This window comes from Labeo rohita, chromosome 18, assembly GCF_022985175.1.
Source record: "Labeo rohita strain BAU-BD-2019 chromosome 18, IGBB_LRoh.1.0, whole genome shotgun sequence".
Lineage (NCBI taxonomy): Eukaryota > Metazoa > Chordata > Actinopteri > Cypriniformes > Cyprinidae > Labeo > Labeo rohita.
The window spans coordinates 4,049,669-4,117,842 of NC_066886.1; the positions used below are offsets into that span (position 1 = coordinate 4,049,669).

At 35.2% G+C, this 68,174-nt stretch overlaps 4 protein-coding genes and 1 long non-coding RNA gene across 5 annotated transcripts in view; 4 read left to right on the plus strand and 1 right to left on the minus strand.

Annotated features, from left to right (window-relative positions):
- golim4a (golgi integral membrane protein 4a) overlaps window positions 1-11,582 on the minus strand; it is a 20,237-nt gene extending 8,655 nt beyond the window's left edge. The window contains exons 1-7 of the mRNA XM_051134806.1: window positions 11,016-11,582; window positions 5,088-5,162; window positions 4,825-4,874; window positions 4,533-4,586; window positions 4,251-4,401; window positions 4,067-4,149; window positions 2,466-2,549 (exon numbers count right to left, since the gene is read on the minus strand). Of these exons, the coding sequence (XP_050990763.1) occupies window positions 2,466-2,549; window positions 4,067-4,149; window positions 4,251-4,401; window positions 4,533-4,586; window positions 4,825-4,874; window positions 5,088-5,162; window positions 11,016-11,304 (786 nt within the window). The 5' untranslated portion in view covers window positions 11,305-11,582. The remainder of the gene's footprint in view (window positions 1-2,465; window positions 2,550-4,066; window positions 4,150-4,250; window positions 4,402-4,532; window positions 4,587-4,824; window positions 4,875-5,087; window positions 5,163-11,015) is intronic.
- A 3,258-nt stretch (window positions 11,583-14,840) lies between these two features.
- Window positions 14,841-29,339, plus strand: LOC127180631 (uncharacterized). The gene is made up of 13 exons (XM_051134805.1): window positions 14,841-14,977; window positions 15,541-15,734; window positions 15,976-16,113; window positions 16,218-16,347; window positions 16,434-16,617; window positions 17,957-18,098; window positions 18,413-18,568; window positions 18,652-18,707; window positions 19,384-19,559; window positions 19,652-20,052; window positions 21,154-21,250; window positions 21,339-21,513; window positions 28,880-29,339. The coding sequence occupies exons 1-13, from the start codon at window positions 14,855-14,857 to the stop codon at window positions 29,032-29,034; spliced, it is 2,127 nt and encodes a 708-aa protein (XP_050990762.1). The 5' UTR covers window positions 14,841-14,854; the 3' UTR covers window positions 29,035-29,339.
- Window positions 29,340-35,543: 6,204 nt separating this feature from the next.
- LOC127180627 (uncharacterized) lies at window positions 35,544-46,687 on the plus strand. Its single transcript, XM_051134801.1, has 13 exons — window positions 35,544-35,673; window positions 36,900-37,093; window positions 37,185-37,325; window positions 37,455-37,593; window positions 39,527-40,475; window positions 40,573-40,714; window positions 40,921-41,064; window positions 41,163-41,218; window positions 42,999-43,177; window positions 43,275-43,675; window positions 43,783-43,879; window positions 45,011-45,194; window positions 45,287-46,687. Exons 1-13 carry the CDS (start codon window positions 35,554-35,556, stop codon window positions 45,433-45,435), a joined length of 2,895 nt encoding a protein of 964 aa, XP_050990758.1. The 5' UTR covers window positions 35,544-35,553; the 3' UTR covers window positions 45,436-46,687.
- A 3,781-nt stretch (window positions 46,688-50,468) lies between these two features.
- Window positions 50,469-53,378, plus strand: LOC127180643 (uncharacterized). Its single transcript, XR_007829675.1, has 3 exons — window positions 50,469-51,106; window positions 51,754-51,850; window positions 53,312-53,378. It is a non-coding gene; the product is annotated as an uncharacterized LOC127180643 (long non-coding RNA).
- Window positions 53,379-55,804: 2,426 nt separating this feature from the next.
- Window positions 55,805-60,732, plus strand: LOC127181107 (CUB and zona pellucida-like domain-containing protein 1; the record flags this gene model as incomplete). The annotated part of the gene is made up of 6 exons (XM_051135643.1): window positions 55,805-55,828; window positions 57,904-58,068; window positions 58,153-58,553; window positions 60,118-60,214; window positions 60,320-60,503; window positions 60,584-60,732. Coding segments are annotated over 6 exons (1,020 nt in total), but the record flags the coding sequence as incomplete, so codon positions are not given.
- Between the last annotated feature and the right edge of the window lie 7,442 nt (window positions 60,733-68,174).

A 68,174-nucleotide genomic window follows, 5' to 3' on the forward strand; every position in this document is an offset into this window, starting at 1 on the left:
AGGACTTAGAGCAAACTTTATTTAATTGCAAAACATACTAGGAAACTACATGATTTTAATTTGATTTATTTTTTAATATTTAATACAATTAATTTAATATTCAAATTCAAATTCATTTAATATTAATATTAACATTTATAAGAAAACATTTTAAAATAAATAATATTCAAATGTATATCATTTAGAAATTAATTCAAAATGTAACAAAAAAAATACTAGAAAACTGTTTTAATTTTATTTCTTAATTTAATTTAAGAATATTACTTAGGACTTACGGCAAACTTTATTTAATAGCAAAAATACTAGGAAACTACACAGTTTTAATTTTTTTCTTTTTACATTTAATACATATTTAATCATTTAATACTTACATCAACATTTAAAAATAAAAATAATATAAGTATATTTAGAAATTAACACAAAATGCAATTAAAAAAAATACTAGAACACTATATTTTATTTTTTAATTTAATTTAATAATATTATTTAGGACATATAATAAACTTTATTTAATTGAAAAATACTAGAAAACAACATGTTTTTAATTATTTATATTTATATTTAATGCATATTTCATCATTTAATATTTACATTAACATTTAAAAATAAAATGTTTAAAATAAATAATGTTTAAAAGTCTATTATTTAGACCTTAATGCAAAATGTAATTTAAATAAATACTAGAAAACTATGTTTTAATTTTATTTCCTAATTTAAATTAAGAACATTGTTTAGGACTTTATTAGAAAATACTAGAAAACTACATGGTTTTAATTTAATTTATTTTAATATTCATATTCTGGTTGAACACCAAGTGCTGGCAGCATATGGAAGGAAAATAACACGCTGGATGTGTGGGTTTGAAAAGAGAACAAGTGCAAACACACACACGCTAAACCCACTGCCTCCCAGCATCATTCCCCATCATACTGAGAAAGCAGATAGTGACAGTCCTAATTAACGAGCATCTGTACATCTGCTTTCACAAAGCCGCAGAGACACAACGAGTAAACAGGAAATACAGCATGTATAACTTATCAGAGTCGTGCACATTTTAGCATACTAAACCAGGGCAAGAAGTTTTGCAGAAATGAGCGAAAGGAAGAGAGAGTGTGCGAGAGATCGCAATGGCCTTGTGGAATGCGACCGGACTTGAAATGCAGGCTTAGGCCTGTTTGACACAGCTCACGCAAGCGGCGCTGCAGTCGAACTGCATCAGCAGGATCAGGTGCTGCTTTCACACTCACAGCATTTTTGCTGCATAATTGATATGCAGTGCTATGCAGAACTGTTTCCAGCCAAAATAATAAAATAAAATAAAATAAAAAATATGCATTGTAGACAAAGAGAATAGCAAATGATAATTTGCCTTCATATTTATTACATTAACATAATCAGTTCCTTGTAAAGCAAACAACTTTTCTTTGAAAACTTAATTATTATAGTCAACCAAAAGTAAAACATCAAAAAAAATGCATATTTGCAATAAATATTTAATTATGTAATGCATAAAATAAAATAAATAAACATAAAATAAAAAAACAAATGTTACCTAAAAAATATAAACTGCTTTTTATTTTAGCTAGCATTTAGCATTTCTCATTTTTAATTTAATAATTAAAAAGTTTAACTTTTTTGTTAGTTTTAGTAGTTAATTAATATATTAGTAAAACATATATACTACTATATAACTACTATAGTAAATATATTTATTTATTTATTTATTTTATTAATTCTTTATTCTAGTTTTAATAAAATCTAATAAAAATAAATAAAATGGAACAAAAATAACAAAATAATTTTATTATTATAAGCCATTAAGAAACTATTATAGTTTTTTTTAGAAATATTTTTATTAAAATACATTTTTTTCCATTTTCATTTTAGTTAATGTTTTATTAATTTTATTCATTTGCATTTTTGTCATTTTTAGTAGTTTATGTATTTTATTTAGTTTATAAAATAATATATATATTTATAAAAAATATATATATATATATATATATATATATATATATATATATATATATATATATAATTAGTTTTGTTTATAGTAGAAAATTGAAAAAATAAAAACTGATTTAAAAAAATGTCTTTAAACTATAATAGTATCTTAATGATACTAGAATAACAATAGTACAATTATTAATTTATTTAAGTGCAAAATACAGCAAATAATTCTCTTTGTGCAGCAAAAATAGGGTCCAGTCCTAAAATGCTACCTTCAGCTATGAATCTGATACACAGCGTTGGATTGCTTACACAGACAGTGTTACTACTAATATGGGTTCAGAAATAAATATATGCCATTTGCAAGCTGCTTACATGAGCTGTGTGAAACTGGACTTGTATTTCCCACAGGATATGCTCTGCACAGTATTTGGTCAGTCAGTGGAAAGCATGCACAGCAAACACACACTCTACACCTGCTTAAAGCATGCACACCCACACATACACACCCTAACCTGGGCCGCAGCTAGCGCACTCTTGTGGTCCTCCAGGGTCAACACAAGCTGGTCGTGGGCAGATTTTAAGTTCTTGTGCTGTTGCTATAAGAATGAGCATCAAAGGCAACGCTCAGATACAAGCATTCAGGACAAGCACACTGAATATAAGTATGGACAGTGTGATAAAGCTGAATTATGACTAGAAATATAATTGACTGATGTGGAATAAGATGCATCAAGGAATCATGGATCATTACTATAATGAGTAATTACTATAAATAATAATGGGTAATTACTATAAATTCTAACTGGGTGAATTTCATTAAAATTTTCAAAAACATTGCAGATAATTTCACCAAAAAATCAAAAGAAAAATATATGGATGTACATATTTTGCATTAAGAAAAATTCTATTTATCCAAGTCTATTTTTAAGAACCAGAATAAAAAGCAGTAGTTTTTTTGCAATGTGAAATTATTTCATAATCTTAACACTTGCACAAATAATCAAATATTATTTCACATGATAAGTAATGCTAAGCACAATAACAGTTGCATTGTAACATGTCAGCTGTACTATGTTAATTATAATGTATTTGCATTATATTTATTAAATAAAAATTTTATTTAAATATACAGTAATAGAGAAATAAACAAAACTATGCACTTTTATATTGGCACGCTTTAAATGTGCATTTTATTTACATTAAAAAATACAAAATCCTAATGCTCTTTAAAAAGGACTCATGCAAAATATATATTCTAATTATTTATTTTATTTTATTATTCATTTAATTAAATTTATTCATTTATATTTATTTTTTTGTGAATTTCACAGCTGTCATAACCAGGCATACACTACCAGTCAAAAGATTTTAAACTTTTTTTAAAGAATTTTTTTGATCCATTTAAAATAGCTGCTTATATTTATATATCATAGCTGAATATATTTTAAAAAAAAAATTTTTTTCCTGTGATCAAAGCTAAATTTTGGGGGAATTAATAATTAAATTATAGAAATTAATACTATTATTTAAATTAAATTAAATTAAATTAAATGCTTTAAATTGATGAAAAGTGATGATAAAGACATTTATAATGTTACAAAAGATTTTAAATGCTGTTCTTTTGAATTTTTTTCTATTAATCAAAGAAACCTGAAAAAAATCTACTCAGTTGTTTTCAACATAATAATAATAATAATAATAATAATAAATGATTTTTGAGCAGCAAATCAGAATATTACAACGATTACTGAAGGATCATGTGACTGGAGTAATGATGGTAAAAATTCAGCTTTAAAATCACAAGAATAAATTCTATTTTAAAACATATTCAAATAGAAAACAGTTATTTTAAATAGTAAAAATATTTAGAATTTTTACTGTTTTTGATGTACTGGTGAGCAGAAGAGACTTCTTTAAAAAAACTTTAAAAATCTTCCTGTTCAAAAACTTTTGACAGGTAGTGTATTTTTACAAGATTCACCCATTCATATGTGGCAAAAGATACCAATGTCTTAATTATACCAATAACCCTAAAACATATTTTACACTAATCCTTTAAAAAGATAAAGCATTTTGCTAATATAAAGAAAATCATAGTGCTTTTCGGCATTACCCTGGTGTCCTGAAGCTGCACATAGACTTCCTGATGAGCTTTTCTCAGCTGCTTGTTCTCCTCACGTAGGTTATATATGTTATCTGGAGAAGAAAAAGAAAAAGAGAGTCAGCTGTAATCACCACAGCTTGTAATTCCACCATACAGATGATTGCTAAGAGAAAGATGGACGAGAACATAATACCTTTGAGACTCTTGATCTCAGACTCTTTAGTCTGATGAAGCTGGTCGAGTCTCTGTTTGTGTTCATCTATTGCCTTGTTGTGTTCATCTCCTTGCAGCTGATGTCGCTCTTGTAGTTCATAATACTGCTTTTTCAGGTCGTCATGCTGATTCTGATGGCAAACACATACACAGACACACAACAGTGAATTTGCTGTGGGAAGAAAAGGCATGCATATTTTACAGCACAGCATAAACCATTATTTTGCAAAAACAAGCATGTAGATGTGTTTTTCGCACAGACCTTCAAAATCTGATGCTGGGAATGCAGGGAATTAAACCTGACGCCAGCATCTTGCTGTAAACAAACAAACACAAACAAACCTGGTCATTTTGTAAGCACGGCAGCTAAATGCCATGCCAGAGAGCCACAGACCGTGATATCCGAGAAAACATATAAGCCAGAATCACATACAAACAACCAGATGGGTATTTGACTGCAGGGCAAGAGCATTTGCTCTCAATAAAACTCTCGAAAAGCATTTCACCTACTTTCACAACTTTTTTATGCCGCTAAATCTCTCAAAACAACATACCTTTTCTTTGTTGAGAGATTGCTGAGCCTCTATTTTATACATTAGATAATCTGTGAGGAACAACAAACACCACAAGTATTAAATATTGCATGCAATTATTTTGTTTCCTTTGCAATGACAGTCATGCATTAAAAGTTTGACCTTAGGGTGTGCAAATACTAGCACATCTGGGCTGAACCAGTTTATGCACTATGTAAACTAAAGGATGTCATTACACTTCATAATTTCCTCTTGATGTTGTCATGTATTACAAACAAACTTGCCGTCTTTGGCTTTTTTATGCTCCAGCCGCTCTTTCTGAAGAGATTTCTCCAACCTGGAGCGATGCTCGTACACAACTGAAAGGAAGAAGGAAAGAAAAATAGATTTGGTACTGATAAGCTGACATACAGTTCTACCCAAACTTCAGTGCATAAGTGTATCCTTTAAAAAGGCAACTTTTTTAGCAACACTGGTCTGCAAGGCATGGTAACTAAAGAAGTTGAATCTCTAAGTACATTCCATGAAAAGCAGTGCAGCTACAGCCATCGAAGCACTACTTACGTAACACTCATTCAACAACGCATTTCAAGACGATAGCTATCAGATTTCTTATCACCAGGTGTGGATAGCATTCATCTTGGTTATCTTTTAGCTACAGTTAGAGTTCTATTTTAACTGCCGGTTTATGCAAAAATGCAAACAAATGTGTTCAGTCGTGTCATTTTTTTTTGAGTCTCTTGAAACCTTTGTGTTGTGGACTATGTGCTATTTTGAACAACACTAAATCAGCTGAATTACACTGCTTGAAAATGTGCTTAAAGAAAATCACTTCTGACCACAATACCAGTCTACAATCCATAATGACGCTTCCTTAAGTAAAAAGTCCATCTGCTGGCGTCTTCTTACATCAAAATTCATTGACATATTTGTTTAGAGCTTTTTTGGACTGTTTTTGCCTGCTGCTTGATCTGTGTGTATTTCTCTCCTGATTCAGATTAAAGACTTTTTCACATACATTTGAGGTCAAAAGTTCACATACACCTTGCAGAATCTGCAAAATGTTAAATGTTTTACCGGAATAAGCAGGATCATACAAAATGCATGTTATTTTTTATTTAGTACTGACATGAATAAGATATTTCACATAAAGGACACTTACATACAGTCCACAAGAGAAAATAGTTGAATTTATACAAATGCTGTTTACATACACTTGATTGTTAATATTGTGTTGTTACCTGTATGATCCACAGCTGTGTTTTTTTGTTTAGTGATAGTTGTTCATGAGTCCCTTGATTGTCCTGAACAGTTAAACTGCCCGCTGTTCTTCAGAAAAATCTTTTTTTGTGTATTTGAACCCTTCCAACAATGACTATGTGATTTTAAGATCCGTCTTTTCACACTGAGCACAAGTGAGGGTAACATATGCAACTATTACAGAAGGTTCAAATGCTCGCTGATGCTCCAGAAGGAAACACAATGCATTAAGAGCCATGGAGTGAACATTTTGGAATTTGAATATCAGGGTAAATGTAACTTATTTTAACTTATTCTTCTGGGAAACATGTAAGTATCTTCTATAGCTTCTGAAGGGCAGTACTAAAAGGAAAAAATATGATATTTAGGCAAAATAAGGAAAATGTACACATCTTCATTCTGTTCAAAAGTTTTCACCCTGTAATAGTTGCATATGAGTCTCTCAGTTGTCCTCAGTGTAAAAAAAAAATGGATCTTAAAATCATACAGTCATTGTTAGAAAGGGTTCAAATACACAAAAATGCTGAAAAACCAAAGAATTTGTGGGACCTGAAGGATTTTTCTGAAGAACAGCAGTCAGTTTAACTGTTCAGGACAAACAAGGGACTCATGAACAAAACAAAAAAACACACCTGTGGATCATTCAGGTAACAACACAGTATTACGAATCAAGTGTGTGTAAACTTTTGAACAAGGTCATTTTTATAAATTCAACTATTATTTTTTTTTGTGGACTTTATGTAAACATCTTATGCGAAATATCTTATTTAGGTCAGTAATAAATAAAAAAAATAACATGCATGTTGTATGATCCCTCTTATTTTGGTAAAATTTACATTTTGCAGATTCTGCAAGGTGTATGTAAACTTTTGACCTCAACTGTATTTCAGCAGTAAGCAATGGTTTGAATTTAGAAATGCTTTAATGATGGATTTGTTTCTTGCAAACATTTTTTTGCCTCACAAGATGTTAACTGATGGACTGGAGTGGTGTGGATCACTTGTGGAATACTGTGATCTTTTTATCAGCTGTTTGGACTCTCATTCTGACGGCACCCATTCACTACAGAGTATCCGTTCATGAGCAATGCATTTGCATTTACATTTCTCTAAATTTGTTCAGCAAATTTTCGTTTTTGGGTGAACTATTCCTTTAACTATACACAAAAATACCTTACTTTGCACAAACCAACATCAAAAGGTGATTTTACTCACAGACTAATTATTCAGAAACAATATGAGACATGACACAATGACCAAAAACATCTGTTTGAATGTGTACGGCTGTAGCCATAAATTTAACATGCAAATAATGTTTTTACTGGGGAAACTACTAAGTACAGCATCCTGTTAACATGCAAATAGTGTGCTAAAAATATCATAACTAAAAAAAATGTGAAAAAATCTAGATGCCCCACACCAACCAGAAGCTTTTGCAGAACCACAGTCAAAAAGTAAAGTGAGCTGTGAGCTATTTTTGAAGACTTTCCCCACTGCTTGATCCACTGACCCGTTGAGTGCTACATCCGACCCTCTTAATTTCTCTCTAATGGCATCAGAATGAAAGGTTGCCCCTGCTGCTCTCAGAGTGCACTGACTTTTTATACGTAACACGAGCTGTGAATGTGCACAGCAGCCCTCCTCCAAAATCTGAAATGCCACAGGAAATGAAGGCTGACTGAGCCTTCCCTCCCCATATTTGTGTTTGTCCAGCAGTGTAGGATGTTTCTCAAACTACACTATTACTGTGATGTCATGGTATGTGTCCTCCAACCCCTTGGGTCTAGTCTTGTATCCTCCCATTACAATCATCATTACATTACTGACACATCCAGTAATGATTACACTGATTAAAGAGGCCGTGCAGTGATTATGACTTGAAAGCAGTAATCACAGTTGACTGTCAAACACAGTCTCCACATAAGACCTCCTAGGGGCACAATAAAAATAAAATAGTTTGTGCATTCCATAATGTGAATTCCATAATAATTATATATTTAAAATAAATAAATACAAATATATAAATACATAAGTATACATATTTATATTTATATATATATATATATATAAATAAAACTTTACAAACATAAAAACAAATCTAGAAATAACTATTATTTATTATGTTGTTAACATGTTAAGACAAATCGGAACCATATAAATGTAATGAGTATAGAAGAATTTATTACTTACTGTTAAAAATTTTGATTAATTATAATAATTATACTATTTATAGTATATTAACTATAAAATGACGTTAAATAAAAACATAATTTTATTAATAAATAATTATATTTAAACAATTATAAACAATTATAATTATAAATTATAAATATTAATACAATTATTTAACAAAAACTATTAAATTGTAAATCAAATGAAGTTAAATAAAAAAAACATAATCTTACAAACATAAATAATTTCTAAAAAGAATTAATCATATTTGTTGCTGTCAAAACAAAAATCCAAACTATATAAATATAGAACTATAAAACCGAACTATTTAAATATATAGAACAATTTATTATTGACTGTTAAAAGTTATAATTATATAATAATTATAAAATTATTTAACAAAAATTATTAAATTGTAAACTGAAGGAAGAAAAAAATATAAGTCACTTTACAAATATAAATAATTTCTAAAACGAATCAATCATATTTGTTGTTGTCAAAACAAAAATCCAAACAATGTAAGTATAAAACAATTTTTTATAAAAAAAAAAACTATTTGAATATTGAACAATTTACTACTGACTGTTAAAAAAAATTACGATTAATTATTAATTATATAATAATTAAACTATAAAATAAATAAAATAACTATATAAATATAAAACCAAACTATTTTAATATAGAACAATTTATTATTGATTGTTAGAATTATGATTAATTATATAATAATTCTAAAAATATTTAACAAAAACTATTTAATTGTAAACCGCAGTTAATTATATAGAATTATACAATTATTTAACAGAAACTATTAAATTGTCAACCAGAGAAAGTTAAATAAAAACATACATAATTTTACAAATATAAATAATTTCTAAAAAGAATTATTAATCATATTTGTTGTTGTCAAAACAAAAATCCAAACTATATAAATATGAAAAAAATTATAAAACCAAACTATATAAATAAACTTTCTAACGTAAAAATCATATTTTGAGAGCATTTAAATTAATTCAATTTCGTCTTTTTTCAAATTTTGTTGTTTTCATTATCAGCATCAAACATTGTTACAACTGAGCTTATAGGTAAATACAACTAGTAAACATAAGAACTGAGAGAAACTAAAACAATTCTGGTATAGTGAAATGTGGAGCAGATGTGTATTCACCAAACAAAAATATACATGTCACACAATACAAATAAACACAAATTTGCTTGCTCAAGGATCTGCACACCAAAACCCCTCAGAACTCCAACCATTTAAACAGAACTCAAAGGCTAAAAAAAAAAAAAAAAAAAAAAAAAAAAAAAAAAAAAAAGACACACAGACACCTCAATATGGCAAAGCAACAAAATTACTTCTAATCTAAAGACAAGGGCCATTTCTTCTTGCCCTTTCAGCAGCAAGCCTATTGAGATTGGACAGGCAGACAAACAGAGAAGCTCATCTCTGTGGGACAACAGAATGAAAGACTGTGATTTTAGGCACAGGTTGAAACAAGCTGGTTGCCAACAAAATGTCCTGCATAAAAATTAGCATCTTCAGCGGCAGCTGCCTGCAGGGAATCACTGCAGTAGCTACACACAGAAACAAGCAAACATTTCCAGGATTTCAGTACCTGATTTTTATCTTGTTCAGTTTCATACACACCTCACTGTTTAAATTACAAAGATAAATTTGTAATAAAACACTCTTTGATATGCTTAAAAAAGGACTGCAAACTGCAGCAATGCATTTCTTCAAAAATGCACAAGTGTCATATAGATGAACTGCAATATGGACAGCTATCAACACCTACCCCCACTCAACTATTTCATTTTAATACATTCTATTCTAATTAATTATGATTAACTATATAATAATTCTAAAAATATTTATCAAAAACTATTTAATTGTAAACCGCAGTTAATTATATAAAATTATACAATTATTTAACAGAAACTACTAAATTGTCAACCAGAGAAAGTTAAATAAAAACATACATAATTTTACAAATATAAATAATTTCTAAAAAGAATTAATAATTAAAATGTGTTATTGTTAAATATTGTGAATTTGTTACTGTCAAAACAAAAAAACAAACATATAAAACAATTATAAAACCAAACTACATAAATAAACTTGGACAGCTATCAACACACCTCATTTCATACACATCTCCATGTATAAATTACAAAGATAAATTTGCAATAAAACACTTTGATATGCTTAAAAAAGGACTGCAAACTGCAGCAATGCATTTCTTCAAACATGCACAAGTGTCATAGATGAACTGCAATATGGACAGCTATCAACACCTACCCCCACTCCACTCTATTTCATTCTAATCCATTCTATTCTATTCTATTGTATTCTCAAGATAAATGTGTGTAACATGCAGAAACTCATGGATTGACATAATTTTGTTATTTGAACCTACCAATGTTTTGTTTACCAGCCCAGATCTCTCTTAAACAGTAGGCAACACTACCCCATCCTATTCAGTTGTAATCTATTCTCATGAACAGGTTTTGAAACTTGCAGAAATGTGAGAAAAGTCATTCTGTATGCGTTCAAAAAATGTCATCTATCATGTCACGTGACATTCTTTTATGTGATCTTTTATGTGACCTCAAATCTGAGCTTTAACCACTAAACCACAACACCACAATCAAAGGACCAACAGGGTTGGTGACTTACAGTGGATAATGTTTCAGGGCCAAAAACTTAAAACCAAAGTTTGAGTGTTTTGCAAATTGTCTATTGATGCGTGACGTCATCGCGACGACGTGTGTTTTTACCTTGAAGCTGAGCGGAAAGAGACTCCTGGTGCTGCTGGTATTTCACGGCCATCTCCTCTGTCCTTTTCAGCTGTTTGTGCATCTCGTAAGAAAACATCCCACCGTAGATCATCCCGAAAACCACCGTTACCAGTAAGAGAGACTGGAAAATCTTCCTCTGCTTCCTGGAGCACACGCCGTTGCCCATGTTCCCTCCTCCTCTCCTGGATTCCACAGAAACTTTCCAGGGAATGATTTTCTCTTCACTCTTCGATATAGAAACAGCTCCGTCCTCTCTGAGATTCCTCATGAAACATTATAATCGTGGACGGTTGCTCGTACGACTTACGTATCTGAATTGTTTACAAAAGTCTCACGCTTTGCCAAGTTTTCCAAAGACATTCAACAGATTTAAAAAGTGACGAACACGGTCCTAGTCGGTCCTCGTGCTTAGTCGAAGCGCTGTTAAGTTTCTTACATAATGAAAAACAGTCTTTTTACTAACTATCTGAAGTTTGCAACGGCCTAATCGCACCTTTCGTTACGTGTCACCTACCGCTGCAGCAACTCATCCAGCGATGAAGCTGAAGGAAATCCCGCCCCTCAGAAACAACCGTTTGCTAGGATTGGTCGAGGTTCCTGTCAATCAAAAAAAAAAAGATTAGCTGTGATGGGAGGGGCGTGTCTAAGAATGTCTCGAAAAATTCCAGAATAGGCAAGGAAATTCATTATGTAAAGAAAAAAAACTATTTTGCTTTTTTAACTACTGCTTAAAACTCTAATGAATTAACACTCTGATTTAGCAGAGAGGCATTAAAGTGTTACAAAAATGTGTTTCAAATGAATGCAGCTCTTTTTACTTTTTTATTCATCAAAGAAGATGAATAAAAGAGCCCCTAAAATGCATCAGAGTTTCCATAAAAAAAATCTGAAAATGTCTTTACCATCACAGTACAAAATTACACTTTACATTTTAAAATATAGTAAATTTAAAAACTGTTATTTAAAATATGTGACCCAGGATCACAAAACCAGTCGTAAGGGTCATTTTTTCAAAATTTAGATTTATGCATCATATGAAAGCTGAATAAATAAGCTTTTCATTGATGTATAGTTTGTTAGGAAAGGACAATATTTTGCCGAGATACAACTATTTAAAAATCAGGAATCTGAGGGTGCAAAAAATCAAAATATTGAGAAAATTATGTAAATGTAAATCAAAATATTGAGAAAATTATGTTAATGTAAATGTTTTCATACATTTACAGTAGGAATTTTACAAAATATCTTAATGAAACACGATCTTTACTTAATTTCCTAATGTTTTTTGCCATAAAAGAAAAATCAATAATTTTGACCCATACAATGCATTTTTGGCTATTGCTACATATAAACCCCAGCGACTTAAGACTGGTTTTGTGGTCCAGGGTCACATATGTGTGTGACAATATTACTGGGTTTACTGTATTTTAATTGAATAAATAAATAATAATAAAAATAAAATGATAAATGTTAACTTTTGTGAAGAGATTTATTTCATAAAGAGATTTATTTCAAAAACAAAAATTCTAAATTAATATTATATTTATAATATTAATATTACTGTATATTGTGTTATATTTCATATATATACAGTACTGTGCAAATGTTTTAGGCCACTAGTATTTTCAGGAAGGGTTCTGGTCGTCCCAAACGTCTTCCATTTAAGGATTGTTGAGGCCACTGTGCTCTTAGGAACCTTAAGTGCAGCAGAAATTTTTTTGTAACCTTGGCCAGATCTGTGCCTTGCCACAATTCTGTCTCTGAGCTCTTCAGGCAGTTCCTTTGACCTCATGATTCTCATTTGCTCTGACATGCACTGTGAGCTGTAAGGTCTTATATAGACAGGTGTGTGGCTTTCCTAATCAAGTCCAATCAGTATAATCAAACACAGCGGGACTCAAATGAAGGTGTAGAACCATCTCAAGGATGATCAGAAGAAATTGACAGCACCTGAGTTAAATATATGAGTGTCACAGCAAAGGGTCTGAATACTTAGGACTATGTGATATTTCAGTTTTTCTTTTTTAATAAATCTGCAAATATGTCAACAATTCTGTGTTTTTCTGTCAATATGGGGTGCTGTGTGTACATTAATGAGGGAAAAAAAATGAACTTAAATGATTTTAGCAAATGGCTGCAATATAACAAAGAGTGAAAAATTTAAGGGGGTCTGAATACTTTCCGTACCCACTGTAGGTTGCAAGACAACAGACCAAATGGATGATAATGAAAATGCTTTTACAGCCCTTTACAACAGGTTTTTGATCATGTAATTTTTTTCTTTTTTGATCTTTTTGATCTCTTTTGATCTTTTCTAAACCTGTAAAATCATGCTTAGTCACAGAAGACACTGAAAGTGTTATTCACAATGAATAAAACAACGCTTTGACTGTTTAGACAAACGCAGCAGGAGTCAAATTTGCCAGGGATGTTCTGCATTACACAAAACCCTTTTGTTCACTTCAACTGTTTCTTATTAATCATTTTGAAAACAATAAAAAATCTAGCTCTTTGTTAAATTCTCTCACACTCTCTTCCTATTGCATACGAAATGTAATGGAAGGCACCTAAAGCTACTGTTTCTTTGAGTAAACAAGTCTATTTAAAGGTAATTGGCTCTTTTAATTCAAAGGCAGCTTAACAAAATCACCATATTGAGCATTAGGATAATAAATCAGCACTGACTCATGTGGGAGAGAAGCCAAGATTCCTCTATAATGAACCTCATGTTGCTGAAGGGCCGCATCCCGCCCTTAATTTGAAGGAAAGGCTGATCTTAAAGTGTTTTTACAAACCTGTATGACTTGTTTTTTCTTCCAGTGGTCACAAAAAGAGATGTTAGTATCTGACTTTGTCTAAAAGACTGTCAATCTGCTTAATATCTTTTGTACTACATGCAAAAAAGACGTAAGGATGAGTTAACGATGGCCTAATTTTTCTTTTTTTCAGATGGTAGTGATTCTCGATCATCTGAAAATCTTCTGGTATCATGTTTGAGGAATGTGAATTTCCTCTTGATTGGAATGCAGACCTCAAAAATCATTTTTAAACTGTATTTTGGTCTTGTTGTACAGTAAGAAAAAAATTCTACATGTATTAATTAATTAAGACCCTGGACAAAACCAGTCATAAGGGTCAGTTTTTTGGAAGCTGAGATTTATACATCATCTGAAAGCTGAATAAATAAGCTTGTTTGTTAGGATAGGACAATATTTGGCCTGAGATTTTATAACTATTATTTAACTATTTGAAAATTTGGAATCTGAGGATGCAAAAAATAAATAAAATAATAAATATTGAGAAAATTGCCTTTAAAGTTGTTCAAATGAAGTTCTTAGCAATGCAGATTACTAATCAAAAATTAAGTTTTGATATATTTATGTTAGAAAATTCACAAAATATCTTCATGGAACATGATATTTACCTAATATCCTACTGATTTTTGGCATAAAAGAAAAATCTATTATTTTTAACCCATAAAATGTTTTGTTGGCTATTGCTACAAACATACCTGTGCAATTTATGACAGATTTTGTGGTCCAGAGTCACAATTTTTTAATTACGAATTTTTTTTTTTTTTTTTTTTTTTGTTAGGCATAGATAAGATTGTATCATGTTCCCATAAGGAAGTCAATACTAATATAGTAACCAGATAAAAATAATCCATATATGTTGCTTTTCAGAGAAGCTGATTCCTGTCATTCATCACATGCTTGTCTTCAGCTCGTCAAACAACTCAGACAATAACTTAGAAACAGAAAGTATCCACCCATTTCTGAGTATATGGCATTGCTCACTGTGCAATTTCATCAGACACAATGGCACACGTCGCGATGCTGCTGCTGATCAGCTTGGCTCTCGCTCTGGGACCAGCCGTAGGTTTCTATGGGGGTTCCATGATGTTCACGCCTGGAAACAGATTTCCAGATGGATCAGTGGAGGTAAATACAATTTTAGAACTTCACTGTAATTTGTTATTTCTGTCTGTTGCTGTCATACAAGTATGTAAAAGCTTCTAATCTAAACTTATCTGAAGTTTCTCAGCTTGTTGTGGTGATAAGGAATATTATTTTATTATTATAATATTTTATATATATTACAGTATTTATTAATCTTTTAAATTAGCTATATATATATTATATATTATTGTATATTATATATATATTATAGCTATTATATATAAAATATATATATATAAAATTTCATTTCATTTCATTTAATATTTATATTTTATTTAATCTTTACTTTAATTACTAAAAGCGTTGTTAATAGTTTTAGTTAATAATACCAACTATTGATGCTATCATTGCTATTATTAGTTTTATTTTTTATTATACAGTTAAAATACAATTTTTAATTATATAATTACAGTGTTTGTCTGTTTGTTTTTCGTCAAGACTTAACAAAAATAAACCTTTCCTGATTTAAAAAAAAAAAAAAAAGAAAAAAACAATCATATTAAATGTGACAAGTAGCCCTGGTCTCCTCTATGTGTTTTTGGCAGGTGCACTTTTACTACAGAGAGTCCAGCAGGGGGCCCTGTGGTTCTCAGGTTGACTGGATGTGCAAGAGTGGATCGTGTGGCATCCTCACTAAATCCGAACCTGTGGTGACAGACAGCACATCTGAAAATCTGTGGTGCCAGTCAGAGACTCACATGGCCACCAATGTCACTAGTAATGGTCCATTCACTCTGAGGTAATTCTGATGCTGTTTTTATATAACAGAACGAAACTACACAAATTTCACATAATAAATACAAGTATAATTAAAAATTCCCGTCAAAACCCCCAAATGCACTATTGACCTTAAAAGTTAATTAAGTTAAAGGATTGTCTGACAGTCTGTAGTTAATGCATAACATGAACTATATTGTCGTGCATTTAAACACATAAAAATGACACAATACACATGCATATGCATATGCAATGTCTTTCAGTTCCTCTGGTTGCTGCTGGGAGGGTAATGTTAATGGTGTCGGTGGATGGAAACTTCACACTCATGTCAACACTGGCCGACGATCTGACACTCAGTCTCCAAACAGATCCCCTGTTTCAGCAGCAATTCCAAACATAAGGTGTGTGCTTTTTAAAATAACGTGTTTATACATATATTTTACATTTGCATCCACCTTCGTAAATAAATAATGCATTTTGCTCCATCATCTTTTTGACAAAACAGGATTCCTCAGAACTGCTTCCAGAGCATTCATTTGCTGGCGCATGATCCAGATGACGATGTTGTGAGATGCAGGTTTAATGACGCCAACTGCACAGATTGCCATCACCATCCAAACATTCATCTTCAAGAGGTAACTTGGAGAAAAACTTCAAATTGGAAGGGCAAATGCTAAGGTTTTTAAAAAATATTAAAATGTTGGTTCATTGTTTTTTGTAGGACTCATGCACTTTGTACAGAGAAGGTTCTCTGGACTTGGGTGTACATGTGTTTGAGCTCATGCTGGAAGATTATCCTGTTTCAAACATAACTGTGACTGACGATGATGGCGTCAGAAATTCACTCAACAACGGCAGTAACCCATCTGCTCTCAGTCAAGTGCCTCTGCAGTTTGCAGTGGAAAGTGAGTGAGAATCGCATTATCTGCTATGTGTCAAACAAAGACTCTCCCTCATGCAATTAAATAACTTAGTAAGTTTGTGTATAGCTTTTTAGAAGAAATCACAAAAATGAAACTCTAAGTAAAAAATGTAGAAATATTAATAGCAACATCTTTCTTTTTCTAAGTGTACAAAGTCTCACAAATTAATTGAAAGGAATATCGTAAGTATTAATGTGGCAAAATACACTGAAAATCTAGTATGTTTTTTAAAAAAAAAATATTACAAAGCAAGTAAAAAAAAATGTAGATTTAAAGGCAAACGTTTGAAGTAAACAAATTGAAAGTCTTTTTTTTTTTTGTAAAATGTACTTCAATGATTGTTTTATTTCCAACTTCGAAAAATAATATTACAGTATAAGAAATATTCAGAGCAATCAATTTAAACTGTTTTATAAAAACCCTAATGCAGTCATCACAAATAACTGTAAACTGTAACTGTAAAAGTTCCTCAAGTCCATGCAGAAAATACTTTTTTATACTTAAAGAAAATGGAAGTCAAAAGTGCATGGGAAAGAGCGTAAACTAGACATATTGTAGAGCTAAAGTATTACTCCACCGATATTCGAGACATCGATTGCCTTCAGAAAAACAAACTGACATTCATTTGTGTTTAATTGACCTGAACAACCAGTTCTGTCATTTGACATGCAAGAGCCAAAACAATGCAAGAAAAATTGTAGATGAACAGGTTCTGTGGGGAATTGGCAGAACATGCAATTGAAAGTAGAAGTGAACTACTCAGTACAGTTTGTTCAAGGTAAAACTAGTGCTATTACAAAAAAAACAAACAAACAAAAAAAAAATGCTTAGTTGTTTCAACCCAACTTTGGGCTCAAATATGAACTAACCCAACTTTTGGGTTAAAAATTTAATTGAAAAAAAATAACCCAACAGTTTGGGTAGTTCATATTTGACCCAAAGTTGGGTTGAAACAATCCAGCATTTTTAAAATAAACAATCCAAAACAGGGTTTTTGCAGCATTTTTTTTTTTTTTTTTTTGGTTCTCCAAAGAACCTTTCAGTGAACAGTTCTCAAAAGAACCATTTTTTTTTTCTTAGTGTAAAGAGCATTTTAATAATCTAAAGTGCCTTTTCCACTGTAAAGAACCTTTTGTTCATTGAGAAGGTTCCATGGATTCCATCCAAGGTTCTTCATTTACCACAGATGCCAATAAAGAACCTTTATTTTTAAAAAATGTATGGAACATATTTACTTTAGGTTTGTTGTGTTCATTATAAAAATCTGATACTGCGTTCATGCATTTCTTTGTATTTAAACACAATCTACATCATCTTGCAGTTCTCCCACCATCTCAGGGTTGTGTACCAAGTGTGAACAAACCAAGGTTCTTGACACCAACTCCTTTACATGGAGATGTGCATCATGCCGCTGTGGGAGAGGCGCATGAGATCATCCTCCGAGCACAGATCTCAGACAGCAGGTCTGAATAATGCTTTGTGTTTCACAAACAACACTAGAATCACAATATTTCTCCTATCTTTGTTAAACCAGTGTTTCATTATCTGCAACCTGCAGATTTGCAACCTCCAGATTTGCATTTTGCTTATTGGTGGCAGTCATAATAGATTTTAAAAGTGCCGTGATTTTGATGAACAGATGAGAACTGAATTCTTTTTTTAGCCAGTGGATCAAGAAGGAAATAATCTCTTGACATGCTCAACTGACCATGTTTGCTAGATCAGGTTTTACTTGAGTTAATGTTATCTGATCTTTTTGTTCCTCCTGTCTGTGTAGCATCACTGACTTCCAGGTCAGTGGCCCTTTTAATATGTCGAAGACCCTGAAAAGTGAGAGCAACGGGGTTATGGTGGCAACGCTGACCTGGACTCCACAGGAGACGGATCTGTACCGTCATGTACCTGTGTGTTTCGCAGCAGACACACTTCACAGGTAAAATGGGGTCTGTGTTTACGTTCACTGGTTATTTATGTTGTCTGCATAATTTCTTAAGAGTTCTTATCTGTCTTTATCAGTCAGTCGGAAATGAGGTGCATCATTGTGACTGTGGCAAAAACAAGAGTGCTTTCAGGTAAAAACAATAGCAGAAACATCTTTTATCTAAATATCTAAATACACACGCGAATGCAGATTGAATGATTCAGTCGATCTCGCTCATAAAACGCAAATAAAGTCACTTATCGCCATGTTGTTCTGCTACTTTATGCTTTCCAAACCACGATCACACAGAGCTGCTAAATCATATAGAGAATGACTTAGTAAGCAGGAAAGGGAGTAATATTTTGACAAACTAAAGTTAATAGGTGGTAAAGATGCCTATGAGCAGTATTAGTTAAGATATTAGCATAATATTTCACCTACCTGCCCGGAAATAATAAGAACAAACACAAATGTTGTCAAGATTCTTCCGTTTGGCCAACCACAAATGCCTTTTGTTCCTCAGAAAGTTTTTTTGCACTCTTCTCCTTGATTTGTTATAACTTTTGGCAGTTTGCTGCTCCAAATGTTTTTTAGCTGTCCGGCCGATTAGTACAGCCCAAAAATGACAATTACTGACCATTTTCAGCAGTAATAAAAAAAGTTTTGTTAGGTTCTGTGGCATTGTTTACGTTCAGTGTTGCATTAGATGCATTTGCATTCACATAATTGTGCAAAATATGTTTAATGCCTTAGTGTTTTTTCTATTTAAATGCAGGTTACATTAAAAAAGAAACAGAATTGTGACTTAATGAATCATATCTTTCAAGGTGAAGCAAACGTCATCTGTAAAGATAACAGCATCAGCATTGTGGTCAGTAAAGCCTCCATGGATGGCATTGACCAGAGCTGGCTCCAACTGCGAGATCCCACCTGCTCCCTCACCTCTAATGACACCCACATCCTTGGCACGATGTCCCTCAACACCTGTGGCACTACGATGGATGTATGACAGCTGCGTATTATGAGTTAAATATTTGAGTGTTGCATTGAAGCCCTTTACATTCTCTTTATTTCTTTGTTTTGAACGCCAATCAGGACTCTGGAGATTTCATCGTCTTCAAAAACGAGATCAACTCCTTCGAGAACCCGAATGCTGTCATCACCAGACGCAATCAAGTTAAATTCGGCTTCTCCTGCCAGTATCCCAAAATGGCCAGTGTCTCCAACCGCTACGTCAACCATAAATCTGACTACATCTTCACCGAATCCAGCTTCGGCACGTTCGGTTACTCGTTTGAAGTCTTTACCGACAGCAGCTTCAACAGACAGGTAGATCCCAGCCTGTATCCAGTGCAGGTTCAGCTGATGGACAAGATTTACATGGGCATTGAAGCTCATACTGCTCTACCAGAGGTCACTCTCTTCGTCGAGTCCTGCAGAGCCACTCCTGAAGACAATCCATTCAGTGCTGTCTTTTATGACATCATCAAAGATGGGTGAGGCTATCATGAAGTTAGATTTTCAGAACAAAAGAGTAGGATTTTGCCTGTTTTATAGTACTCCAGCCATGAGTATGAGCAATCACATACACTAATGATAGATTAAGCAGGCCTATAGTAAGTCTCAGTATTCTAAGCTTTTCATTGGTAACGCCTAAAACACTGCAGGAGCTTTGCTAAATTAAAGACTTGCTAGATTAAGCTTTCGGACTAACAAATAGGTTTCAGGTTCAAGCAATTGGACAAAGTAGGTGGTCTCCTTTCAATACACATTCGGCCTTCAAGGCTTTGTTCAACCTTACAATGGCTTTTCTCAGAGCCATTTATCATTACTGTGGTTTACCACAGGTGTGGTGTAATAATGTGAAAAACAAGCGTGACGCTAAAGATTGATGATTGCACCCGATTAAAGACTTTGTGCACCTTAAGGCTTTTTCATTGCTAAACACGCTTGTTTACACCGTGTTAGTGAAAGAAAACAATGTCATTTAATTACAAGGTCAAATTACTCTCAGAACTTAATCTGCAAAAATGATCTGCGACTGAGTAATTTCATTGCTTTAATTAATACTTTAATTCAGCACTGATCAAATTAATCAAGTGTCAGTAAAGACATAACACTACAAATAATTTCTGTTTCAAATAAATGATGTTCTTTTGAACTTTCTATTCAGAATCAAAATATTTAGGAGAAAAATATGAAGCAGCACAACCGTTTTCAATAGTGATAATAAATGTTTCTTGAGCAGCAAATCAGCATATTAGAATGATTTCTGAAGGATCATGTGAGACTAAAGACTGGAGTAATGATGCTAAAATTCAGCTTTGCATCACAGGAATAAATTATATTTTAAAATATATTAAAATAGAAAACAGTTATTTTAAATTGTAATAACATCTCACAATATTACAGCTTTTACTGTATTTTTGATCAAATAAATTCAGTTTATCAACACGTAATGAGGGCACCGTGTTGCATTTTCTTTTTAATCTGAAAGAAATCATGCACAATTCCAGTTTTCCTAATATATGCAATAATAGTGCAACTGAAGAGGAACAGACATCAGAAGTCAATCTGTTGTCTGATTGTTATTTCAGGTGTATTAAGGATGACACAGTCATGATTTACAAAGCTAACTCCACAAAGTATGACTTTGAGATCCAAGCTTTCAAATTCACAGGAGGCTTCGATGAGGTACAACACATTTGCATGTTCAGTACACAAGTGTAAATTGTGTTTAGCATCAACATTTCATTATAATTCTGTAAATACACATTGACAGGTATACATTAGCTGCTCCGTGATCCTGTGTGCAAAAGACAGCACAAACTCCAGATGTGCCCAAGGCTGTCTAGACCAAGCCACACGCAGACGTAGACGAGATGTGAGCTACGAAACTGCCAGGCACTACATCACCCAGGGTCCCTTGCGTGTGGCGAGACAGACTCATAATGCTGGTATGTGAAAATGGTTTAATAGAATAGCTTACTGAAAGTACAATTTATTTATTCTCATTTTTGACTGAATTATTTCTTTAAACAGTGACTAATATGATTTTAGCAACACTTAGTTAACTATTAGTTTACATTAACTAATATTAACTAACAATGAGTAATATATTTCCTGTGGTATTCATTCATCTCTGTTAATGTTTGTTAAAGCAATAGCTCACCCAAAAATTTGATGAAAATGTAATGACGCACATGCCACCCAAGATGTTTGTTTCTTCATAGGAAGAGATTTGCAGAAATGTAGACATTGCATTACTTCCTCATCAATGGATTCTCTGCAGTGAATGGGTGCCGTCAGAATGAGAGTCCAAACAACTGATAAAAACATCACAATAATCCACACCACTTCAGTCCATCAGCCTTATGAAGCAAAAAGCTTCATGTTCATAAGAAACAAATTCACCGTCCAACATGTTTTAACGACATTTGTAACTTCGGCCACATAGACCATAATCCATAATGAAGTCCATTTCTTGCTGTCCTTTCACATCAAAATCCACCAACACCTTTGCTTGTAGACAGTGTTTGATCTGTACATATTTCTCTCCTGATGAGTCGACTTTTTCTGAGAAAGCAATATTATAGATAAAAGACTCATTTTAGTCGAAAACAACACTTTGAAGTTGAAAACATCACACTCTAAAAATGCTGGGTTAAAAACAACCCAACTCGGGTTATTTGGCAACCCAGCGCTGGGTAAATATTGGACAGAACACGTCGAGTTATTTTACTTAAGTCAACTATTGTTTAAAAACAACTGGTTTAAAATGGACTGGAACTTATCAAAATATTATCATTTATTATTAAGCAAGAACACATGGACATAATACAAGACAAATTGAATTTATTTGTTTACACAGTTTACAATATTGCATACATTTAAACTCGTTTAACAAGCATTTTAGACATAAAAAAAAAACCATACCATTTAATTGATGGACTGGACTGGTGTGGATTACTTGTGGATTATTGTGATGTTTGAGCAAGTGATGTAATGCTACATTACAAATCTGTTCTGATGAAGAAACAAACTCACCTATTAGTGGGGCTGCTTAAGTCCATTTTTGAGCCGAATCGTTCACTTCATGGTACAAGCACCAAATTTGGTACAAATGATGTCCAGGACATACCTTCTAATAAAAGTACGTTGCCCAGCTGAAAATCCAAGAGGGCCGCCAGTTTTCAAGATGGCCGCCTCGTCAAACGCCAAAAAAAGGTTTTCGAGGTAGAACTTGAATTAACAGAAGAATGTTAATGATCCAAGCATCAAAATGAATGTATTATGACTGGAATAACTCGATGGTGTCAATTGAATTCCAATATGGCCACCAATTTTCAAGATAATGGCTATTAAATGACTAAAAAGTAGCGTTTTTGCGTTTTTTCTTCAGTTTTCTGCAATGATCTTAAGTGAAAATCTGCAGAATTCTGAGGGATGTGTTTTTTGTGTGAATCATTTGTGAAAATGTGTCCAAACTTTTGACTGTCACTCACCACACACACACACACACGCACACACACACACATACAGCAACACAAGCGTTCTTTACTGAAATTAAAGTACTAATTTAGCAATATAAATGATAATTCATTAAAATTCTGTGGTCAAGATTTATTGGTTAGTAATTTTTTATAAGAGTGATGTCAAAGCACAACCAGGGCACACTGGTGACATCACTGCTGTGAGACTCAGCATGGGGTTCAGTGTCAGCTTGTAGTGTACTAACTGTAGTTGTAGTTTACTAACTGTTGTAGTGGTGTACTCACTGTAGTTGTAGTATACTTTAGTGTCCCAAATGCTATCTAATAAGCCCCTGTATAGACTCAACTAGAAGTTTAGTTAGTTGTAGTATTGTAGTTAGATAGCCGCACCTGAATTGACAGGATGTGCCAGCGCGGGATAACCGAGCCAAGGGTAACGGGGCTTTAGTTACCTGGATGGTGTACAGATCGCACGGGATTTATGGCACTGGATGAACGATCGGGCTAGGTGTAGGGCACCAGATACTTGAACCTAGTTGCATCCCATATTCCAATGTGCTATGATATTTTGTATGTTTGGGTGGTAAAAGGATAATCCCTCGACCTTCAACTGTATAAGATGTCTGCCGATAATCCATTGAGTTGTGCTACTAAAACTGACTGGAGCAAGTGTTGCCTCTGTCAGACAGATACAAAAGCAGCGTTGAAGTCTCCCCCTACCCGTTATGAGTGTAGTTCTGACGGCTATTCCATGATAGCCAAAAACATACCTCTATTTCAGGCAATCAACCTGTTGCCCATCAGGTTAGACACATCCAGATTGGATGATGGAGGTGGCATTGAGGATACATTGAGGCGAAACGGTGCAATGTATCACCAAAATTGTCGCAAAATGTTTAGCAACTACAAACTCAAGCGTGCCACTAAAAGAGCAGCTGAAACTCAAAATGATCCTGGTGAAGGACATCAAAAAATTCGAAGGGCTAGCACTGAAGTACAGCAGTGTTTCTTATGCGAAAAGATGGAACCAACATCAGAGATGCGACAAGCCATGACCATGCAGCTGAATGAGAGGCTCAATGAATGTGCTCGTAACCTTAATGACGGAAAGCTTCTGGCATTATTGAGTGGCGGAGATGTGGTGGCCCTAGAACTTAAATACCACTGGTCTTGCTTAACGGACCTGTATCACAGAGAGAGGGCACACATTAAAGCGGAAAAACAAGAAAAAATCCAGTCGTCTCAAGAAAAGGAAGCCTTTCATTTGGTGTTCTCTGAACTTCTGACCTATGTCATTGAGGCAAAAAAAACAAACAGTGATGGGCCTTCTGTGTTCCGACTTGCTGAATTGGTTAATCTTTACAGGGAGAGACTTAAGCAGTTTGGGACAGACCTACCTGATGTGAATGCGACCCGACTGAAAGAAAGGCTTTTGGCAGAGATACCTGGACTTGTAGCCTACAAGAAAGGGCGAGATATACTTCTGGCATTTGAAAAGATGTTGGTCCAGTCTTGTCAGAAGCGTCATCCGATGCTGATGCCATTATTCTCGCCAAAGCTGCCCAGATATTGCGCAGGCACATGGTGAATCACAAGTCTAAGTTTGAGGGCAATCTCTATGAGAGTTCAGTGCACGATTCCTTTCCTCCAGCTCTACTTCAGTTTGTCTGTATGATTGAACATGGGGCAGATATAAAATCTCAGCTGAAATTTGGAGCGACTACAAATGATCTGGCAATGGCTCAGCTCCTTCAATACAACTGCTTTGCCAAGTGCAAAGAAGGTGCTGCCACACAAAGGCATTCCAGAGACAGGGAAACCCCATTTCCGGTCTATATAGGGATGTCTATTTATGCTAAGACCAGAAAGAGACACCTTGTGGAAATGCTGCATGACCATGGTCTTAGTATTCCATATAATCGAGTACTTGACATATCAGCTCAGTTGGGAGATGCAGTTGTAAACAGATACATTGAAGAAGGTCTGGTTTGTCCCCCAAACTAAGAAAAGGCCTCTTCTGCACAAGTGCAATGGATAACATCGATCACAATCCTTCATCTACAACTGCGACTTCATCATTTCATGGAACCAGCATCTCCATCTTCCAACATACATCATCAGAAAATCAAGGCGAAGTTCGAGAACCAATTCTTATTAAGAACAGCAGTGTAAAGAAAGTCCCGGAACTTCCTGATTCCTATACAAATGTCCACCCTGCTTTCTTCACAAAAAAGAAGCCATCTCCTCCAAAGGGCAATGTCACATATGCATCTCTGCCAACTCTCCTCCTGACAAATGAATATGAATGGCTGCAGAAGGTTAGCCTAACACAAGATGTAGATGATGAGGTTAACATCACTTGGTCAGCTCACCATGCAGAGAAGAAGCGAGGTCTTGCATTTGATGTGAGCATTACCTCACTCTTCCCCCTTCTTCGCGATGAGGCCCATTCTATTGCCACAGTGAGGCATACCATGAACAAAGTCAGGGATGCTATTGCACACCTCAACCCTGGTCAGGTCCCTGTGATAACTGCAGACCAGCCTATTTATTCTATTGCCAAACAAGTCCAGTGGCACTGGCCTGACCTGTATGGTGAGGACAAATTTGTTGTAATGTTTGGCGGTCTCCACATAGAGATGGCTGCATTCAGATCACTTGGGACCCTGCTTCAGAGTAGTGGGTGGACAGGTGCTCTTGTGGAGGCTGTGGTGGCCTCTTCAGGAACAGCTGACTCCTTTCTTTCTGCCTCAAGTGTCACAAGAACACGCCACATGCACCAAGTTACAGCATGCTGTCTGTACATGCTCCGAAAGGAAGCATATGAGTACCATTGTGCAGATCAGAATGATGGAGCGCTGAATTTCAATGACTGGTGTGAGAAGTGCAGGAAGGAGAGTCCTCAGTTTCAATTCTGGGAGCTTGTGTTGTCAATGGAATTGGTGATTTTCTCGCTGGTCAGGTCTTTCAGAGAGGCTAACTTCAACTTGTATTGTCAAGCACTGTCTGCTCTAATCCCCTTCTTCTTTGCAAACAACAATGTGAACTATGCTCGATGGCTCCCCATTCACCTCAGAGACATGGTTTCTTTGGAGCAAACTCACCCTCAGATTTTCAATGAATTTCAGCTGGGAAAGTTTGTGGTCCACAAGACTCACAGGGAGTTCTCAGGCATAGCCATTGACCAAGCTCACGAGCAGGCTAATGCAGTTGTTAAAGGTGATGGTGGTGCCATTGGAGTTACTGAGGATCCATCTGCACTGAGGCGGTGGATGGTGTCTGGACCAGAAGTTAGCCAGTTAGTCAACCAGTATGAGTTGGCATCTGAGGTCAATGAAGCAACTGAAGATATCAGGCATCATGAGCAGACTCGTCAGTCTCAGAAGTCCTTCACTGACAAGGTCCAGAGGTTGTTTGCTGTGATGAAGGATCTGGGTAATCCTTTTCAGGAAGAGTCCAAAGATCTGCTCACATTGGACACAAAAAACATTGCACATCCCAGTGCTGCTGAGCTTGTAAGAACTCACTTGGAGAAAGGTCAAGTTGCCTTCAGAGACTTTTTCAATGGTCTGGGTGATGAGACTTCCTTCTATAGGCCGATTAAAAAGAACAAAGTTGACTTCTTTCGCCAAGAAGCAGCTTCAGCTTGCAGTGACATGAAGAAGCAGGTACTCAAAGATGACTGTCGCCTGTTCTCACAGCTCTTTATATCCTGCCAATCACGAGAGTGTGACCTGCTTGAGTTCTTTAAGCATGAGAATCAGTCTTTCCCTGCAGCACTGAGCGACACAGGGAAACTCTACTACGGCCAGAAGTCTCAGCTTGCAAACATTTTGGAAGCTACCATTTCTCCTCCTGACAAACAACCAGAATGTGGTGCTATTATCATTGATGGTTCCTCTCTTGTGTATTCATTGTCTCCAAAGACATCAAAGAACTTTGAGGAATATGCTGTCCAAGATGTAGTTCCAAAGATCCAGGCATACTCATCAAAGTATGAGCGAACAGACATAATTTTTGATGTCTACTGGACTTCAAGCCTGAAGGCTGAAACAAGGTCAAACAGAGGTAAGGGAGGTCGACGTAGAGTGACCGACAAAACCAAACTACCGCCCAACTGGAAAAGCTTCTTGCGAGACAATGAAAACAAGACTGAACTCTTTGGGTTCCTAGCAGAGAAGATAGTGACCTTGTGTCCTGACAATGTCGTAGTTGTGACCAAAGGAGAGCAGGCTCTTTCAAACAAACCCATCAGCCTTGAAGGTTTAAGTCCTTGCAACCACGAAGAAGCTGACTCCAGAATCTTCACACATGCTCTTCATGCAACCAAGCAACAGATAAAGTCTGTGTTGATTAAGGCATGCGACACAGATATTCTTGTGGTTGCAGTCAATGTTTTTGCGACTCTTCAGGATGCAGGCTTGGAAAAGATCTGGATAGAATTTGGCCAGGGTCAGTCCATTAGGTGGTTGCCAATTCATGATATGGTGGTGAATCTTGGCCCAGAGAAATCCAGTGGCATGCTGTTCTTCCATGCCTTCACTGGCTGCGATGTTGTGTCAGCTTTCCGTGGTAAAAGCAAGAAAAGTGCATGGCAAGCATGGGAGGTTTGCCCTGAAGTTAGTCCTGTCTTCAAAAAGCTCAGCCAATACCCACCTATCATAGAAGATGCAGACCTCAACATCCTTGAGAAGTTTGTCATCACCATGTATGACAAGCAAAGTACTACATGCAAGGTTGATGAGGCAAGACTGGACTTGTTTGCTCGGAAGCAAAGGTCTTATGATGCCATTCCACCAACAAGCGCATCCCTCGTTCAGCATGTGAAACGGTCTGCTTTCCAAGCTGCCTGTATATGGGGCCAAGCAACAGTGTGCAAAATGCAAACTGAAAGTCCTGCCAACTGGGGCTGGCAAAAAGATGGTCAGATCTGGCAAGTTCTCTGGACAACCCTTCCACCCATTGCTCAGACTTGTGAGCAGTTGACAAAATGTGGCTGCAAGACTGAATGCCAAGGACGATGCAAATGCTATCGCTTTGGCCTGAAGTGCACACAGTTGTGTGCCTGTGCATGTGAGGGCTAAGAAAATAGAACAACCAAGTTTAAGTTGAATGTTTGAGTTGGATATTTGTATTATTATTTTTTAAGTTATGTTGATTCAAGTTCTGGATCATAAAACATGCATCCTATGCTTTGACACCTTTTCTGTGTTTTTATACCGTTATCTAAAAAAAAAAAAAAAAAAAAAAAAAAAAATAGCCTATAAAAAAAAAAAAAAAAAAATGGGGGAGACAAAGACAGCCTCTACGTGGCCTCCCCTACAAGTAGCTTACAGGTCCAAAAGCTTTAAGTGAAACTAATGTCTTTGTTTGTGAGTGTTTTTTTCATTTAATTCGCATTGTATCATCATAATATTCAATAATTTTGATTTTCTAAATGCAGAGTTGTATTTCTCATGTGCAAAAACACATATTTCAATGTATAAACCATCAGAATAGGACTATTCAATCAAAATATAGTTCAAACGCTGTTTCAAACCACTTCCAATGGCGGCCATCTTGAAAAATGGTGGCCACTTTGTTTGTTCAAGTGGGCAACGTACTTTTATGAGATAGTAGGTCCAAAAGCACTTGTGTACCAAATTTGGCGCTTGTACCACAAAGTGAACGATTTTTCATTAATGTGCTCCACTATATGATGTGGATGAGTACATTTTTAGCAAATTTTAATTTTTCACTAATATTAAGGAATGGAACCTTATTGTGTAGTGCTACTGTGACTTCTATGTCATGATCTTCAATGTAACTCACTTCCTCTTTTATTTTGTAGCCTCAAATGACAGTGGATTTCTACACATGAGCACAAGCACCGGGGTCTTTGCAGGACTCTTTGTTGTCTCCTTTGTGGTGTTGGTGGGGTTCTTCGTATATAATTCCAGAAAAACAAGATCTATTGACCGCATGCATCTGCTGTCCACCTTGTGAGATCCTTCAATGGCCAGTTTGACTAAATACACAAAGAACTACATCCTTTCAGACTATAAATTGCCGTTAAAGTCTTTACAGTTTGCTTGCGTATCTTGTGAGCAAAATTCTTTTAACATATTGTATTTTTTTTCCCACTTATTTCCTTCTTCACTTTCACACAACATGCCTCATTGAACATAAGACGCTTATTGGGATGTAATGGAAAAAACATGAACCTTCAATTAGTCTTAGAAAAGGCATTCCAGTAGAACAAACACTTATGAATGAATGTTGGTTTTAAAATAAAATGTACAAGTTAAGTATTTATTGTGTTGTTGTGTGGTCATTTGCAAAAATACCCACCATGGTTCATGTTGTGTGCAGAAAGTGTTTATTCAGCAATTATTGTGTGATTATTATGTGTACTGCTTTACTTTTATACACTATAAGAAATAAATAAATGGCTTTAGTAGAGAATCATATAAAACTAAAAGAATGAGGTTAAGGTGGTTTTATAAGATTGTTCACACACACTTTCCCTCTGATATAAATCACATGGCACTCAAAAATTGCTTTTAATATTCTTAATTAACATTAAAAGATTATTTATGTCTTGTTATTTGAAATAAACTTTAACTGAAATTACATACATACATTGTATATACAGGTGCATCTCAATAAATTAGAATGTCGTGGAAAAGTTTTTTTTTTCCAGTAATTCAACTCAAATTGTGAAACTTGTGTATTAAATAAATTCAATGCACGCAGACTGAAGTAGTTTAAGTCTTTGTTTCTTTTAATTGTGATGATTTTGGCTCACATTTAACCTAAAACCCACCAATTCACTATCTCAACAAATTAGGCGTCAAAGGGGCGTCTTACCTGGGCTAAGGAGAAGAAGAAATGGACTGTTGCCCAGTGGTCCAAAGCCCTCTTTTCAGAAGAGAGTTTTGTATTTCATTTGGAAACCAAGATCCTAGAGTCTGGAGGGTGCAATGTCATCTGCTGGTGTTGGTCCACTGTGTTTTTTGAAAACCAAAGTCACTGCACCCGTTTACCAAGAAATTTTAGAGCACTTCATGCTTTCTTCTGCTGGCCAGCTTTATAAAGATGCTGACTTCATTTTCCAGCAGGATTTGGCACCTGCCCACCAGAAGTTGGTTAAATGACCATGGTGTTGGTGTGCTTGACTGGCCAGCAAACTCACCAGACCTGAACCCCATAGAGAATCTATTGTCAAGAGAAAATGAGAAACAAGAGACCAAAAAAATGCAGATGAACTGAAGGCCACTGTCAAAGAAACCTGGGCTTCCATACCACCTCAGCAGTGCCACAGACTGATCACCTCCATGCCACGACAAATTGAGGCAGTAATTAAAGCAAAATGAGCCCCTATCAAGTATTGAGTACATGTACAGTCAACGAACATACTTTCCAGAAGGCCAACAATTTGCTAAAAATATTTTTTTAATAGTCTTTTGAAGTATTCTAATTTGTTGAGATTAAGTTGAATTGGTGGGTTTTTGTTAAAAGTGAACCAAAATCCTCACAGTTAAAAGAACCAAAGACTTAAACTACTACTTCAGTCTGTGTGCATTGAATTTATTTAATACATGAGTTTCAAAATTTGAGTTGAATTACTGAAATAAATTAACTTTTCCACGACATTCTAATTTATTGAGATGCACCTGTAGACCACAAGAGAAAATAAAAGTTGAATTTAAAAAAGTGCCCAGTTCAAAATTTACATACACTTGATTCTTAATACTGTGTTGTTACCTGAATGATCCATGTAGTGTCTTCTGTAGCTTTTAAAGAGCAGTACTAAATGAAAAAGATATGATATTCAGGTAAAATAAGAAAAATGTACACATCTTCATTCCGTTCAAAAGTTTTTTTCCTTCTGGAGCATCAGTGAGCATTTGAACCTTCTGTAATAGTTGCATATGAGTCCCTCAGTTGTCCTTAGTGTGAAAAGATTGATTTTAAAATCATACAGTCTTTGTAAAGAGTTCAAATACACAAAAATGCTAAAAAAAAAAAAAATTGTGGGACCTGAAGGATTTTTCTGAAGAACAGCAGGCAGTTTAACTGTTCAGGACAAACAAGGGACTCGTAAACAACTATCACTACACCAAAAAAACACAGCTGTGGATGATTCAGGTAATAAAAGTATTAAGAATCAAGTGTATGTAAACTTTTGAACAGGGTCATTTTTATAAATTCAACTATTAATTTCTCTTGTGGACTATTTGTAAATTAATTAAATTAATCTACATGATAATGATCCTCACTCACTAACTTATAAGCAACAAACCTGCTTATAAGCTTAGTGTTGAAAAGTCTAATAATAAAAAGTAATCTCAAAAATGTTCTTTCGTTATGCCACCTACCAGATGATTTATGGGAAAGCAAAACTTCCTGATAGTAAGAATGATGTGGGGAAACATACCTGCAGAAGCTGTAGAGCAGGAAGTGTATGAGTGTAAGTGTAAGATTTCAGAAAAATGACATCCTAAAAATACAGTTTCACTTTTTTTTTTCTTAGAAAAAAAAATTTAATATATATTTTAGTTCATTTATCTTTATTCAGGTGTTTTGAGATATTTTAACCATTGCATTTATGAAAAAAACTGAAAATGCAACCGTACAAACAAGTGATGAAAGCTTACGATCATTAAATGACTTTAATTAGCAACCAACTACAATACATACCCATCAATCATCATTTAGAACTTGAAGATTTACATTTTAAATGACCACGTGGATGGTTTCCATGAATTACTGGGAGTTTCCATAGCCATAATGTTTTTTCTATTGTACAAACTGTATTTTCCATAACCAAAACACAAAACGTTCTTCATTTTTAGATTTTCAAAGCTGTTTTCCTCATAGGGACCAAAAAAATGTCCCCACAAGATGAAAACTGACCGGTGTTATGACTTGCAACCCTGTGGGGACATAATAACATTGGTGATACCAGTACACACACACAAACATTATATGAAATGTGAAATAATATATGTAAAGATAACAGGATAAAAATTACTTTAAAGGAATAGTTCACCCAAAAATTAAAATTCTGTCTTTAATTAGACAGAATGTCATACCAAACCTGTAAGACCTTTGTTCATCTTCGGAACACAAATTTAGATATTTTATATCTTCAGCAACACAACTACCACGTTTAAGGCCCAGAAAGATAGTTAAAATAGTCCATGTGACATCAGTGGTTCAACCTTAATTTTATGAAGCTATGAGAATACTTTTTGTGCGCTAAAAAAACTAAAATAACTTTATTCGATCATTTCTCTCTACGTTTCTGGGTCTGGGAACATTTCAGATGCATTGCTATCTATGTAGGGTCAGAAAGCTCACTGATTTCATCAAAAACATCTTAATTTGTGCTCTGAAGATGAACAAAGGTCTTACGGGTTTGAAACGACATGAGGGTGAGTATTTAATGACAGAACATTTTTGGGTGAACTATCCCTTTAAAGGTTTCTTGCATACCTAAGCATTTGGGTGACAAAACTGTTTTTTTTAAATACATATAAAAGCATCACTCAACATTCTCACGTTTCAATGGTTCATTTAATGTGGCTAGAAGAGAGGTGTGACTACATGACTGTCATTCATCTGTCATTTGGCTGCTTATCTGAAAACAACTGAGGATATCAAAAGCGTTTTTCAGAGAAATGTGAAGTGTGAAAACAATGCTTCATAGGGGGGGGGAAAACAGCAGAACCAACTAATGAGTTGATCTGCCATGAACCCTTAGGCATTTAATCAAGTACTGAAAAAAACAGATTGCATGCACACTGACTACACATAAACAAGTGCTATGTTATACATCAATGTAAACTCCATAAACCATAATGCAAAGCACAAAACAGATTTGTGACAACTTTGCAAATTTATGAAAAACAAAATAATGAAATTAGTAAATTGCATAAGTATTCATACCCTTAACTCAATACTTAGCTGAAGCACCTTTACAGACTCAAGTCTTTTTGGGTATGATCTGACAAGTTTTGCACATCTGCCATTCTTTGCCTCAGCTCTTCACCTTTCAGGCTCTGTCAGCTTGGATGGGGGCTGGCAGAGATTTTCAGGTTTCTCCAGAAACGTTTGATTGGGCTCAAGCTCAGGCTGTGGCTGGGCCACTCGAAGTCATTCACAGAGTTGTCTGTAAGCTGTTCTTGCTGTGTGCTTAGGGTCATTGTCCTGTTGGAAAGTGAACTTTCTGCCAAGTCTGAGGTTCTGAATGCTCTGGACTAGGTTTTCATTAAGGCTATTGCAATACTTGGGTGCACTTAGCTTTTCTTTTACTCCGATGAGTCCTTTAGTCCCTGCTGCTGAAAAACAGCCCCATAGCATGAGGCTCCTACCAGCACACTTTACTTTTGGGATGCTACTGTGCAGGTGATGAGCAGTGCCTGGTTTCCTCTACGCATGATGCTTGGAATTAAGGTTCATCAGACCAGAGAATTTTGTTTCTCCCAATCTTGTTTTGATCCAGATTTCAAGTTGGTTTTCATGTCATGTCTTCACTGAGAAGAGGATTGAGTGGAGTGTTGGTGTAGTGTTGCAGTGATGTTTGTCCTTCTGTAAGTTTCTCCCATCTGCATATATGATCATGAAACCCAACTAGAGTCAACGTCAACTTCTTGGTGACCAGTCTAACCAAGGCCAGTCTATTCTCAATCAATTGCTCAGTTTGACCAAGAGGCCAGCTCTAGGAAGAGTCCTAGTTGTTCCAAACTTCTTCTATTATGGATAATGGAGGCTACATCCTTCTGTGAACCTTAAGTGCAGCAGAATTAAGTTGGCTTGAAAAAGCCAACTTACTGTTCTGCTATACAGTATAAGCTGCTTCTTCTTCCGAGCCAAAACTTAGTATCTCCTCCTAGAGCTTTAAAGCCACAACCACCAAATTCAGGTCAGACCTTCAGACTGGTCTGAAGTTAGTTGCTATATCTTACGCTAATCATACTAACAACTAGGGCTGCATGATAAATCGCATGCGATTGTCACGCACGTTTAGTCAGTAGCCTTTAGACTTTAGTCAATCTGGAGCGGCAACTAATACACAGAGCTGTAAATCACTGACAAGCTACAGAAAAAAAATCACGCTCATAATCGAATGCATTTCAACTTTAGTCTTTTGCTTTTTTTCTGAACTCTTCCCCAGATTTGTGCCTTGACACAATCTTGTCTCCGAGCTCTACGGGCAGTTCTTTTGACCTCAGGGCTTGGTTTTTGCTCTGATATGCATTTTCAACTTTTCATTAAGATGTATGTACATTTCCAAATCATACTCATTCAACTGAATTTGCCACCAGTTAACTCCACTTGAAGTGTCCAGAAAAGGGTATGAATACTTATGCAACGGAATCATTTCAGCTTTTATTTCCAATGAATTTGCAAAGTTGTGTGTGTATTGTTTTACTTTCAGTCAACTATAATAACCTTGATGTGAACTGACTTTGTGATTTTTTTTTTTTTTTTTTTTTTTTTTTGATGTGGAGTGACTCACTTTGCTTAGTAAGAAAAAATACAAACGATTAAAATGTTTAAACGATTCATTTTGGGGTAAACTTTACTGTTAAACAAGCCTTATATTTATCTGTCATTATACACAATATTTGACAGCTAGAATGAAGCATTCAGAATCAAGTATTTCAGAGTGTATAAATAGTGATATTATTTGTGTGGAAATGTAACTAGGTTCAGATCATTTTCCACTGATTTCCTCTTAGACATTTCTTTCATCTGATTTCAGATACTTAGGCTGAACCAAAGGCAAACTTTACCACTACTTCCAAACTATGTTCTACACACAGATTTATTTTTATCTTTAAAAACGCAAAACGTCATACTCCTTTTTAATCCTAATGACTGGATTTATTAATGCAGATGTGGAGATTTAGTTCAAGACCTTAAAAAGTTTTATTCAACCTTTGCAGACTGACATAATCAGCACGGTCCAAATTTCACAAAGATGAGCTGCGGATTAAAAGGCATCACTTACCAGCTGTACGGAAATGTATCTGCTCATCAGGATGTCATATGTTACCAGTAAACATTATTTCTGGCTGAGAACATACATAAAAAAACATTTCAAGACAATGCCACTTTTGAAACAAAACCAGATGAGTCAGCTGCAAGTTTGTGGTTCTGTTCTTTTCCAAACGCAATTAAAATGTTTGTGCAAACTGAAAAAAAATAATAAAATGTGATTATTCCTTCTAAGACATGCAAATTCAAGTCCAACAGACATACATATAGTATAGAATATAAATAATATGTTTATATATATTAACATAAATATATTTTAGTTTTCATCAAAAAACTGGACACACCGTAGTACTGTGTTGTCACAGTACTATGGTGTGTCCAACCTTAAAGCAAACAAATTCCAATCATTCCTTAGCAATGTTCCTTGATCGGGAATCAGGCCATGTCATTTCCTCAATCAGACAATATAAAACAGAAACATGTTGCCAGATGCAGAACGCATCAGCTCTGATCAACATGTCTCTCACCTCTTTGCTCTTGGCCGGGCTTCTGCTGGTCACCACAGCAACAGCCTCACATTTTTACGGAGGCTCAATGACCTTCAACCCAAGAAGGAACTCTGATGGATCATACAAGGTGAGAACTCCAGAATTTTAACTGCATCAGTAGCAGCTGTAGTCCTTGTTGGGTGAATTATAATGCACTGCAAAAGCAATCTGGTTAACATTTCAACATTTATTTGCATTACATTTATGCTTTTGGCATTATGCATTTTTGAGTTCACTCAGAAGTCACTCAGTTAAGTATTAAAGTAGCTTGTTAAAAGTTGAATGAACCATGTTAAGGAATTAAATACTACACATACTACATCTTAACGCTGCAACAAGCTCTGTGACTCAGTGCGCTTTGCAGTCGTTTTTCCTAATTATTGTATGCTGATTTTAGACTATTTTTAATTTTAATTTTTATATTCAGTAAAAGTACATTTTGAACTTTGCCTACACATGTGCTTGATAAACATTCATTTCTACTAAAGTCATGTGTCAACCTCTTCAAGGTACTAGCTATTTGGATTAAACTTAAATATAAATGCAGTTAGTTAAATGCAGTTAACAAAAGTAAAGACTATCACTTAATATCACTACCAGTTTCACTAATTACCATAATGGCGACAAACAAAACACCTCTTTCCAAGTGCATTTTTTCCTTCCTAAGGGCATTTTTTATAATTACTGGGTTGTTTTATTACTTAAAGGGATAGTTCATCCAAAATTAAAATGTTAATTTACTCACCCTCAGGCAATCCAAGATGTAGGTGACTTTCTTTTTCTATAGAACAATAAAGAACATTTTCAGCTGAAATCATGATCCTTGGTGATTCATAAAATGCACTGGCTCCTCTCTCTGAGAATGAAAAAAGCATGTAACCCATTATAATTACTGAAGCGGTCTACACTACAAAATAGTTCTCTACTTACATCATTTGTGCGCTTTGCAGTTTACGATGATAGGATTTGCGAATGCAGATTCAGAATTTTTCTCTGGCGTTCTCCGTGATGACGAATCAAAGCGCCTCTGACTGTACACTGCATTCATAACCTCAACAGAACCGTGTGTGATTTGTTATAATGCTCAGCTCAACACTGAAAAACCATGCATGCAAAGAAAGCTGATGCAACATGACAAATGTGATCTTGATCTAGCATTTTTCTTTATTTTGGTGACATTTTTGCCCCACACCCTCATTAATTTCTGACCCTGCAGTGTAGTATTTTAGAGTATAATTCAAGATGTTTGCACTCCTTGGTGCCAAATTTCCACAGCAAAAAAATATACATACTATAAAACATTTATTATTTCAGGTTGAACTTCGCTACAAGACAACCTACCATTCCTGTTACGGATCTGAGTACTGGCAATGCAACTCTGGAAACTGTGGAAATGATGTCAGCTCTGTGATTGGTAAAGTAGATTCAAGTCCCAATGGCGACAATTGGTGTCAGTCTGAGGGAGTGATGATAAAGAAGGTTTCCAACAACAGCCCATTCCAGCTCCTGTAAGTAAATATATTTAGAAGAACAGAATCATTCACTAAAAATGCAGATGTGAGAAAAATGCAAATATGACATGTCTACATGTTTCAACAGCAAAAACAGTTGCTGCTGGATTTTCAACACAGTCACAAATTCTGGAGTCTGGAGTCTTCTCACTTACATTGACCTTGGAGTGAGATCGGACACCTCAGAGCCCAACCGATCGCCAATATCCACCACTCTACCATTTATCAGGTAAAACAGTTGTTTAAGAAAATTAATGGAAGCAATTTATACGTTTTTAATGATGTGCATTCAACACGATAAAGTCTTACAGTACAGTTCTTCACTGCGTTAATGTTGCTGTGTTGTATTGTGTTACAGAGTTCCTCAGAATTGTCCCAGGAGGTACAATCTTTTAGCTTTTGATCCTGATGGTGACCATGTCAGATGCAGATATGGACTCAGACAAAACCAGGAGTGTGGAATCTGCAACCAACCTGCTGGTTTTACATTGGATCAGGTAAAAAATAAATAAATAAATAAAAAAGATACGTGAATGACTAGCAGGGACATAAAATTTATTTCAGATGTGAATACATGCAATAAACTATTAAATCATTTGAAAAAACATAAGACATGAGTTATGTTGCTTCATAAAACCACAGATTTTGTTGCCTGGTGCTTTATTAATTGACATTGCAAGTTCACAAACTCCTTTGAGCAACTATTTCACCTCTTAATAGCTTGACCTGTTGTCTTATGTCTGGTTTTACACATATACATATTTACCCAATGAACTACACACTTGTGTTTTACTTAATATCCCCCCTGTAGTCAAAAAATGTATCTCTTAAAACTCATCTTTGATCATCAAAATAACATATTTAATGTTTTTCCTTGTGTAAATCATTTTCTCATGCCTTAAACCAGCTTTCATGGCACTCTACACCCATTGCCTCATTTATTATACACGGATCTATGAATACGCAAATTAGCCCCGCCTCCACTCAGTCACACCAGCCAGAGCCTCCCGATCCACTAAAGCCCCGTTCACACTACAAGCGACACGCAGCAACAAAGCGACGCGATCCCATTCATTTCAAAGGAGAGCTGGCGATTTCCGGCGACAAGCGCGACATCGAGCTACAGCGACCGTTGGCGAGCGGATGGGGCGTGTCCAGCGACGCGACAAAGTTCAGAATCCTGCGACAGAAGTCGCTGCTAGTGTGAACGGGCCCCGTTCACACTAGCAGCGACTTCTGTCGCTGCATATCGCCAGAGGCTGGCGACAAGGTTGCTAGTGGGCGTTCTCACTACTGGTTGCCTTGACAGCGAATTGGCTGTCGCTCCCGAAAGTCGCTCTTCATTTGCATAAAGTTGAGGGATTCTGAACTTTGTCGCGTCGCTGGACATGCCCCATCCAGTCGCCAACGGTCGCTGTAGCTCGATGTCGCGCTTGTCGCCGGAAATCGCCAGCTCTCCATTGAAATGAATGGGATCGCGTCGCTTTGTCACTGCGTGTCGCTTGTAGTGCGAACGGGGCTTGAATAGTAAACGTGATATAATGGCGATACACGAATAATGACTGATAAAACTATGTTTTTACTAGCGGACAACTACAGTGGATACTGTAACATTCGTTAAAGTTACTTACTTGATGATGTTGTGTCCTCAAAACGCCTTGAAGGCTCGAATAGCCTAACATTAGCCTAACATTAGTTTGTGATTCCAATTCACATCGGTGAGTTTATGCATGTGAATTGCATATGCCAGTGCGAGAGAGGTGGGTCTGACTCCGGGCTACTTTTACACTGTTGCCGCAGGTTATTATTCAAGTTAGCGGCTAGTGGTTTTGCTTTATTTAATTTTTTTTTTTGTGCTGGTAATCCTATGGACAGCAAAGGCTAGAAGGGATACAGCTCTGGCTACTGGGCATGCGCACATCAATCTAACGTTATTTTTGTCACACTGTACAACAATAATACTGTTTTTGTATTATAGTAAGGGCTAAGTTTAGGGTTGGGGTAACGTTAGGTGTGCACATTAATAGCGGAAGTCGTCATAGTTGGGTAAAATTCGAGAGCAGTGAATGAGAGAGTACCACAAATTAATTTTGTGCATTCATATTTGCTAAAATAGCAAAAGAAGAACTTCACGATACTGTTTTCAAGACTTTCAATAAAAGGAAAAAAAATTTAAAGAGACTGATAACTGCAATCAGAAGAGAGAACATATGATGTATCTAATGATAGGAATCTATCCATTGACGTGATTGGTTGTTAAAGAACAGCAAAAAAAAAAGGCTGTTTCTGGGACAGCCATTGGAAAACTACAGTTTTAAAGAGAAAATACTCTGCAAAGGTGTAAAACATAAAAATAACTTGATTTTCACTACAGGGGGACTTAAATATTTCAATTTTCATTCACACTTTTTTTTTTTCTTCAAAATGTAGCATAACTGCTCTCTGTCATATTCGCATACAAGTGTCCGGGGAGTTTATTCATTTGAGCTGGTGCTGGAGGATTTCCCCATTCGCAAGATTACTCTGTCCTACACCAACCAACCTTCAAAAGTAATATCTCCACTCAGTTTCATCAGAAACCGACGTGCTGCTCTTAATTATGGAACTACTACTATACTACATACAACAGACGAATTAACAACCACAACTACATTTGAGACAACTCAGACGCTAGCTGAGACAACCACCATGACTACATCTGATCCAACAACAACTGACACAACAACTGATGCAACTACAACAACTGAGTCAACAACTGAAACAACAACAACTGAGCCAACGACAACCGAGATAACGACACCTGAGACAACAACTGAGACAACGACACCTGAGACGACAACTGTGACGACGACACCTGAGACAACGACACCTGAGACGACACCTGAGACAACGACAACTGAGACAACGACTCCTGAGACGACGACACCTGAGACAACAACACCTGAGACAACAACTGAGACGACGACACCTGAGACAACGACACCTGAGACAACGACACCTGAGACGACAACTGAGACAACGACACCTGAGACAACGACACCTGAGACGACAACTGAGACAACGACACCTGAGACAACGACAACTGAGACAACGACACCTGAGACGACAACTGAGACGACGACACCTGAAACAACGACACCTGAGACGACAGCTGAGACAACGACACCTGAGACAACGACAACTGAGATAACAACAACTGAGACGACACTTGAGCCAACGACAACTGAGGAAACGACAACTGAGACAAGCACCATGACAACCACAATAGCCACTACTACAAAAACAACAACCACATTTCCAATAACAACCACTGCAGCATCAACAACTACAACGACTTCTGTGCAACTGAGCAAAATACCTCTTCAGTTTTCACTTCAAGGTAAGCTTGGAAGTTTAGTTTAAAACAGGCTTCAAAATGAACTACTTCAAAATGAACTTACTATGTTTGCTTAAAATATACTGTGCATACATTTCAGTCGATGGTCAAGCACCATCTTGCACTGAGGGTGAATATCTACCACGGTTCCTCCACCCAACTCCACATCATGGAGAACAGCTGCAGGCTCGTGTGAATCAAGAGCTGGAGATCAGAGTGAAAGCTTATGCATCTTTTTCAAAGTATTAAGAAAAAGTTTTTTTATTTGAGAAAAATACTTGAATTAAAAAGTTAGATTTTAACTAAATTGAATTTGGAATGGCATACTATTTTAATTACTCTTGGCAGATATAAAACTATGGCAGATAGAATATGTTGTTTTTGTTGAATTGTGAAGATATTTTACTTAAGTTTCTCAAGTTTTGTTGTTGTGTTTTTTGTCATCTAGAATCATTGATGTCATCATTAGTGGTCCTCTGAACAGCACAAAGTACAAAACCACTACTGGGGAATATGTGATTAACTGGACACCAATTGCAGAGAACTTAGGCCAACACTTTCCATTTTGCTTCATCGCAGAAGGACAACATGGGTATGTTTACTACGTAAATGTACTTTTTTATTTTTTAACAACTATTTAACAACTATACTCACATTATGATTACTGATGAAAACCTTCTCTATTTTAAGATCTAATATTTACCACTCTGAGATGAGGTGCGTTGTTGTACAAGTGAATCCTAAAGGTGGGTAAATCTGTTTAATTCCTTTTTATGATAATGAACACTCCAATGATAATGGCTAGGGCTGGGTAAAAAAATATAGATTTTTCAATTTTAATCGATTTTCATTTTTACAAAATTATATTGATTCTTAAATCCCAAAAATAATTCAGTCTAGCCTGTTTTCAGTTAACAAGCAGAATATCGTAGCGCACCTCCCATTCAAGATATTGCAATAAGCTTTGTGTTTTGTTACTTTTTATATGAAACAAAGTCTCAGATTTTAAATTCTGTCCATTTTATTACAATATACAAATGATATGTGCAGTTATGGCGCTGTTTAATGTGGAGTGACAGGTCAATGTTACGCCTCAGTTCAAGACTAGTTTCAGCATGGAATAAACTTGAATAATCATCCGAAGCAGGGTTGCCAGGTTTTCATAACAAAACCCACCCAATTGCTACTCAAATCTAGCCCAATTGAGTTTCAAGGGGGGTCAAAAATCTTGTTCCGGGGGATAAAATAAATGTTTTTTTGTTGGGGTTCCCCTGGTAAATTCGCATTTCAGGAGCTAAATATGATGTTACTGGGGTCGCTTCAACCGGCGGACATCAAAAACTACCCATGCCAACAGTGTACAAGTAGCCCAATTCCACACGAAAACCATGGACTTGGCAACACTGATCTGAAGATATGTTAAAAGAAAGAGTACAACTTATCGAAATCCATATCCTGTCTCATGTAATTGCTCAATCAGTGTTTCAACAGCAGAAAGATGTCAATATGACATCTTGTAAACAATATGTCACGTAACATCACATTTACCTCCAAAAAAAAAAACATTCGGTGACCATAAACTCATTTGTCAGCTAGAAAAAATTAACTCTAAAGAGGAGCCTTTTGCTATTTTGCAGCATTAGTTGAGATTTTTTTCCTTTAAATCAAATCGAATCACAATCTTGTGAATCAAAATCTAATCAAATCGTGAAATTTGTGTAAAAACTCAGCCCTAATAATGCCATTTCATAGTGAAATGAAATACATTAAATAAAAATACATTATGACTATGTTGTTATCTCAAATGTAAATGTAAAAATGGACATTTTGTGGCTTTTATCTAATATCTGTCATCTTTAGAATCATCTATATGTGACCCTGGACCACAAAACCAGTCTTATGTTGCATGGGTATATTTGTAGCAATAGCCAAAAATACACTGAATGGGTCAAATTTATCGATTTTTATTTTATGCCAAAAATTATTAGGATATTAAGTAAAAATCATGTTCCATGAAGATATTTTGTAAATATCCTACTGTAAATGTATCAAAACATAATTTTTGATTAGTAATATGCATTGCTATGAACTTCATTTGGACAATTTTAAAGGTGATTTTCTCAATATTTTGATTTTTTTGTACCCTCAGATTCCAAATTTTCAAATAGTTGTATCTCAGGCCAAATATTGTCCTATGCCAACAAACCATATATCAATGGAAATCTTAATTATTCAGCTTTCATATGATGTATAAATCTCAATTTCTAAACATTTACACTTATGACTGGTTTTGTGGACCTGGGTCACATATTCTAGTGTGCACCTAAAAGTTGACAATATTAACCTTTAGCAAATATACACATTTACAATGTACAATATTTATCTACCGGGAAACCAAGCCTCAAGTATTAATGACTCATCTTGCACAAGACATTTATGTTCTGCCATTTAAAGAAAGTGTTAAAATACCCTGTTCAGAAGAAATATGTACATTTGCGTGACTGTGATTACTGATGTTATTTCCAGGACCCAAGGCAAATGTAACCTGCACTCAAAACTCAATGTCAGTAACAATTGAGAGATCCTCCATCAAAAACCTCCATGGTGACCATTTGAGACTGATAAATCAATCTTGCCAAGTTTACACCAACAATACCCACTTGTTCACCACCACACGCCTGAACGACTGTGGCACTCAGATTGAGGTGAGCAGTTTTATAGTCAACATTTACAAACAAAATTAACAATCAGATCTTGTAAATTCCAGAGCTAAACTATTTCACATCTTCTGTTTCTTTATAGGAGAACAATAACGAACTCATCTTCAAGAATAAAATCATTACATATGATGATCCCAGAAACATTATAACCAGAAAGGATCAGCTGGAAATTGAAATTCTGTGCAAGTACCAGAAAAGGACCAACGTTTCTATTGAGTTTGAAGCTCACAGACCACCAGTCACCATCTCAGAAAGGGGTTTTGGCACATTCAACTATCAGTTCGAGTTTTATGCTTCTCAAAATTTCCAGAATATGAGGGCTCCAGAATCTTACCCACTTGAGTACAATGTGGGCGACAAGATCTACATGAAGATCGAGCCCGTCACTCCAGTCCCAAACACTGAGATCTTCCTCGAGTCGTGTGTGGCTACACCTTACGATAATCCCAGTTACCCAATCTCCTATCCCATCATCAAGAATGGGTGAGATTCTACAAAAACTATTGATCATTTACACTTTCTACCCATGCTAATGTTACACTGATTAATCAGTTTGTCACAAATTATTCATGTGCTTTTTCTTATTTCAGATGCATCATGGATGAAACGGTTCTGTTTCACTCAAGCCACAAACCATATGTCGAGTTTGAAATGGAGGCCTTCAGATTCATTCAGTTCCATGACCAGGTTAGAGTGGCACTTAATCCGCACACACACAACACATAAACTACAATTTGGGATCAGGTTTTTAAAAAACGTCTCTTATAAATGCTCATTAAGGCTGAATTCATGTGATTAAAAATACAGTAAAAAGAGGAAATAATATTACAATTTAAAATAACAGTTTTTTCTATTTGAAATAGAAATATTTACTCTCACTTTTGATCAATATAAAGTGTCTTTACCAAATAAAAATATCAATTATCTAAAAAGAAATTACTGACCCCACATTTTTGTTTGTTTGATTGATGGACTGATCAAAGATCTGGGCATACAAGCGCAGGGGTTTGGAAGGCACTGAATAAAAATAAAAATCTTACAATTCTTTTACTTAGAATTGTCTGATACAAACTTGCAGTTGCAACTTATAAAGTCAGAATTGCATGATATAAACTGCAAATGCAATTGCAAGTTAGAAAGTCCGAATTGTGTGACAAACTCGTACTTGTGAGTTATAAAAAAGCAGAATTGCGATAAAATCAGAACTCGCAATTCTGACTGGCGGAAACTGGCTTCCAAACAAGGGTGGTGCATTAGTAAGAACAGAAATTTTAAATAGATGATACATTTTATTTTAGTATGTGAATGGAACTATTTACAACAACTGTTTGTTGTCATTGTCACTATCATTAACTACTCACACTCATGTCGTTCCAAACCCGTACGATCTTTGTTTATTGTTGGAAAACAAATTAAGATATGCAATCTGAGAGCCGACCCTGCATGAACAGCAATGCAAGTACCATGTTCAAGGCCCAGAAAGGTAGTAAGGACATTGTTAAAATAGTCCATGTGACATCAGTGGTTCAACTCAATTTTATGAAGCTACAAGAATACTTTCTGTGCGCAAAGAAAACAAAAATACTTTATTCAGTTTCTTCTCTTGAATGTCAGTCTTCGATGCGCATAGTAGGCTCATGAATGCGTGTCGAAGACTGACAAAGATAAGAAGAAATTGTTGAATGAAGTTGTTATACTTGTTGTCTTTGCGCACAAAAAGTATTCTTGTAGCTTTATTACAGTTGAAGCAAAAATGACAGAATTTTATGACAGAATGCAGAGCATCTACAAGTAAAATCTTGCATCTTCCCTCACTAGGTGTTCATCAGCTGCTCAATAATCATATGCCAGGCGAACAATCCCAACACCCGCTGCTCTCAGGGCTGCAGTAAAAGCACAGTCGCTCCACCAGTCCACCACCATCGCAAAAGAGAGGCTCCCATCCAGACCGGCAGTCACTTCATCTCCCAGGGGCCCCTGCGGCTGAAGAGGAGCGCATCACGTAAGACGTCTCAAGTACATACAGCTTGTGTAACAGATGATTGTATACAAAGCAAATTGTGTTAACCATTGCAACCTTTGCTCACATTTCAGAGGTCACCGTAAGCCCGGGTCTGAATCTAAACCTCCTTGTCGTCGCTGTGTGTCTCGTGGCAGCAGTAGCCATGGTGTGCGGAGTGATCTTCTACAGAGCCAGAGAGCAAAGGATCAAATACAAACCCGTGCCGTCAAACGAGTTTTAATCACGTCAGATCTGTTTTGTTATTTTTTGAAGCATAATGCTCTATTTTTCCTGTCAAAACAGAATTAGCAAGTTTGTGTGCACTGGAGAGTGTGTTTTTCTTTCTTCTGTAATGATGTTCAGTAAAATAATGTGAGTTTAAAACAGTTTGGGAATATGTAAGCAGTCACCCTTTACTTTGGGAACCATTTCTCATTATTAACTATGACTTTTGCCTCACGAAACTCCGAATTTGTCAATAAGCATGCTTATAAACAATAAGCCTGAACCACTATCATTTATGTTTTTAAACTTTGATAAGTTTGATTCATGCTCAATCAGATTTAAATGAATCAGTTCAAACTGTCTGTTTCAGTCAACCATTTACAACCAATTGAACTCAGTTAATTTGTGAAAAAAAAATACTAAAAACTGCACAGAAGTCTCTTTTTTCCCCATATATTCAAATGTTTTTGCAATTTTATATGTTGGCAAATCTGTTTTAATTGTATGTATTATGTTGGTGTATGTTGGTAATTCTTCATGAAAACATGCCTTGATTGAAGTGCATGACTGACAATCATCTGAAATACAATGAAGAGAAAACTCCCTTCTGTCATGAACCCTTAAGCATTTAATAAACCCTGAATAAACCAGAGAAACTTAATACAAAAGTCATTATATTTAGCCATCATTATACAAAAATATTTGACAGCTAGAAATGGGCAAACTGAACAATCACAATCAAGTATTTCAGAGATCATAAATAATGATTTTTTTTTTTTTTTTTTTGGACTTTTTAATCTTGATGGCTGGATTTCCTAATAAAAATATGGAGATTTAGTTTAAGATCTGAAAGTTTTACATGCTAATGACTGGCATTTTGAGCACAGTCCAAAATTGCATGAACATGAGCTGCAGATCAATTAACAGGAAGTTCAGCATCAGTTAGTAGTAGCACAGGAATTCATTTGCTCTTCTAGCTCAACTTGTATGGTTTCATTGTAGTGTCTCTTTAATTTTTCCCAGAAAGCCTTTTTTCTGAGTCGGACCTGATTTGATTTTCTGAGAACGAAATGAAAAATAACTTCAAAGACAACACCTCTTTAATAAAACAAAATCAAATGAGTCAGGCGGAGTTTTGTGGTTGAATTTTCTTTCATACATGCAATGTCCAAATAATAAAAATAAAATGTGCTTATTCCTTGTAGCATGCATATAATTGTATATTAACATATTTCACTTGTATATGTTTGTATATGCTATATAAAATATTTCAGTCTTAATAAAAATATCTTGAAGACATGAAAAGAAAATGTAAATACCTTTCATTCTTTAGCAGTAATTAAAACTAAGATGACTATTCTGTTTTTTCCTTTTCTGGAACTCAGATAACTGTCATTTCCTCCATTCAGGTACATTAAGACAAAAACCTGTTGCCAGATGGAGAACACATCAGCTCTGATCAACATGTCTCTCACCTCTCTGCTCTTGGCCGGGCTTCTGCTGGTCACCACAGCAACAGCCTCACACTTCTATGGAGGCTCAATGACCTTCAACCCCAGAAGGAACTCTGATGGATCATACAAGGTAAAAACTCCAGAATTTTAACGCTGGAAGCCAAAGTCATTGTTGGGGTGAATTATGAGGCACTGTAAATCAAATTAACATGCATCTATTTATTTGCATTTCACATTTATGCATTTCACATTATGTATATTTTTTAGTTTACTTAGTTATTGTAACCTCAACCAGTTAGACTGGTTGTTAACTCAAAATATACACTCTCAGAAAAGGTACAAAAGATGTCAGTGGTGCAGTACCTTTTCAAAAGGTACAAACAAGTGCATTGGTTGAAGACTGTGTGTCTATCAACACAATATTTGTCTTTTTGTCTGTATGCTTCATATAGAGAGCTAAAAATAGGCATAGGCACGCTTTCTCTTTCCATTTGCTCTGTTTTGTCAAATACCGTACTTTATGGATGAAAATTTGTTAATTCCTAAAGTTAACTTTTTTTTAAATCAGCTATTTCGGACTACTGTCTTGAATTGGCTACTCTGCCCATGTATTAAATGTGCATCCTTGAAAGTATTTTACATACTGAAAGCTAGTCACAAAACACAACTTTTTTAAACACATAAATAATTAAAAAAAAACCTAAACAGAGCTAAAGCATGTATTAATATGTACTCATATGTACATCAGCATACAGTAATTCGATTTTTTTTAAGTGCTAGGGATTATGGGTATTGCAGAATTCCACATTTTTCCAAAGAACTCAAGTTTTAAGGTTCTTTTGCAAAAATGCATGTCAAAAAATAGTCAATATACCAATTGCATGTATAACACACACTCAACAGTGTGTCAGTTCCATCTTTACCACCAAAGTAGTATAATTCAAAACTGTTTGCACTTCTTAGTAAATTCTGATAGCAATTAAGAACTTATTTTAGTCATATTATGTACCACTGATCATTTTAGGTGGAGCTTCGCTTCAAGACAACCTACCATTACTGTTATGATTATGACTACTGGCCGTGCAGCTCTGGAGACTGTGGAAATGATGTCAGTACTGTGACTGGTCTGTAGATTCGAGTCCCAATGGTGATAACTGGTGTCAGTCTGAGGGAGTGATAATAAAGAGGGTTCCAACAGCCCATTCCAGCTCCTGTAAGTAAACAGAAGAGCAGAACTCATTCAATCATTCCAAAATACAGATCTGAACAAAATGTAAAAATGAAATGTCTACATGCTTAAACAGCAAAAGTGGTTGTTGCTGGATCCACAACACAGTCACGAATTCTGGAGACTGGAGTCTTCTTACTTACATTGACCTCGGAGTGAGATCGGACACCTCAGACCCAACCGATCTCCAATAACCACCACGCTACCATTTGTTAGGTAAAAAATAATGGAAGCTTATAGTGTCTGTTTATCTCTTTTATAACCATGATGTGCATCCAACATGATAAAGTCATGCAGTTCTACACAACATTCACATTGCCGTGTTGTTTTGTGTTAGAGTTCCTCAGAACTGTCCCAGGAGGTACAATCTTTTAGCCTTTGATCCTGATGGTGACCATGTCAGATGCAGATTTGGACTCAGACAAAACCAGGAGTGTGGAATCTGCAACCAACCTGCTGGTTTTTCACTGAATCAGGTGAAGAAAATAAGGCATGATCAGAAGTGAGGAGGGTAGTATGCTTGGTCCTCGTTACAAACACCTTTGACAAAACAACTGTTTTATCTCCTAATATCTCCTAATAGTCGTGTTTAATGTCTAGGTTTACACATTTAAACAATCACTAAACAATTCTATGCCCATGACTGAAGCTTAACATTAAAATACATTCTACAGCATATGATGTAAGAAAATAGTATGCCATTGATCGTAAGTATTTTACTTTCATTCATACTGTTTTGTTTTCTTCGAAATGCAGCGTAACTGCTCTCTGTCATATTCACACACATTGGTCCCTGGAGTTTATTCATTTGAGCTGGTGCTGGAGGACTTCCCCATTCAAAGGATTACTCTGACCTACATCAACCTACCTTCAAAGGAAAGATCTCCAGACATTTTCATCAGAAACCGACGTGCTGTTCATAATAACGCAAACACAAATATACCACCTCAAGTGCACTCCCTTGCAACCCAATCAACAACCTCCACAACACATTTAACAACTCGTACAACAACACCTACAACAACTCGTACAACAACACCTGGAACAAGTACAACAACCACTAAAACACAGTCAACAACTCGTACAACAACACCAGCAACAACAAGAAGTACAACAACCACGACAACACAGACATCAACAACCACAATGACCACACCAACTACAACCTCAACAACACTGTCTACAACCATAACGACAACCACAACAACACCTACGACAACCACAATGACATCGACGACAACCACTACAACACCTACAACAACCACTACATCACCAACAACAACCACAACACCTACAACAATCACTATGTTACCAACAACTACTACAATAACCACTACAACACCAACAACAACCACAACACCTACAACAACTACTACAATAACCACTACATCACCAACAACAACCACAACACCAACAACATCCACAACACCTACAACAACTACTACAATAACCACTACATCACCAACAACAACCACAACACCTACAACAACCACTATTTTACCAACAACCACTACAACACCAACAACAACCACAACACCTACAACAACCACTATGTTACCAACAACTACTACAATAACCACTATATCACCAACAACAACCATTACATCACCGGCAACCACAACAACCCCTACGACAACCACAACATGACAACCACTATGTTACCAACAACTATCACAATAACCACTACATCACCAACAACATCCACAACACCTACAACAACCACTATTTTACCAACAACCACTACATCACCAACAACAACCATAACATCACCGGCAACCACAATTTATGTTACCAACAACTACTACAATAACCACTACATCACCAACAACAACCACAACACCTACAACAACCACCATTTTACCAACAACCACTACAACACCAACAACCACAACACCTACAACAACTACTACAATAACCACTATATCACCAACAACAACCACAACACCTACAACAACCACTATGTTACCGACAACTACTACAATAACCACTACATCACCAACAACAACCATTACATCACCGGCAACCACAACAGCACCTAGGACAACCATATGACAATATATGTAACCTATATCACAAGTGCTACGGAAATGTAATATATGTTAAATATAGGGCTACTCTCATATATGTTAAATATATTATTATCACATATATCCATTTTCTGGATATATGTAGATATATGTTTATAACATATATGAATTTCCCATAGTACAATTTGTATATAAACATATATTGAAAGTATATATATGTTTAACTTTTATATGGTATTGTATGTTATGACCATATATGTTTACAATATATATCAAAATTATATATTGTATTATAAGTTATGACCATATATGTTAACAATATATATCAAAATTATATATTGTATTATATGTTATGACCATATATGTTAACAATATATATCAAAATTATATATGGTACTCTATGTTTTGACCATTTGTTACCAATGTATATACTGAATTTATGCAAGTTTATTAACCATATATGCCTAAAAGATACTGCTTATTGTAAATCATATAACACAATTCATTGCTTAACTTTATTAATTGTTTCAATTTAGTTTTCTGGGGGAAAAAGTAGAGATGAATATATAACCTGTTCAAAAAATGCCAATGTACTAAAAGTTACTTGTAGGAATGTATTATAGAGTTATTGAGGGGGGGGAAACACTTCATGTAACTGTTTGTCCATATGTGCTCTCATCATCAATGAACTAAAATGCATTTTATTAAAATACATGAGCGATTGTATGTGAACGTCACAATAGCGCTTTTGCGCATGCGCCAAAATTCAAACACACCCGCGCTAACGGCAGAGTCTGAGCAATGGCTGCGGCTAAACAAACAGTCATCTGCAGTAAGATGTTTTTCTTAGTGGAAGGATAACAAATGTGCCAGTACCTTCACATAATAAACGACAATGATTTTATAGACGGGCACGAAGACAGACCGACATCACTGAGTGGAGTGGATGAAACGCCTTTGAATGTGGCAGCGGTGCAGGTAATTTACACTAATTTACTCAACGCTTTATTCCTACACTAATATTACATAGAAACTAAGTGTTATATGATTGTTTTGGTCTGCAAGAGCCTCTGTCTCTATATAGATCAGCTAATGTTTTAAATATTCCCTGTCATTGTTGTATATATGATGTTATGATTACAGCTGCATTGATGTGTTTTGCAATTTGCTCGCGTTAAAGTTAATTTTAGCTTTTGGGTAACAGGTTAATCTGTATGGAGATACTGTGAGCTCATTGTTTTCACTTGATAAGCAATGCCACGTTTGGAAATTATTTAAAGCTGTCTGACAAAAATAATGGATGAAAATTATAATGTTTATCTCTGAGATGTAGTCTAGACTAGAACTATAAAACTGCACGAAATGGAATTATTTAAATACAAGCACCTTGAATTCATATAGTAAATGACAGTACTTGGTTATATTGCACCAAGTGCATTGACATGTCCGTGACATGCCTAGAGTGGGTGCGTAAGCACATGTATGTGCATATTGCATAAAGGTACAGTAAGTTACACTAAAGGATGTGATTGTGGGGTTTTAAACATATGGTTAATCTATCGTAGTAAATTTTGTTCATATCATTGCTGATAATTGTGCTATTCTTGTTTGTGTCCCATGACAAGGTAATGAGTCCCGACATTCTCAGAAAATAGAAATGGAGGCCGAACCTGCAGATGTGGATGGCAGTGATGTGAATGATGGAGCATCTACACAGAAAAGGTTAAATATTTTATTGAAACCAAAACTAGCATCTGCAATATACATGTAAACAAATCAAATCAACAAAATATTTTAGTTAAAAATGTGTCTCCATGTACTATTTAATACAATTCTAGTGCATTTAATCTATTAAATAACAGTGGAGTGAGTGAGTTTTGGGATATGGTTAGATTAAACTTATTTTAGTGAATGAAGTACCACATTTCAGCTCTAATTTTGTTAGGGTGGGTACACAAAATATTATTTTATCCTTGCTTCTAGAAAATCCTTAATCTGTCTGCTTTCTAACAGCTTCATGTGGCCGTAACGTGGCTTTAAGCACTATAGATTATTAAAGTTTCACTTTGACTGTGACAAAGGCAGTAAATGTGGTGTTTATATGGAATAATTGTAATATTTATGGTACAAATACAGAGAGAGTCCCCATATCAGTAGGAAAGCGATCAAATGAGCATCTTCCATCCGAAGACTTGTGTTGCATGCGGGAAACTATTAATTGGTTATTCTACAATTAATTGTACATAAATTATATACTAATTGGAAAATACTGTAAATTGATAAACTGTTCAGCGTGATGACGTTTAATGCCTCCGACAGGGCCTGTAGTCCCATTTAGCAGCATGTTAGCAACCACCTTTTTTAAGAAACATAACAGTTTAAAAAAAAAAAATAAATAAATAAAAATCAAGAGTGGGGTTTAACTGGTGTGTTTTATGTCATAGAATAAAACGTGAAAATATTATGAGTTTGTGTAAACCGCAGACCTTATTTTAGGGGATTTAATCAAAATTGTCATTCAAAAACCCATGTCATAGTTCCACCCCTCTATTTCTTTTCTCCAGGCCACATTCTCGATGCACATATTAGGTATTATGAATGTAAACACTTTATTTCATTGATGCTAAATAGCAAATTAAATTGTAACCTGTGAACTCTGTCATTGAGCATTTGGGTTACTATAGTTTAGTTCTTCATGTATATAGAGACATATAATTTGAATGGGCATGCAGGCTGTGCTCTGTCGTTGTTCTGCCATGTCCTTGTGGTATCTGGGAATATTTTACAACTACAATTTATAATTATTACATAAATAATGAGTATTCTGCAGTTTTAAAATAATCTTTAACTTTACCAACCATGTTTAATACTCAGTATATTTGTCATCTTATAGTAGTTAATCACTTTAAGATACAGGCACAGTTCTAACTAAAAACCTAAATTAAACTTTGGTACAATGTTGGATTGCAAGATTTAAGCAGGTTTTATATTTTAATATCATGTTGACTAAAATCAAGTTTAGTTTACTGTACCACCCAACACTACCAAAGCTAAAAAGTTGCTTTTGAATGTGGTGCATTTCCTGAAATCATATATGGTGCAGAAAATTTATTGTAATTATCTTATAAAAACCTAACTTTTACTTTTTTTTTTTTTTTTTTTTTTTTTTTTTTTTTTTTACAGATGCTGGAATCCAGAAATTTCTTCACCTGGGGCCTACTGGGGATGGCAATAAACAAAAAACTAACCAGCTGTGGGAATACAAACCTGTAGACCTTTAGCTGAACCACTACAATTGATGTTCTGTTTCTTATGCCTGTTCAGTGTTTTGATCAGTTATATATGTAATTGTTTCTTTTTTGTCCTGTTTGATTGTGCAGGTCAGTAACTTTTTTTTTTCTATTTAAATAAATTCTGTTTAAATAAAGATGCTTCTTTGTGTAACTTTCTGTACCATTTAACATTTAAGGCTAAAGGTGTGAAATGTGCAATGCACTGCAACTTTGTAGAGTGTCTTACATGTGTCTACAACCTCTATTTAAAGATCAAAGATCACATATTAAAATATTAAATATATGATACCATATATTTCATGCATATATGTCTAATTTGTATACAACATAATAAAAACATACATATATCTCACATATATTAATAATTATATACATTTCATATATGGCAATGCATGTATTATACATACATAAACATATATTTTTGTATGGGGTAGACTTATATGTCAATATATGAAATTGTTCCATTTTCTAATAGGAATCATATATGGATATGGCATATATAAACATGTATTCAATATATGGGTATTTCATATAAGCACATATATTACATTTCCGTATGGGCACCTACAACAACCACTATGTTACCAACAACTACTACAATAACCACTACATCACCAACAACAACCACAACACCTACAACAACCACTATGTTACCGACAACTACTACAATAACCACTACATCACCAACAACAACCATTACATCACCGGCAACCACAACAACCCCTACGACAACCACAACACCTACAACAACCACTACGTTACCAACAACTACTACAATAACCACTACATCACCAACAACAACCACAACACCTACAACAGCCACACTTGAACCCACTACAACCGCAATACCCACTACTATACAAACAACAACAACCATATATCCAATATCAACCACTGCAACAACAACAACTTCACAACTGAGCACAATACCTCTTCAGTTTTCTCTGCAAGGTAGGTTTGGAAGTTTGTAAAGTATGCTTCCAAATAATACTACTGCATATGTTTGATTAAATACTGTGCATGCATTTCAGTTGATGGTCCAGCACCATCTTGCACTGAGGGTGAATATCTACCACGGTTCCTCCATCCAACACCACATCATGGAGAACACCTGCAGGCTCGTGTGAATCAAGAGCTTGAAATCAGAGTGAAAGCTTCTGCATCTTTTTCTAGGTAATAAGGAAAAGTTTTTAACTCAAAAAATACTTTGGAATAGCATATTTCTGTCATGCATACTACTTATATTATTCCTGGTAGATTTAAAGCTATGGCAGTAAGAGTAACAGGAGTAGAATAGTTGTTATTTCAAATTCAGCCACAGTCTGTGGGGGAAATAAAAACTGCTTCTGGTTGTTTTGGCATGCCGTGCTCCATAGCGCCTAGAGTTCAAAGAGGTTGTGTTTTTGCTGTGTGCTGTCTTTGATGTTTTTTTTCCCTGTGAGGTACACAGGACATAATGGCCAGTCATTGTAAAATTGTGAAGAAATTTTGGAACATGGTTGCGCACTATTAAAGTTTCTCAATGTTTTTGTTATGTCATCTAGAATCGTTGATGTCATCATTAGTGGTCCTCTGAACAGCACAAAGTACAAAACCACCACTGGGGAATATGTGATTAACTGGACACCAACTGCAGAAAACTATGGCCAACACTTTCCATTTTGCTTCATCGCAGAAGTCACATATGGGTTTGTTTACTAAGTAAATGTACTTTTTAACCACTGTAAAATCACATTATGATTGCTAATAAAAACTTTCTATTTTAAGATCTGATATTTACCACTCTGAGATGAGGTGCATTGTTGTAAAGGTGAACGCTGAAGGTGGGTAAATTAGTTTAACGATTACATTATTTTAAAAGATTCATAAAAAAAACGCTTATACTCACTTCTGCTGTAAGTGAAGCTGGATCATGAATGATTCGCGCGAACATTCCATTCACAAACAAACGTAACTTAATCTACTGCATGTTCAGTGGCTCAGATGTTGGGAGTAAATGACGACCACTATGTTCATTATTACATCCAGCAACACAACACCTCAATCGCTCAATCGGAGATATTCTTGTCTAACTTACATCCCTCCTCTGGCATCAAAACATGGAAAGTTACTGGACTGTGACAGCTGGTCTAAGGTAAGAGCTCATGTCAATCAACTATCGTGGGAGCGGCCTCTGTGACGCCACACCGACATGCATCTGAGAACGGCTCGATTTGAAAAAGGGGATATTATTTTTACAGATTAATTAAAATCCACTGCATGGATTTTTATCATTATAGGGTAGATTTGTACATACACTGCCAACACACATTAATGTTCAAACAACATGAAAAAGTGAACTTAGCATCCGATGACCCCTTTAAATTATTTATACACTCTTAAAAATGAAGATTCTTTAATGGCATCAGTGGTTCTGTGAAGAACCTTAAACATCCATGGAACCTTTCAAATGCAGAAAAGGTTCTTTATAGTCAGAAAAGGTTCTTTAGATTTTTAAAATGTTTTTCAAAATGGTTCTTTTAGCAACTGTTCACTGAAAGGTTCTTTGGGGAACCAAAAATGGTTCTATGGCATCACTGCAAAAACAACCTTTTAGAACCTTTATTTTTAAAGGGGTCATCGGATGCTAAGTTCACTTTTACATGTTGTTTAAACATTATTGTGTGTTGGCAGTGTATGTACAAATCTACCCTATAATGATAAAAATCCATGCAGTGGTTTTTAATTAATCTGTAAAAATAATATTCCTTTTTTCAAATCGAGCCATTCTCAGATGCCTGACGTTGTGGCGTCACACCGACAGAGGCCGCTCCCACGATAGTTGATTGGCATGAGCGTTTTTACCTCAGATCAGCTGTAACAGTCCGCCCTCTTTGTTTCGATAGCGGAGCAGGGATGTAAGTTAGACAAGAATATCTCAGATTGAGCGATTGAGGTGTTGTGTTGCTGGATGTAATAATGAACCTAGTGGTCGTCATTTACTCCCGACATCTGAGCTGCTGAAGATGCAGTTGATTACGTTTGTTTGTGAAGGGAATGCGCCTCTCGATCTACATATATCCGTCTATGTTGGCGCGGATCATTCATGATCCAGATTCACTTACAGCAGAAGTGAATATAAGGGTTTTTTATGAATCTCTGCGATCGCCTTTCCTATTAATGTGCTAGTTAGCAAGTTTAGCGGCTAAACACGGCTAAATGCGGCTAAAGTAAACAGGCTCGTCAATCCACAGAGAGAAGAGAGGGACGGGGCGAGCAAAGCTCATTTGCTTTTAAAGCAGCCTCGACCAGAATGAGATGATTTTTGCAGAGCTGATTTGGCAAGGTAAAAAGAGACTTTTCATTAAGGCCCTAAAGAATCATATCAACTTGTGGAAAATGGGCATCCGATGACCCCTTTAAGAATGTAAGAAACTGACATTTTGTGACTATATTTAGTCCGTTATTAGGGGTTCAAGCGCGCAAAACGGGGCCAGTTTTAGTAAAAAGTCTGAACGGAATAAGATAACTTCGCCAAACTCTCCACACTTATGTAAGAGCTCAAGCTGAGGTCACAAGAAAAAATCTTGCGGACATTGGCCACTTGGTGGCGCTCTAAGAGGGGAAAAAATATAAAAATGGCTATAACTAGGCAACCATTTGTCCTATCAACATGAAAATCGCTGTGCACTTTCTTGGTCCAATGTGCCACAAGTGTCTATAGGGACATGGCCGCCATGGGCAGATGAAATTTGAGCACCTAGGTTAATGGAGGCCGGACGGAATGAAACTCAGTGGGGCTGTTTGACTCACAGCCCCAAAGGTCTGTGAAAAATTTGAAAGAAATTGGCCAGTGGGGGGCGGTATTGCATTTTTTGAGGGCATAAATGATTGTACATTGCGAAGTTTTCCACACATACATTAAGCTATAACGGGGTCCTTTAGAAAAGGGGCCTGTCCAAATATACCCAAAAGCCTATAAAGCCTAAACAAAAACTCAAAACTTCACGAAACCCGTTGAGCACAGTGACAGGTGATTCTAAACAAGCATGCAAAGTTTCAGGGAGATCGGACCACAGCTGGTGCTATAACAGTCATAAATTTTATAAAAACAACTGAATTCTATGGTAAATCAGCTGGATTTGACAAAAATGTTTTTTAATAATTGATTTTGGTGGTTACAGACTTGCTAAATAGTATGTAATGTCTTTTTCCTTATGTGCTTAAATACCTAAACCACTTGAACCCTGGTAATAGCTGCATGCAGCTATGTTATTTATTTTCTGTTTGCTAGTTTGCACCTAAAGGTTGACAAAATTAACCTTTAGCAAATAGACACATTCAAAATGTACAGTATTTATCTTCATAGCAAATCCCACTACTAGTATTTTTGACTTATCTTAAACTACACATTTGTTTATATGAAGTTGTTCAAATTTCTTGCTCAGATGAAATACGTACTTTTGCATGTTATTAATGTTATTTCCAGGACCTGTGGCACAGGTAACCTGCACTCAAAACTCAATGTCAGTGACAGTTGAGAGATCCTCCATCAAAAACCTCCATGGTGACCATTTGAGACTGATAAATCAGTCTTGTCAGGTTTACACCAACAATACCCACTTGTTCACCACCACACTTCTAAATGATTGTGGCACTCAGATTGAGGTGAGCAGTTTTTATAATCAACATACCAATCAGATCTTGTGAATTCCAGAGTTAATCAATTTCACGACTTATGGTTCGTTATAGGAGAACAACAATGAACTCATCTTCAAGAATAAAATCGTTACATTCAATGATCCCAGGAATATTATAACCAGAAAGGATCAGCTAGAAATTGAAATCCTCTGCAAGTACCAGAAAAGGAGGAACGTTACAATTGAGTTTGATACTCACAGACCACCAGTCATCATCTCAGAAAGGGGCTTTGGCACATTCAACTATCAGTTTGAGTTTTATGCTTCTCAAAATTTCCAGAATATGAGGGTTCCAGAATCTTACCCGCTTGAGTACAATGTGGGCGATAAGATCTACATGAAGATCGAGCCCGTCACTCCAGTCCCAAACACTGAGATCTTCCTCGAGTCATGTGTGGCTACACCTTACGATAATCCCAGTTACCCAATCTCCTATCCCATCATCAAGAATGGGTGAGATTCTACAAACATTATTGCCAGTGTTGTGAAGATTACTTTGGAAATGTAATAGGTTACAAATTACAAGTTCCTTGATTTAAAATGTAATAAGTAGTGTAACTTTTCAATTACTTTATTAAAGTAATTTAACTTATTACTTTTAATTACTTTTTGATTACTTTTATAAATTACTAATATTTTCAACTGTTAATCATTTTGAAACATTTAAACCAGGCAGAGTTAACCTTACAGTAGCACTCAACACTGATTACTGTCAGACTTTCAAAATCCTTCATCACTTGAATTAAGATTATAATAAGTAAGGGATAACATACATCTTTATTTTGCGATAACAACTGGCTGAATGTACATTATCTCACTTATTACACAGCTGCTTGATAGATTATTTAGATGTTTCGTGTCAAAATTATTAGACACGAAACACTGATCTGAGCTGAAATATTTGAATGCGAAGCTTTCATGAAGAAATCAGTTGCTAGCAAACGGCAAGTTCAAACTAGACATTTTAGGGATACAGTGCAGTCATACCAGTTCTCTTACATAACATTTCACCACATAATTAATTAAGTAGTAGTGCTAGTTTGTTAGTTATCTTATAATCCATTACAGTGTACAAAAAAAAAGTCCATGATACCAGGATGACTGAATTAAGAAACTGTACAAATAATATTGAATTAAGCTTTAATATTTTATGAGCTAACCAAACGCAAAGCTTCCGGCAAGAAAAATTATCAAGCATAGCACCGACTTAAGTTGCCCCGAATGAGTCTAAGCTGTGGAATAATTTAATTTAAAGCACAGCCACCACAAATTCCGACCTTTTTTTTTTTTTTTTTACTTTTTTTGGGGGGTCTTTTTATGCCTTTTATTGTGATAGGACAGTAGAGAGATGACAGGAAAGAGCTGGGAGGAGAGAGGGCAGCGGAATCGGCAAAGGACCTCGTGATGGGAATCAAACTTGGGTCACCGTGCACGCAGTTGCACTATATGTCATAACAATATCATAACATAAATAACATCACAAGAAATAGTTTAATAGCTATAATACTGGGTTTAAAATTAAATGTTTGCATAGTAATGACAGAAAACACTAGCATCTAACAATGCCTTGGAAAAAACAATCTTAAAAAATTAAGTTTATGCATAAACCCAAATAGGAAATAAAACAGTTATCAAATAAGCATGTGTCCTATTCTGTGTCCTAAACTCCTGAAACATTGGCGTCTCATTTTAGAGCAGTCAATGCAATTTATGAAAGAAGTCAATTAAATCTGTAAGTGGGGGTGGGTGTGTGAAAAAATTCAGATGTAATCCCCTTTGTAATCACTGGCATTTTTTTAAAGTAACTGTAATTTAATTACAAATTTTTTCTCAGTAACTGTAACTAATTACAATTACATTTATTTTGTAATTAAATTACGTAATTCCGTTACATGTAACTAGTTACTCCCCAACACTGATTATTGCTCATTTACACTTTCTAACCATGCCGATGTTACATGACAAGCGTGTCTAATTAGTCTGCCTTTCAAATTAATAAAGTACTTTTTTTTTTCAGATGCAGTGTGGATGAAACGGTTGAGTTTTTCTCAACCCACAAACCATATGTCGAGTTTGAAATGGAGGCCTTCAAATTCATTCAGCTCCATGACCAGGTTACAGTGGCACTCTTTATCACTTAACATTTGGTGAAGTTTTGCTGTCAGTTGCATTATGGGCCATTAATCTTTTTTAACCGTTTTCGTCTCTTCCCTCACTAGGTGTTCATCAGCTGCTCAATAATCATATGCCAGGCGAACAATCCCAACACCCGCTGCTCTCAGGGCTGCGTCAACGGCACAGTCGCTCCACCGGTCCACCACCATCGCAAAAGAGAGGCTCCCATCCAGACCGGCAGTCACTTCATCTCCCAGGGGCCCCTGCGGCTAAAGAGGAGCGCATCACGTAAGACATATCAATCATTCAGCTTTGATTGTATACTTAGCAAATTGTATCAACCACTGCAACCTTTACTCACATTTCAGAGGTCACCGTAAGCCCGGGTCTGAATCTAAACCTCCTTGTTCTCGCTGTGTGTCTCGTGGCAGCAGTAGCCATGGTGTGCGGAGTGATCGTCTACAAAGCCAGAGAGCAAAGGATCAGATACAAGCTTGTGCCGTCAAACGACTTTTAATCATGTCAGCTCTGTTTTTTTATTTTTTTTTAAGCATAATGCTCTATTTTTCCTTTAAAAACGGTAAAAACAGAGAATTATCAAGACAGTGTGCACTGGACAGAGTGTTTTTCTTTTCTCTGTAATGATGTTCAGTAAAATAATGTGAGTTTACAACAGATTGGGAATATATCAGCAGTCACACTTTACTTTGGGGATCATTTCTCAGTATTAACTATGACTTTTGCCTCAATAAAACTCCTAATTTGTTGGTTATCTATAGTTAGGTAGTTGTAAGTTTAGGTATGTGGTAGATTAAGGGATCTAAAATATGGTTATGCAGAATAAGGCTTTGATATGTGCTTTATAAATACTATAAACAACCAATGTGCTAGTAATATGCATGCTAATAAGCAAGTAGTTAAAACTGACAATTGAAAGAGTTGTGTGGTTGATAGGATGTTGCTATGTGATTGCTAAGATGTTCACAGTTGATAAGTTTGATTCATACCCATAAATTTTGTTCATTTATGTCATTACTAAAAAAATTGCACATAAGTCTTTGAGGGTTTTTTTCATATGTTCAGATGTGTTTGCAGTTTTACATTTTGGTAAATACACTTTGTATTTCTATGTAGTATGTACTATGTATTCTTTTAAACTGGAGTATTACTGTACTGTATTTTACTTTATGCATTACACATTTTGATTCATCATTGCTGCTATTGTTTTGTTCAAATGTTATTCTGACTTACCATTATAAGTCATCTCAGAGCAGATACACAGTGTAAATTGTGAGATATTATTATTTGGTTATATTACCCAGTTACTGTATAGTAATATAGCCAAGCATCGAGATGAGATCTAGTCTCACAGAACCAGATTTGCAAATCGATTCATTAAAATAAAAGTGAAAAAATCTCCATGAAAGGTTATATATAGAGACAACGGCAAACAAATGTACTGTCAGACATGCTAAAATAACCACATTTGTTTGACTGTTGAGCAACCTTTGGTTGTTAAAACATTGTGAGCATGAGTTTGTCTAGCACACGTATAAAGGAGTGAACAATGCGTATAGTCCGATCTGCCTTTAAAAAAAAAAAACACATAATAGCTTACCAAAGAGAAAATGCTGAGTCAAATTAAATGTACGTCATACCCAGGTTAAGAAAAATGATTTATAAATAACTGCTCCCAATAACATTCATTTCTATAAAAGAAACCCAATAAAAGAGCCAGTTTGCAGTCCACCTTTTCTTGTAAGAGCGGGCACGGCCATTTGTAAGTTTTGTGGGTTTGGCTTCCAGCATCCAGCTATTTTTAGCTGTACAAAACAGCTTGATATTGCAAACTGATGTGTCGTACCATATTATTTTAATGTATTATCTTAACTATGTCCACACAATTTAGCTTCTGCAATAAAATAAATCAATATTCCTAAAAATACCTTTCTGTGGTGTTCAGTTATTATTATGATGCCTTCACACGCTATTGGAATTATCACAAATACAAGTTTATAGTCAGAAATTGGACATGAACGGCCTCTAAGGTCATATTCACAACTGGGAAACAATGAGATCATTGTGATACCCGAGTTTTTAAATTGAGCGGGCCATAAAAGTATTCGTTTTTCCCACAACATCAACATTATTTTCTCTTGTTGTTACAGGAATGTATATTTATGTATATCAATAACCAACAAATATGCAAAAATAGCATATTTGACAAAAATGCTGGCATTGTCAGCAAGCTGAATATATAGATAGTGCAGATGTTTTGATCCAAAGCGACTCACAGTGGAGGAAGTTAACAAGCAGTTCATCATAGGCCAGTTATACAAGGATTCAGTCATCGTTTAAAATAGTAACAGCTAGGACAGGAAGGGATTAAGGGACACTGAGAGCACAGAAAAAGTAAAAGCACAGAGATTTTTGTAGGAGGATGCAGTTAGATGCTCACAAAAGCAGGGCTGCCAGGTTTTCACAACAAAACCTTCCCAATTGCTACTCAAAACTAGCCCAAAAGTAGCCCAATTGCTGTGCTCGTAGTGCGTGCTCTTCAAGTGCACGCTCTATTAGAGCGTCTGCACCGACGTCACGTTGTAGTCAGTTACCCGGATGCGCGGCCATTGCGGCGATACTCATATGTAAACAGAAGCATTAATTGCACGGTTAGTATACCTCTGAAGACGTTATTGTACTAATTTATACCGTCTAAACTACGGAAAATGCGTGGAAGCTACTGAATCATATAGAGAAGGACTTATTAAGCAGGAAAGTTCGTTTTATTTTGACAAACTAAAGTTAATACAGGGCTCAACGCTAAGCAGCGATAGTGTCCCACTATTATGGGTTTCTTTCGTGCATCGTGAACAGTGAGATTGATTCGCCTGCTACAGTATTTTTTCCTTTTTATGTCCGTCTTCAGCTGTTAACGGCCTTTTACAGACTAAATATAATAATAACGTAATATTTCCACACAAATTACATTTTGGAACACGAATGCAGTGTAGTGAATGTACGACTTGCACGGGCCAGTCCATATTGTCCAGCCCTGTAATAGGTGGTAAACATCCATACAGTCTGCCTCCACTGTTGCGGACTGATGACCGAACAGTTCTTCCTTCTATTTCTTATTTCGACGTAGTGAATTACTTTCGTTTCTTCGTTTTTTAGCCAAACCTATACGCAAGTTCCATTTGGTTCAGTGGCGTTGTTTACACTCAATGCCGCCACAATGGCCGACTTCCAGATTGATGACGTAACGTGAAAACACTCTATAGCCTATTAAAGCGCCGTATCACATTCAAACCCAAATGAAACTACGAGTATGTATGCAGTTAGTCGTAGTTATGTCGTCAGTTAAGTCATGAAGTTACAAAAAAGGTGACTAAAGCTCCCTTAAAACTGTGCATGTAAGTGTTTATTATTTAAGATTCACATTTAAAGCAGTGTCAGATCCGCTTCATGTTCAGCAGCGGTGACTTTTAAAGTAACAGCGGCTAAAATATCCTAATAAGCAGCTGATGTGATGTCTGTTAATCCAAGAAAAACAAAAAACAAAAAAGGAAATCAATAACTTCTGTAGTTTTAAGCTTTATCTTTCATTAAATTTAGATTTTAGTGTTTGATAACTTAAATTTGGGTATATTTTCTTGCTGAAGGGCACATATGACAGTTATTATAATGGGTTTATGTGAAGATTGTTGTAAGTTCACTTAACTTAAGTCTAACAAATGTTAAATTGAAATCTCTCAATTATAATGTTGAATGGCTATAGTCAATGGTTTAATATTAGGAAAAAAATTCATAGTTAAAGTAGCCCAATTCTGCAGGAAATCCACAGACTTGGCAACACTGCCTCAAGTATTTCAACTAATACTTGAAAACTGAGAGGGATTCGGCTGTCTGGATGGAGTTAGGTGGGTTCCGTTAGGACATATATGTTCTGTTATATGGTTACCAGTGAATGAGATGCTACATTTTATTAAAAATCTTAAAAATACATTTTGGGTATAATAAGATTTCCCCAATAAATGGGCAAAAAATAACTCCTAAATGAGGAGTCCTTCATGATTTCTGTTTTTTCCAACTACAAAGTACTTTAACGTGACAAACCCATAACTACAACATCAAAAATGGGAAGCACATGACGGCAGCATGATTATACCCATTATGTGGTCTTTTAGCCTTGATTTCACTGTTGTTTTTTGAAATTCAAAAAATGTATCAACGAATCCTTCAAAAAAAATCCTTAGTCTTTTCTGACCTAATTTTCTAGCTTCAGATTTTTTTTTTTTTCCATTTTGGAAACAATCAAGACTATTCAAACAGTGTCACTGAAAGAGAAGCTAAAAAGAGTTGCTATGTAGCACACCCTTGTGCAAAACATCAACAGAATTCAACTGAGCCGAAGAAATCTGACACGTAGCAGGTATCGGACAACATACCAGTTGAATGGATGAGAAACAAAATAGATTTGTTTTCATTTTGAGTCCTACTTTAGAGAACAAATCAATCAAACAGCTTAGCCCAACCTTTATGCACTGGTATTTGAAGTAACACTTTTGTCACGGTTGACCTGGTGTTTGTCTGTGAGTCACTAAGTTCAACTGTTCATTTCATTTCCTTGTTTACCCTGTGCATTTAAACCCTGATTTCTATCTGTTCATTGTTCTGTGTTGTTGATATTTTACATTTTTGTACATTGCTATTGTTCCTGTTATCCTCTGGATGTTCTGGTTGTGTGCACTAACTACAGCCACCTGACCAACTTTGCAATACAGACTGATTTGTTAGCTATAGTTAATGCATTTAGGCATCATTTATGGGTCTGAAGGGACAGTTTGACCTTTGACCTCTACATCTTGGTCAAAAAGCCTCACAGATATGTACATTCTAATGCACTGAAAAAATGATTTCAGGATAATGGGGGAGCCAAGAAAAATGTTTCTAGAAAATACAGAAAAAGTATGGATGTGTAATTGTGTAATGAGTAATGGAAAATAATTTAAGATAGTGAAGGATCTAAAAAACATATTAAAAGTATAATAAAAATACAGAAAATACAAAATTATTTAATGTAAATTTGATTTTTAACCAGTATGTATGTATTTAAATGCATTTAATTTAATGAATTAATCTATTTATTTATTTTAAAAAGTATTTAAGATGTATGAGTGTATGAGTTAAGTAAAATATTAAAACGTATAGAGATAAATATGAATAAAAAAAATATTAGAATTTCAATTCTACTGTAAATTATTTATTTGTGGGTTTTTTTATGAAAACATTTACAGTATATTTATATATTCTTGGTTAATAGTAAGTCGTACAAATTACTTATATGGCATTGCATGAACAGGAATTAACGATGAACAGAATATTTAAAATATAAATTATGATGTAAGGAAAAAGGTGATTAGTCTCAAAATAAAACACAACAATATATATAAATAACTTAAATCAGATAAAGTAGAAAAGGCTGAAAATAAAGCAAAATTAAACTGTTCTGCTTATGATTTGCTAGTTTACACATGAATACACTAAGTGCCTCAGGCAAATGTAGATGGTTGAATTTATTAAATATTGCATCCGTGTGCAGTTTTTCAGCATTATTCATACACCACCAGAAATCTAGTTTAACTAGGTGTTATTCACTGGTTAATCGCCCTGCAGCAAGCCTTTTTATTGAACTATCGTCATTCTTTTCAGCACAAACACACTTCCTGTCTGTGTACATAGAACAGGCATATTTTTATTCTTACTGAATTTTACTTATGAGTACCTTTCAAGGAAATTATGTGAATAATGAATAATCTGAACACACGCGGTTCTTTCTCCAAAGCTGAAACATTTCAGACATTTTACGCTTCAGGTGGTCAGCACAATCTGTGAACAATGTTACAGTGAAAGTAACAACGCTTAAAACAGTCACGTACAATTATCTTTATGATTTATAATGCTGCATCTCTACTGTCATAAAAAAGGCTTGGCCCAAGCTGTAAAAATAGACTTATTATTATTAGTATGTCAATCAAAATACAATTAAAAGACTTAATTGTTGATGACAGAATCAGGTTTGATTTGTTGACATTAGATAATGCATTAGGTAACATAAACTAATGGGTTGGGTAGAACAAAGAACAAGCATTTATATTTAAGGCATTAGTCATAATTAGTCATCATATGGCATTCATCAGATCCGATTAATTATTTAATGTAAATTTGATTTTTAACCAGTATGTATGTATTTAAATGCATTTAATTTAATGAATTAATCTATTTATTTATTTTAAAAAGTATTTAAGATGTATGAGTGTATGAGTTAAGTAAAATATTAAAACGTATAGAGATAAATATGAATAAAAAAAATATTAGAATTTCAATTCTACTGTAAATTATTTATTTGTGGGTTTTTTTATGAAAACATTTACAGTATATTTATATATTCTTGGTTAATAGTAAGTCGTACAAATTACTTATATGGCATTGCATGAACAGGAATTAACGATGAACAGAATATTTAAAATATAAATTATGATGTAAGGAAAAAGGTGATTAGTCTCAAAATAAAACACAACAATATATATAAATAACTTAAATCAGATAAAGTAGAAAAGGCTGAAAATAAAGCAAAATTAAACTGTTCTGCTTATGATTTGCTAGTTTACACATGAATACACTAAGTGCCTCAGGCAAATGTAGATGGGTGAATTTATTAAATATTGCATCCGTGTGCAGTTTTTCAGCATTATTCATACACCACCAGAAATCTAGTTTAACTAGGTGTTATTCACTGGTTAATCGCCCTGCAGCAAGCCTTTTTATTGAACTATCGTCATTCTTTTCAGCACAAACACACTTCCTGTCTGTGTACATAGAACAGGCATATTTTTATTCTTACTGAATTTTACTTATGAGTACCTTTCAAGGAAATTATGTGAATAATGAATAATCTGAACACACGCGGTTCTTTCTCCAAAGCTGAAACATTTCAGACATTTTACGCTTCAGGTGGTCAGCACAATCTGTGAACAATGTTACAGTGAAAGTAACAACGCTTAAAACAGTCACGTACAATTATCTTTATGATTTATAATGCTGCATCTCTACTGTCATAAAAAAGGCTTGGCCCAAGCTGTAAAAATAGACTTATTATTATTAGTATGTCAATCAAAATACAATTAAAAGACTTAATTGTTGATGACAGAATCAGGTTTGATTTGTTGACATTAGATAATGCATTAGGTAACATAAACTAATGGGTTGGGTAGAACAAAGAACAAGCATTTATATTTAAGGCATTAGTCATAATTAGTCATCATATGGCATTCATCAGATCCGATTAATCTGCAGCTTAGACGATAACCTGAACAGCATGTACACTGTAAAAAAATCTGTAAATTTACGGTAAAAAACGACAGCTGTGGTTGCCGGAATTTTTCCGTAAAAAATATGATAGCAACATTTTAGGTTTTACAGTTTTAACTTAAATTTACAGTTAAATACCGTAATTTCATTAACTGATATAATGTTAATATACCAACCTATTGAAACACAGAAATCTGTTTTTGTACCTTTGTAATACACTGATAACCACCAAATGCAGGTGGTAATAAGAAAGTCACATGATCACAACCAGCTTTTAAATAATAACATACTTAGAATGTGCACAGTGTCATTCACGCAAACACTAAACACCATCGTGGTAACACACATGAAACTGAAATAATGCAATAACCATTCATTTAACAACATTAGGTGTACATACAACCGTAATGTACAAAACCGATAAGTAAAAAAAAAAATAAGAAGAAACAGTTATTTTAACAAAAAAAAAAAAAAAACATCAAATTTGAAATGTAACACAGGCAATTCTGGGAATGTCAATTTACGGTTCCTTTTCACTTCCCAAAACAGTATATTACCGTAAAATTGCATGTCATGTCCAATACAGTT

Excerpts from the sequence above, each read along its gene's own strand:
- LOC127180627 (XM_051134801.1), top strand. The coding sequence starts at position 35,554 with ATGTCTCTCACCTCTTTGCTCTTGGCCGGGCTTCTGCTGGTCACCACA. Across the intron at positions 37,326-37,454 it reads ACCACTCTACCATTTATCAG|AGTTCCTCAGAATTGTCCCA; the intron begins GTAAAACAGTTG and ends ATTGTGTTACAG. Across the intron at positions 45,195-45,286 it reads GCTGAAGAGGAGCGCATCAC|AGGTCACCGTAAGCCCGGGT; the intron begins GTAAGACGTCTC and ends CTCACATTTCAG.
- LOC127180631 (XM_051134805.1), top strand. The coding sequence starts at position 14,855 with ATGGCACACGTCGCGATGCTGCTGCTGATCAGCTTGGCTCTCGCTCTG. Across the intron at positions 18,099-18,412 it reads GCACAGATCTCAGACAGCAG|CATCACTGACTTCCAGGTCA; the intron begins GTCTGAATAATG and ends CTGTCTGTGTAG. Across the intron at positions 21,251-21,338 it reads TCACAGGAGGCTTCGATGAG|GTATACATTAGCTGCTCCGT; the intron begins GTACAACACATT and ends ACACATTGACAG.